This window comes from Zeus faber (genome assembly GCF_960531495.2).
Source record: "Zeus faber genome assembly, chromosome: 11".
In the NCBI taxonomy this organism is placed as follows: domain Eukaryota; kingdom Metazoa; phylum Chordata; class Actinopteri; order Zeiformes; family Zeidae; genus Zeus; species Zeus faber.
This window is the reverse complement of record NC_137205.1, coordinates 19,249,526-19,315,281: the sequence shown is the minus strand read 5'-3', so window position 1 is coordinate 19,315,281 and position 65,756 is coordinate 19,249,526. Positions and strand designations below refer to the sequence as shown.

Here is a 65,756-nt window from a genome sequence, read left to right as displayed (position 1 = left end):
CTGAACAGATCTGCACAAGCGGTTATTATAGGTTATATATTAAAATCAATCAAAATATCAAAAGCAATACCTATATCTCACTTTGCAATTTTCTAATTATTTTGAGGTACTAAGTCATTTTTTTGAGATGTCACGTCATTATTTTGAGATATTACGTCATTATTTTGAGAAAGTTGATCATTATTTTGAGATACTCAGTCATCATCTCGAGAACCGTTGTCATTATTTTGAGATACTAAGTCGTTATTTTGAGACAGTTTGTTATTATAATGACATGCAGGGTTTTTGTTTTTTGTTTCCACGGTTACATCACTAGCACGCCAAGCTAATGCTAAAGGTTAGCTGCACTGCACAACACGTTTATGTCAAGTGAAAATACGATCTGGAGGTTAACGAGGAAGAGACCGACGACCATCGAAAGAGCGACGATAACAATATCGATTTCGAAGGACATGTATGTTTTACCACTCACCCGAAACACCTCTATTTTGACACCCATGTCGGAAACGCACTTCACCCTCCGCGCCACTTCCGGGAAAGCGCTGACACGCGCCCGCGTCATCCGAAGAAAAGCCAATCAGCGATGACCTCGGAGACGAGCGCCGCCGCTTCCCGGTCGTTCAGAAGAAGAACACTTACAGACGATCCAACGTCATGCCTTTTTGGACCTATTCCCGGCTGTTATTTTTAAACGGCACAAAATTAAACACACGGCGACCAAGATGTGTTGGAGAAAACCACCGAGCGATCAGATTAGACCATGATGACGATCACATTAGCAGTGAACGCTTGCTCAAACGTTGGCGCAAGTACAAATAAATGCTCGCAGACCGTGCGAACAACCCTGCTTATTTTATGCCAAACTTGGATATAAATATCTAGGATGTCGTTCACAAGCTGACAGCATTCCATTTTTAAACAAGCTTCTCTCTTACAAGTGACTTCATTGTGTGTTCGATTGTGTGGGTGGTGAATAAAACGTTATTTCTTTTAAATGACTTCTGTCGCTTTTACATTGGCCGTGTAATCCGTGACGTGTGCGGGGCTGTAGCGTTGCGTTAGTAGTTACAAGTTCATATTTATTACCTCGAAAATGTTTACGCCTTTGAACTTCGGGAAAAATCAATCTGCCTACTCATGAGTGTAGTATCTTAATAAATACCGGAAACTATATTTCGTGCGCTCTATTTACGAGAAGCACGCACACGGGAAATGTGCCAATGCTAAAAATAGGATCGCGAGCCATCTTCCTGTAAATGTGTTTTCAAGGTTGTTTGGTCGATCGGCGTTATTGTTCCAGCAAGGGGCGCTGCAGGTCACTGCCGTTTCTGGCGACGCCTCACGGCGATACGCTCGGATGGCGAACGAGTTCTTAAAACCTGGGGGGGGGGGGTGCAGAGATCGCGCACTGTCAAAACACGTGTCGCGATGTTGACGCCTTCCGCGGCTCCCTGCGGGTGTCCGGCGCTGAGGTCGGGCAATATCTCAGACAAACAGCAGGCGATGTACCAACCAGGGTTTTTTTTTTTTTGTTGCTGTTTTTGTTTTTGCGTAACAAACATGTCCACTAAATATTTCTCATTTATTGCGGGTTTCCATCCGCCCTAGGGGGGGGGGGGTGGAGGGGGGTGGAAGTGGGCGCAGATATTTGCACTCTGCGTGGCCTTAAAAAAAAGTTGCCCCTGTATCGCGCTCTTTACGTGCTTTACGGTACCTCGGCGCGTGACGTCGTCGCCAGCGCGAGCGGCGTTCAGGATCCTTGGGAGAAAAAAAAAAAGGCAGATCCCGCGCGCCCCGACAACGCTATAAAAGCCAGGTAAAGCCGCTGCCGCCCCGCACATCACCGCCATCCCGCAGCGGCCCGCGGCGTCCGGTCGAGCCGCGCGGCCGCCGAGTGGGCCACACGCGAGAACCGGTTCGGGGAGGGCTCGAGGGGGTCGCGGTAGTACGCGGCGCCAAGTGAGCGACGGGGCCTGTTCGTGCTAGCTTGCTAGCTTAATGTCAGTTGGCAGTCGTCCGTCAGGGCACGATCATGTCTACCCCCCGTGCAACACCAACATCCACGGTTAAACCCGTCCCGTCCTTCCCCCACCCACCCCCAACCACCCACCCACCCACCCCCCAGCAAATAAAACCCCCGCTCCGCGCGTTGTCGCGACGGGCACGGCTCGCGTCTACCGCGCTCGCTCGCCCCGACGGGTCGCCGTGTGTTGTGGACGAACTTACACCGTCACGACGGCGGCGGCGACGATGGCGCACGCTCAGCCGGGGGCTCCGTCTATTTACAGTGCAGCGCGCTCCGAGGAAGGGTCGCCGGCGAAAAGGGACACGGGCGGCCTCACGCTCCTGCCGCGGGGTCCCGTGACATCGATCGTAAGAACAAGGCGTATTATGGCGTCCGCGAGTGTTCTATCGATACTCCGCGTCGGGGGGTTTTTTTTTTTTTGGTTTGTTTTTTAGCTAGCCGTTGTCGGCACCGGCAGCCGGGAAATAGTCCCAGCCCCACGGCCTGCGATCTCAACTCTACGTCTGATTAGTCTTCCGTCCAACAATGGGCGACCCTGGGCTAAAATGGCCCAAAAAAAACGTCGCTCCAAATTTCGGGTAGGCGTGTGTTGGGTTTCGCGGTGATTGTGTACACGACAACCATTGTTCGTGTTCGACTCTAGACACAAAGAATGGCGTTCGAGCCGACTGGTATTAAACAGATATCTTGAACGCAGCCAAGAAACGAGCCCCATTATCACCCTTCCCTTCCGGGACGCTGTGTTGTCGTCGACAACGTGATTGTCTTGGATTCAAGTTACTTTTCAATTCGCCGCGTACGTCACGAAGGCACGGTGCGGTGAAATAATAACAGGGCACAACTCTGCCCCAGCGCGAAACAATACCGAGCTTGTCATCGAGTAATAACAAACGACACGATCTCAACCAGAGTGTACGTGAAACGTGTGTCTAACGTGCATATTTGGATTTATAAATATGGGTGACCGTTGCTCAACGCGAACGTGGTGACGCCATGTGTTTGTTTACCTTGATCTTTGAGCGAGATGGCGGAGACCTCGGGAGTGTGATGCGGTGCTGTTATGTCACCTCGGTTCGTCCTCTCGCCCGGTCTCGGTTCCCAAATAAACCTTTGATCTTAATCCGTTTCACCATGTATTCATCCGTTACTTGACGTATATTGCTTTCTGTTCAGATTTTGTCAAAGTTCCTCTGCTTCGGAATCCACATTTCTGTTGGTACGAAGCCTGCCCCTGAATGTAATATTAATATAATACCTTCATACTCACCTGCTACGCTTACCTTTTCGAGATGAACTTGACTGGCTTTATTTTGAGCTTCACATTTTCATTTGACCTTCCTTTTATTCCAGTTCTGTATCACTTACCTTGCTATCTGACCTAAAGGAAACTTGTAATATAACGGTTCAATAACACTTAGTAGAATCATCTGGTAATTCATCGCCTTATCTGTGCTCTGTACCAAATGTGTAGTACTTGCCTGAAATACTGAGTTGCGGGAGATGATTTGTCCAGGAATCAATTCTAAATTTTGTTTGGATTCGTATTAAAAAGGTCTTAACAAGTATTAAACTTAACTCTGTAGATACCGGCAGACGCCCGGATTATGTACAAGCTGTAGACAAACCAGTTCGAAGGACATAACGTGGTACTGTCTGGTGATCAGACATGTTTACTGTGGCACCCCCCCTATATTTTAAATCGTTCTATACTGATTTTTGTCTTCATTGTGTACTTTGCTTGCTAACTGTACATTTTAGTATTTATACTTGTTTCTCATCCTTTTTTTCCCCTCGGTTTATTCTCGCTGGTTGTAGTTGCCATAGTAACCCAATCCTTGACCTACTTGGGAGTGACCTCTGAATGAAGAAGAGGAAGGGGCTGTGATTGAATCGTGTAACCAATATGTGTTTTATTGTGTGGAGCAGCCTTGCGTTGACTTTATAATTTCTTAGTAGTGTCACATGCCTTGCTATGGTCACATTTAAAATATCTACCATAATATAACCGGTCACAGTCCAGAGCAGAGTAAAATAATTTCCTTTACGCTTTGGGGAATTGCATTGTCTTGTCAGAGGTGTTGAATTTGATCTGTGCCAACAACCTCTCGAATCTCAAATGATTGTTTCATGATTGAAAAATGTTGACCTCAAAGCAAAACATATCGAGATTGATATTGTAATTAAAAAAAAAAACAACCCAATGTTGAGGTTTAATTTATACAAATAACAATCCTTTAGTTTGCTGTTATGGTGTTGAACAAACCTACAAATTTGCTCGGGCATCTAGAGCTGTCTACGTCCATTTGCTAGTGCAGTTATGATTGACAATTTAATCGCCTGGAACTTTTGGTATACTGTTGCGTGCTGTTTGCATATTATGAGAGCATTTGTTTGCTACGCCTTGTGGGTGTGAGGTTGTATACACTTTGGATTACTTTCGCTCTGTGAACCTACAATATGATTTTTGTCATATGACACTGTTTGTTACACTTGTAATTGTGCCTGTAATGTTGAGGTGTTGAACATTTCACTATCGCTCCATTTGCCCACCCTGTGATAACATTTGAGAGGGAGACTGACAGTTTTACTGCTGTAACTATGCTTGTATAGACATCACATATGCTAAAAACAGGCGACCAGGCTAGTCTTTATGTTAAAAAAAAAAACCCAAAAGAACTACAACCTAATTAGTAACAGTGTGGCACTCAGGGCAGTTTATCACGGCACTTGTGGATGTAGTCACTCAGTAGTTTTAGAAGAATAATTGCACGTGGGTGTTCTGTGATTTCTTGAGGCCCATGTTTGAGCAGTTTTTATTAAGGACATATCTTCAGCCAAGTAAAACACGATTTCCTCTTGCCAGTGTCTAGTTTTATGATCATAAGGTATGCATTTCTTGAATTATTGAACTTTGACTGTTTGGAAAGATGTCTGTTTTTTCCAGTCAAAGTAAATGGTGTCATTGGGTTTCCTTATTTTTGATCTTACTGTTGCCGAGCTACATAGCCTGCTAACCAAATACATAGTTTTGGAAAATATAAAAAAATGTGACTCAAGTGCAAAGTAACCAGCTTGTTAGTTGTTTTTATTGAAGGGCTTGCTGACAAAGACTGATGTACAGTCGGTTCAACTACTAATGACAAGTGTATTTATTATAAGTCGCTTTGGACAAAAGCATCTGAAAAATGATGTAATGCATATATTTGATCAGTGCCAACAAACAGAGAGGGAAAAAAAAAGGTTTTTATTTTATTCAAATAAATGACAGTTGAGCTTTTGAGATGGAAGTTGTAAGTTTCTTTCATTCTTGTCAACCATAACTGTTTTTGGAGTTACTCAAGGGATTTTACTCAAGATTTTAATTGATCTTAACACAAATTGAATTCCATGAGGTATATTTCCTTCTATTCTCAGATACAGTAACGCATACAGATTATCCAGAGTTGGTTGGTGTATGGGCTGTTCTCTCTATGCTCCTTTCATGGTCCCTGTTGGTTTTGGTTCACCGGTACTCAGATGATTAATGGAAGGGCCCTCAGACTCTGTCACTAAGTGTCATCGCCCCCTTCTCTAATGAAACCTTCTCCTTGCTTCCCCCTCCCTCCCCGTGTCTGAATACATCCTTCCCCCACCCCTCAAATGACAGGGCCATTGGTTTGGCCGCCTCTGAATCGCCGTAGGTTGGAGCTTTGTCACTCTGGCAGCTGCTGTATTGTCTCTGGGAAGGGTGCATATGGCACGTGGAGGGCCAAGCGGGCCTATGAGGACAGTGTCTGGGTCTGGCTGTGGTACACAAGGGTTATCACCGGCTTCATCTGGGAAATCAGATATTGCCTAGCCCTCCCTAGTCACCTGACAACCATAGTGTGTGTGTGTGTGTCAGACTTGAGAATTGATTGAAAAGGGTGGGGTGAAAGGTCAGTAGTGAGATTGCCTCTGGTAGTTAACGTTGAGTACCTGCTCAGTGAAAGACCGTAGAATTAAAGGAGTCGTTTTTTTTCTTCCCTGAGTCTTAAGCTTTCTAGTCAACACCACCCACCCGCCCTCTATGTTTTAGTGTTTAGAAGCTGAATTGAAAGTTGACGTTTCCACTGTGCAGTTGGTTTGAGAGGCTGTATGATAGAACAGGTTAAGAAGAGGGGTACTTCAAGTTCATTAGTGATTGGTTTCGTCACGTCGGTTGCTTCAGATTGTCACACCACAGTGTGGCTGACTTCTGCCTGGCATTTCCCTGAGGAGCTTTGGCTCTGACCTCTAAAACATTTATCACTCTTTTTCATTCCATTCTAACGCGGTGCTTTTGTTGAAACATTGTGTGTGTGTGTATCAATATCTAGACAACTTTCTGTCTACCCACTAAGTCCGGCTATTACCCAGCCTGATACCCAAAATAGGGTCCTCATAATTATACAGGAAATTCTGAGTTAAAATGTCATATACTTTTTTTGACATATAAAATGTCTGCCCCGCCCAATTTTTAACAAAAACATCTAGCATCAAATACCAAGAGGTTTTCAAAACATGTTTGCACTGTGCCTAAAGGTATTGAAATGCAATCTCCAGCAATATATCCGTCACCCTTCTAAAAACCAGAGTGCTTGGAGCCATAAAGACATCAAACATCTTTTGAATTTTTAAACACCTCATAACTCGACACATTTTGTTCCCCTAAAATGACACCTGTTTTCTGCCAAAAAGAGAATGTCACAAGAAGGGATGTAAAGGTATATCGTTTTAAGGCTTACCGCAATATCAAGCAATCATAGTTCTGAACCGTAAGCCTTTCCCTGTAATACCATGCCCACAGCATAAATTTATATTGAAAAATTTAAGTTGTAAACTTGAATTCACCCTCACCTAATGTTGCCGCTGAGCGGTAGCAGGAAGCCAAATATAATAATAGTAATAAAGTAATAATCCAACCGATGAGTAATTTCCCCATTTTGTCTGCATCTAGGGACTTTTGCAAGCGCTGCGTTCGCAAATCATTGGCAGAACTGCTTTGCATCAATATTTTACGACACGGTGCTTTACGTTACTTGCGCTTGCAAGCATGGGAACAAGTGTAAACAAAGATGGTGTAGCCCCGACATGCGCAAACAAGATGTTGAGAGCCCCGCCAAGCGCCTTCCTGTGCTACGCCGTGTCAGACTCTACCATGTTCTTTTTTAATATTACCTATTTATTAATTGAATATACGGAAAACTAAGGGGAAAAATGAATATGTTGAAATACCGTATACCAGGGTATTTTGGTAGGAACCGTAATGTACCTTAATCCTTAGTCACCGTCCAAATCTGAATCAATCCAGCAAAATATTACATTGGGCAACAGCTACAACTATAATATGTGTCAGGACACAGTGGGTGGTCTCTCACTGAAATGCATACTCACTATTTCTGCCACCACCCTTAATCATTGCCCACTCTTCTCCTGACTGCTGTCCTTGTTTTTTTTTTTTTGCCCTCTATTTGAAATTCCAGTGACAGGGTTTGTGACAATATCTCCTTCTAAATTGGAGTCTGTTGTGACGGTATAACAACATTGACTAGTGTAGACTTAATGGGCCATTATGACATGAATCAATGTTGTTTCTGTAGACAGATGGTTAGATGGCACTGGGGGAAGGGGTTGCGGTGTCATATGTACATTAATTGCAGGTATCCTGAATGTTTCTGATGGGGGGGTTTGAGAGTAAGTCAAAAGTGAAGTACCCTGTTTCAGAAGAGTACATTTTAGGTTTTGTGCAATTATTAGACAATGACTCTGTGACGAGCTTCCTTTGGGTAACTTCAATTGCAAATTGCCCTACGTTTTGGTTTGCCCTCACTCACTCCCCTAATTTCTTCTATTTAGCCTCAAAGCCCACAATGGCCGTAGCATGGTTGCTTTTGTGTTGGTGTTGTCTCGCCACCATGTGCATGTCAGCGCTGTGTGGGGAGAGGGAGCACAGATAAGAGAGCCCTTGAATCGGTGGGGGAGGTGTGTATGCAAGATCGGTCTTAAGGAAAGAGTGAGTGGGGGTGGGGCAGGGTGAAATGGAAGGAGGGGGGGGGGTGAAAGGTGTGTGTGTGTGTGTGTGTGTGTGTGTGTGTGTGTGTGTGTGTGTGTGTGTGTGTGTGTGTGTGTGTGTGTGTGTGTGTGTGTGTGTGTGTGTGTGTGTGTGTGTGTGTGTGTGTGTGAGTGAAGGAAAGAGGGAGGGAAGGACCTCAAGCTATTGATGGTGGGAGGGAAAGGGAGGGGTGGAATGAGCAAGCGTGTAGGAGTGCAAGAGGGAGGGGTTGAGTGTGTCTGAGGCAACGCTGAATGAGGAAGCAGCAGAGCCATTTTTACTGTTGAGTAACAGCACGCTTCTCCCTCTGTAGCGGAGGGAGAGAGAGCGAGAGACGGAGAGTGCTAGCGAAAACGGACGGCTTCTCCGGGGCTAATCCCGGACTCCTCTCTTTTCGCTCTCCTCCCTCTCTCTTGCTACTGAGTGGGGGAGACCCGGGGAGGACACACAATGGAGCAAAGAGCCTGTGGCAACTGGGCCGTTGTGCCTGTGAGAGGGGGATGGGGTTGGGAGAAGACCGGCTCGCACAGCTAATACAGTCTGCCGGCTACAGGCCTCTGCAGCCTCTGCTCTCGGCCTGGACCCACGCTCTGATCTGGGCGTCTTTTCTCAGACTTTTTTATTTTTTTCTTCCTTTCCCGCAAACCATCCAACCCCAAAACTTGGAATGGATATGACTGAGGATTACCAGACGAGTCCCACTGGATTTTAGGATACCATCTAGCAGCTCTTCTTGTGTTTTGGGAGTGAGAGGAATCAGAAACAGGATAAGAAAAACTTGCTGTTTTTTTTTTTTCAAGTTCTTCATTTTAGTTTTACTCCCTTGTCGGTTGACTTTTTTTTAAATGGATTACAAGATGCATGCCAAGTCAAACGATTTGCTGGATTTTCAGAAACTGGATGCCCTCCTGGAAAAAATTGCACATTCAGTCTCTGTGAAAAGGTAATGTTTTATGCTGGGGCAGTATCTTTCAGGAACTTATTAAATATTTTCAGACTTGCGGACGCCACTGGGCAAGAAATATATATATATATATATATATATATATATATATATATATATATATATATATATATATAGGCATGATTTGTTGAGACATAAGCAGTAATGGTTCTGAGAAAGTGAAACTGAAGACAGCCTGAAATTATTGTTGTTGGGACCAGCACATTGTTGGTATTAACTCGTTCTGTATGCTAGGGTACACGCTTATGAAGGAAGTGTTGTTAAGGATTGCATTGTTTTTTCACAATTCTGCTCGGAGCCATGAACAAGCAACCTCCCGGTGAGAGGAGGGGTGTGTGGAGAGGGGGAAGGGGTATTGGGAGAGAAAGAAGGGGGTGGTGTTGATTTGGTGTGGCGGTAGCCAGGATTTTTGAAACATCCCCTGATTCCTCACGGGTTTTGGCCTGGAGACAGACTGTCTAAAAGTTTACTTTAAAACCTGGCTCCACATAGTCGGTTTCCTGTTAAGGAACTGAGTCATGCTCAGACTGCATGAGTCAGTCTTATGTACTGACTCATTGACACTATCTGTGGCAGTGGAATACCTCTGTATGTTTGGGCCACGGGAAGGGGAATTGGAAATGAGTGTCGTTCCTCCTATGAGCTACTTGTTCATCAAAACGCTCACACAAACTTGTGAAAAATAAACGTTAGGTGGGGACATGGGTTCATTATGCACCTCATGTTCTCTGGTGACAAACCGTTGTTAAGTTGGCACACTAATCGTCAACATTAACTTATTGTTTTGTTTAATAGATATACACCACAACTTGAATCCTCAATACTCTTTCTTATGTCGAGTACAATGCTGACTAACTACAGATCTTTTGCGATGGATTTTTCTTAGTTTACCCATAACTTCCTGAAAGGGAGAAAAAATACAGTGTGGTTTGTGCATGATTCTTTGCACAATGTGGGATGGACAATGTGAGATTAGAACCCAATGAAAACTACAAATTTCAGAGCTAACAATATGGAAATCCTGCAATCGGAGTCGTTCCAGTACCGAATAGTTAAGACAGCAGGTCGGGCGGGTTTCATTGGCTCAAGGTGTGTGTGTGTGTGTGTGTGTGTGTGTGTGTGTGTGTGTGTGTGTGTGTGTGTGTGTGTGTGTGTGTGTGTGTGTGTGTGTGTGTGTGTGTGTGTGTGTGTGTGTGTGTGTGTGTGTGTGTGTGTGTGTGTCACAGTATGTAGTAAGTCTAGTTTTAAAGTAAATCTCAAACTACACTCAATGAAGATAACTGCTGAATTTAAATCTTGAGGTCGGTAATAGTTTGTAATGATAAAAGTAGATTGAAACTTATCTGTGGTGCATGACCAATATGTCTCGTCAAGGAAAGAAATGGACTGTTGACTGACCCTCGTCATTTCCTTAAACATATTTAGTGTGACCTCTGTTACCACAGCATGCTTGTGCTTCACTTTTATGACCTTGGTGGAATTGTATGTGACCTTGCCGGAACTGTCTATCCTTGTGCCCGTAATGGAAACCATTTGCTCCGCTGATGGTGACACTGTATGTTCTGTCAGACGTCATAACTCCCAGACTCGTGGATAGATTTCATTTGTTTCCTTGACGTACGTCCAGCTTAGGTGGTCCCTCACTGCCGGGTAATTTTCTATTTGAGGGGAAAGTTCATTTTGCCACCTAATTCAGTCATGTCAGAGTATTTCTAAAATAGATACTGTTTTAATAGGAGTACAGAAATTTGAAATACCCAAATAAGACCTATTTTATTTCTTCGTGTTCTAAAATGGACCCTGGAATTACCATGGAGTGAATCACGAACTTCACCCCATACTACCACATCAACAAAAAAAAGTACTGTAGAATATACCGAGGGGGTCTAAATCGTGAATGTGTGGGATGAATATTTCTTCATTAGGGCGAAGATCAATATCTCAGTGCTGTATATTGACGGGGAACAGCAGCGCTGGAGAGGCTCTTCTCCCTGGAGGAGTTAAAGAGGATGGTATGAAAGAGGAGAGGGGAGACCTGACGTACAAGCGGGGAGTGGTGTTCTTGGCCTTGTCTTTGTGGTCCATTAATTATTTATTCCTTTGCTTTCAGGCAAAAAGGCCCTCTTTCTGACTCTTGAGTGAGGGCCGCAATTATTCCACAGGCCCACGCTTTGCCTGAACCACCACCCCACTCCCTGCCCCCCTGTACATGAATGATTAATAGTTTACTTTCATGATGGATGCAGACCTTTTGCTATTATTTTATATTCCTCCCCTTTCATGTAGGACAGTCATTGTGTTGTCGCACACTGAACCAGATTTCCTGGTGAGGTTGCTGCCCCCACCTCTCTCGACGCTCAGTAACCAGAGCCACATCCTTCCCTCTAAACATTCCACAACAGTCCATGGTGATCTATGTCCAGGTCAAAGGTCAACTGTTATTCCAGTGCTTGGAAGGCGGCAGCAGGAAGCCGGCCTTTTCGATACACCTATTGAAGACTGCAGATGACTTGATGAGTCACATACGCTGACTCTGCATTAACTCATTTGTGCAGTGTACTGGTTTGGATTCTCTTTATAATAATCATATAGAGTCAGAAGAAAATTAAAATCGAATATTCTGCTCTATGCCTGGTTAGATGGCGTTTCCTAAATGATTTAGGTTATGAAAATGTTATGAAAATGTTATAACTACATAGACAAATATGTCGCCTGTGTACACTGTTTGCAAAGTTAACAAAACCTCTAGCATGACACAAGGTGTTTTCATTGTCATGCTGGGTAGTGTGGATTTGTTCATGTAAATCAAAGCACAAAATAGGAACTATTCAATCCATGCAAGTGTGTTAACATTTACACAGTTGGCAGGCTAATCTTGTGGGGTTAGGTGCGAGTGGATTTATTCTGAGTCAGTAAGATAAGCAAAATCACAGTTCAAAACTGGTTGACTCATCAATTGTCCGTCAAGAAGTATTGGCCCCCCTGTCTGATTTTTCTGGAGGATTGCCTATTTTGGATATAAAAACGTGTTAAACACAATACGAAAATGTTATACGCATTTTAATTATTTATTAAAGAAAGTTATGTAGTATCCCGTACCCCCTTGTGACGAGGGGATTTCCCCCCTAGACTTTTAGCAGACATAACTGTGAACAAACACTAGACTATTGATTCGTCTTTCACAGCACTGTAGAGTAATTCCGGCCTCCTCCAACATCTTCAACTGACAATCATCGGTTTTCGAGCACGATTGGCTCACTTCAGGTCCTGCCACAGCTTCTCAGCAGGGTTGAGGTCTGGAATTTGACTGCGCTGTTCTTTCTCGGTCTGGTACAGACTTGCTTATGTGTTTCTGCACGGCCCGTTTGCTTGAGCTGCAGCTCAGGGCTGAATGGTTATTCTCCTGTAGTGTGATACACAGAAGGGGATTCATGGTTCTTTTGAAGATGTCCCGATGCATCAAATATCCCAAACTATGACACTAGCACCACTTGGCCATTGGTAGGTTGTTATTAGTGGAGAATGCAGTGTTTGAGGCATAATGAGGCCCTGTTGGCCGTACATTTCCCGCTACATCTCTTCATAGAACATTGTTTCAGAACTCGAAGGATCTTCCGGTTATCTTTTTTCTTTTTTTAAAACTTGACGAGCATTCGTCATCTTATACTCTGCCCTCAACTCAGGGTCTTTGTGATGGAGTTATGAATACTAACTTAGCTTAAGCTAGGGCCACATTACCCAATTATCATTATTATTTTCTTTTTTTGAGCGACAATGAAAACATTGAGCAGCGCACATTAATCAACATTTAGAGATTTTCAGTCTGTTCTGCGCACAGATATAACCGGTCCTGTCTTTAAGGGGCACAAATCCAAAGACAGTACTATGGCACTCACAAAAATGTATTCACCATTTTGCCTCTCGCGAGAACTCCCGCACTTGCGAGAGGCAAAATCACGAGTGTGGGAGTACTCGCAAGAGGCAAAATTCTCACAATATTTTCACACCAAAACAAACATTGATTCCTTACAGCTCAGCACCGTATTTTTTTTTTTTTTTTTTGAAGCAACCTTGCAACACTGATATAATACAGACACGCATGAGTCTGCCACAATTCAATATTCAATTATCCATATCAGAAGTCCACATTCGCCCACTTGCCGCTTTCTTTGGCTTTGCTATCATGCAGCCGTTCAACAGTTGGCTGTTGAAAATTGAGGTAGTGTTATTTGGGGCTTCAAAATGATTATGGAAAGACTAGCCCCGATAAAATCAAACGTGTTTGATCAAATTGTGTCCCCGGCCGATTTTGATCGTATTGAGAGAGATTTGAGCCTTTGACTTGCGGACACATCGACGACAGCTACAACTCTACAGTGTGACGACCCTGAATCGACCGAAAATCACTTGATGTGGCCTTAGCTTTAGGCGACAACAACCTGAAGATCCTTGGAGGATCTATGCAGGGATGTGGACTCGAATCATTGTGTCTGGACTCGAGTTGACTCGAGTCACTGTTTTGGTGACTGGCAGCCTAACTTGACGGACAATAAATGACTTGAGACTTGACTTGGAAGTTAAAGACTTGACTTCAGACATGATGGCTCGAATAACTTGTTTGTGTTCACTTTCATTCACCTAAACCTTGAACTAAAATGCGATGGGCAAACAAAAAGGGACTTTGGTTTGGCTTGGTAGTCCCCCTCACCTTATGTTGTCAAGGCTCAGTAGACGGCCAAATCCGTGAATGGTCCCATCATGCAATTTGAGATTTCCTTATCAAGTACAATTTGTTGTTTAGAAAGCTGTAAGTTGTAAACAAGGAACAGTGTTTTTTCCTTTTTCGCACTAAACTCTGTGCGTGATTGGTCCGTGAGTAATTTCTCTTAAGTGCCACGCTCTTCCATGTTTTTTTACATTCACTCCCACATCCATATAACGTAAAACCCGGCGACTCCAAATGATGTCACATTAAGCATTTCTGTAAAGCATTTCTGCCGCTGATTTGTGACATATACCCCTTTCCCATTGCGCCAAAAACCCGTAACATCTGGCATTTTTCATGAGTGGGAAAGGTTACACAAATGACCTTGTAATAGTTAGGTTTTTAAAGGCTCCAGCTCCAATCGGCTCTGATGGAAACGTGACACCCAGGTTGAGAGGCAAATTTTCGCCCCTTTACCAGCGTGATGCTGGAAGTTCCAGACGTTGCCACGTAAATAGATAGGAATATCCATGTATCATCATCATTTCATATCCAAGTTATGACTTTTTTCACTGCATGCCAGAAATGTTTTGAGTGTCGGGACCGTTCCGTGGGGACTACAGCGGAGAACCCCCACGCTCCCCGCTGGTCTCCTGGGGACTCCAGCACCGCCCCAAACTGGTCTCAGAACCAGAGGAGCTTCTCCGCTCCCGTTTGCCAAAGGACCGGTGGGCGGGTGAGGGCATGGATAGTCCATGCTGCTTGTACTGTTTTGTTCCCAATGACACTGGAACCATGACATGCCCCTTTTCCAGTGTGTTTGTGTGTTGAGCGTGACACACCAGACCAGGGAAAAAAAAGAAATGCATAGTGTCAATGGGAAAGGTGTCAATCTCTTATTTCTAGCGGGTTTACCCACATTTGAAAAAATACGGGTATACCTGCTAATTTTGGTATAAAAACAGTAGTAGCGATAGAAGCAGTATAACATATATACACGATATATATAGTGTCAATGGGAAAGGCGTCAATCTCTTATTTTTAGTGGGTTTACCCACATTTGAAAAAATACGGGTATACCTGCTAATTTTGGTATAAAAACAGTAGAAGCGATAGAAGCAGTATAACATATATACACAATATATACACATTATACAAATGTCCTATCGTCTTATGATACATATCGCACAGCCCTAATATTAAAATGTTCAACGTTGTCAATGTTCACATTACAAGTGTCAGTGTAACGTTACCCGTTATGCGAGCGCACACTGAGCATTGTCATGATTGGATGAACATCCTGTCGGTCAAGCTCCTTGCTACCTGATGTTTATTTCAACCAGAAGCACTCGTTGCCCTCCCGCTGGTTACACACAAACACACAGTATGAGATCAGTATTAGATCAGATCATCAAGCAGCCGTGATTGTGCCAATAGACATCACTTTCGGATTCAAAAATTGAATTCAATCATTTTCATGCAAAATCAAATCAATTTGTGCAAAACTGTTCATAACTTTTTTGAAATATTCTGCAAACAGGCAGACAGACGGACAGGGGCGGAATGTAACAAAGTTTGATGTTGTAAACTGGCTCTCAGTATTTCAATGTCTAAAAATGTTGGGGAGGGAATATTTTTTACATTGAGAAAAGATAAAGATTTTATTAAGTAAATTCTTTGTTTGATTACATTTATTTAACTGAATATTTATCAATGATTATAATACAAGTTCAATTCATTGTCATACTTTTTGAACAGGTTAGATTGGCCAATAATATCATTATTAGACAGGTAATAATGATATTGTCTTTTCTCTTCATAAAGATCGGATACTGCAGGTAAGACGACTTGACTTGCCTTAGCTAAGGACTCGACTTGACTTGCCCATGGAAAAATGACTTGGGACTTGCTTCAGACTTAGACCGAATGACTTGGGAGTTACTTGTGACTTGGATAAGAGGGACTTGGTCACATGTGTGGATCTATGGTTCTTTGTCACATCAAGGACAAATTTGAGCCTTGCCCTTTAGAAATATTCAAAATAAATACTGTACCCAAACTTTCTCCGTTAACAGGAACCCCAGAGCCTTAGGAAACGGCTTTTTTAATGGGCCTTTTTCAGGAATCTTTTTTTATCATGTATTGGTTTGCGCAGGCCTGGTTGAAATTAAGCAAACTGCTGACACTACTAATGACTTTTCAATTTGAGTGAGTTAACAGGGGAGGTTGCATTTTTCATTACTTGTGATAATTACTTGTGTGATTTAAGTGATTTAAAGGGAGAAACTTTGTTGCCACCTTTTGTCTTTATACACACCCCTCAAACTGATAAAGATCAGACTGCATTCAATATGAATAATGATCTTAGATGCAGACACATGTCGGGAAAATAGTTTTTCACAGCACGGTATGTACAGAGCTATGCTTGCTTAAATCCTATACTGTGTGTTGCTTACTTCCATACAGCCATTACAGACTTAAACCATTCCTTGGTGTTACTGAACTTTCTTTTTGACTGTTAATAGCTGCGGTTTTCAATCACCTGGTATTGTATTGGTGATTCTGCACCATGCATTCCTACAAGCCGACTCGGAACATAGTCTTTTGTGTTTGCAAGGTTTGGCTTGTCCGAGCCATGGTATAATCCCAGCTCTTTAAGTGTTTTGTCAGTCACTGCAGCTAGTAACAGGTTTTCCCAGACATCTGCAGTTTGCTGGGTGCGTCTGAGGATATGTCCTGGTCTCAGATTGGTCACTTCCTCTGTTCTCTGCACCGCAGTCCTATAATTTCTTTGCTCTTTCTTAGAAATTGTGTCTTTACACGGTGAATCATTTGATCGCTAATCACACTTTGGTGGTGTGTGTATATGAGAGGTGTGTAATGATTTGGTGTGTAGTATTTCTCACACTTCCGCTTCAACAGACTATATTTTGTTAGTTGGTAGTATGGTTGTTACTTTCAAAATTAAGTTACTGGGACATTGACTAGTCACGTGTATTAAAGGGGGTCTGCATGATGTACGAGGAAACATGTTTGAAGTGAATATGAATCAAAATGCTTGACCTTGCTATGATACCACTATGGGGTCATAGAACAAAATATTGGAATGCTGCTGATACTGTCAGAGAACTATTATTAAGCTGGTGTGCTGAATGCGTTGTTTTTACATTGTTTGTTCCCTGTGAAGGATGGATAAGGCCGATTGGCAGCCTTGGTAAGACTATCGGCTTTTCATTGACATCAGTCGATTCTACCAGAATCTTTCCGGAGTTAATATATCCCCCTTTCTTTCTTAGTTGAGATTGTGTGAATGAAAACAACCAATAAAAAGAATATCCCTTAAGAGTAGCGCTGCACCAACACCACCGTTTCACTTTCAATGCAGTTTCTAGTTCAGAGTCTCTATTTAACTTTTGATATGGTATTTCGAAATATAGGAATCCCTGCAATTGTGAATACATGTTGCTGAAGGTTAGTACGGTAGCAATGTAGGGTTTTTTAAATCTGTAATTAATACAGAAATTAAGTGATGAATTATGATTTCATTATTTCTTTCACTGTCCTAATGAGAATTTTTGATACTGCTTTCTCAACAATGTGGATCAACTTCAGATACCAATCTCTGTACATTTCCATCTCTACTTGATCACCTAGCATACATGTCTCTTCGCTTCTATTCGATAGCAGGTTTCTATTTCACTCTTAAGAATTCTGGTAGGAGAATGATCAGTGGCGACCGAGAGTGACGCATGTGGTTGGCGACACAATCTCAGAGACTTTCTTGGAGACTTTGCAACTGGAGAAAGTTGAGCAGAGTTCAACTTGATGCTCATTAGCTGTGATGTGGGGTAGCAAATAATGCATTTCCGCTGCTCTGTCGACTAATTACTGAAGAAACCCTTGACTTTGGTTCCTACAAAACCTTTGTTCCCAAAATGGAGGAAAAGCTCATTGTTGCGGTTGCCAGTTTTCCCAAACTTTATGATGCAACACTACGCTTTTCATTTATAGAGATTAGAGATTTTAAAAAGTGAGGTGGGAGGTAGTTGGGATCCCATCTTTATGCACTTGATTTGTGGGGTAATATTGCATATATTCATAAATTAATATGTTCTATTTTATAAATAGATATAAAAATAACTGCCACTTAAAAATAAATGTTAGGCTTGCGCAACGTCCAAAATGTAATATAGCAATGCATAGAAATAATGCAGCTATTTGCACATTAATCTGTTGAATAGGAACACCCACAAGCGACAGGTGTGAGTGCATGATAACAGCTCTTTGGTGATTGAGCCACCACATGCAATAAAATCGCTTCTGGTCACTTCTGCACTTTGGATATTTGAACTCCTAGGTCACTGGCTTTCATCCAACTTGTTACACAGATTGTGGTTTTTTTTAATTTTATGAGATTTGTGAGTCCTGCTTTTTGAACTGTACGTGTCTGCACGCGTGCGTGCGTGATGAAATCAGTGAGGACACATCTTTTTTGCTATTCAACTTTGGTTCCTATTAAACATCCTTCCCAAATCGATCATAAGTGCTTAGAATGAAGGAATTGCAATTTGTAGTCAACAGTTCAAGGGTTTAATGAGTCTTGAATGATGGGGAAAATCTGGCATTATGTCGGCAATAAGGTCTGAATTACCATATAATCTGTGTTGAGCCTAATGTATCTTGGAAACCTTCAATGCATCCAAACCAGACAGGTACCACTGGTGTGAATATTTCTCAGTGGTGTCACTCAACATATAGGTCACACGATCCGATTCTCAGTTTCACTGCAGCGCCTAAGGCAGTGATCATGTGGTGTGCTAACTGCTTCCCTCTTCTCAGAAAGTGACTCATCCAGAATGTGGTTAGTCACGAATTCATACGATGGTCTGTGTTTTGTCTTTAGGACTCAGGTTGTTTTCCATTGAGTTTGACCGAGTTGCCTCTGTGTGCAGGGGGATTCGCGGGAGCCATTTGATTAATCTTTCATTTTTCTGTTTGGACATGTCAGGGATTTCGGTGGAACAGTGGGGCTCTGCATAGTCCTTGGAGCCTTTGTGTTTATGTCACTTTCAATGACCTGTAGTCTGAGGAGAAGAGGTTATGCAGGACGGAATGGCGGTCGGCCCAGTGTTGTCAAACAATGTTCTTTGGAAGACTGGTGACGCCAAACATGCGCAATCCCTTACATCCCCACCTCCCAATGAAACACTTGTTGGCATTAAGAATAAGTGGGAAGACTATTTGGAACTTCCACCCAAATGCACAACATCTCGAACAGAGCCAATTGCGGCCGATCATCTGATGAGAGTATTACGACCTCATTAACTGCATATGATCTTTAGGCCATGTCTTATGTTCCTCATAATGCCAAGACAGGAACTTGTAACTAGTTCTATCCCTCCTTCCAACACATGCTCATACAATGCAGCACTGTTGTGAAATGCTCTGAAATCAATTGGATACTTTCAGGACCGAATGCACATAATTTCTTTATTTCTGTCAAATCACCAGTCAAGTTGGTGTGTGTGTCAAGAGAAATTTTTTTTTTTTTATCTTGGCAGATATTATCAAGCTGCACAATATTTCAATGATTATTCCATATGAAAAGGGAACTACAACATTTAGATTACTTAAAGATGTATTTATATCCCAATCCAATTTATGGCAAAACACATTGAAGTGTCTTTCAGCAAATACCAATAATTGGTTTGAACAACAATGCATACAGCTTATACAGAAGTAAATGTAAGCATTTTAGGCCATTCCAAAACATTCAAGTCGTCATTTTCCCAGGCTTTCTCATTATTTATTTGTATTGCGCTGACTTGCATGTCTCCTGTATTCCTTGCAACTCATTGCAAAAAATGTCATCATCCACCTACACAATTTTCATCAACAACCTTACTGCTCTCTGTGATTTCAGAATTCTCTTAATTACTCACCATCAACAAAACTCAGCTAATTGACCTGGCGACCACACAACACTGGTGTTGGTGCTGTATGGTTGCCAGTTGCCAATTTCGCAGGTGGCACTTAGTTAATAATCACACATTTTAATACGTTATCTCACCTAAATATCTCTGCCTTCGAGCGGCCATAAGATGTGCAGTATTTCCCTAATTTTACTCGAGTTGGCACAGTTAGCATGCAGCCCGTCGCTATCTCTATACTGGACTCGCTGATATGAAATTGGTTTTGACTTTATCGTCCTAATCTGGGTTATGCCTAGTATACACCAAAGTCCTTGAGATATGATTTTTAAAGTCCAAAAAAACGTTTGGACATCTTAAGGAAACCCCTTGTCGTAAGGGTTGATAAAACCCTTCACTGGCAGTAGTTTGATTTGAGATGGACACCTGTGATAGTATGGGACTCATTCAATCATTATCAGTCAGTTTTGTTTGATATTATTTGAAGCCCTATGTAATTACACATTCCGTCACCTGAGTGACTCAGAATATGAATATTGATGTTTATCTGGACAGTGTATAAAACAAGATGACCAACAGTTTCAAGTTCTAGCCAGACCACTTAAATATCATATTCGGATACTTCTGACTGCGCCACCCTAAGTAACTATACAGTGGTACTTTGACTTACGAGTTTAATTTGTTCTGTGACAGCGCTCGTACTTCAATCTGATCGTATAGCAAATCAATTTTCCCCATTGAAATTAACTGAAATGCCATTAATCCGTTCCAGCCCCCCAAAAACCACCCCAATTTTTTTTGTTACGTGTTTTTAAATAAGAAAAATGTATATATAAATAACAAATATTGTATAAAAACATAATAAAACATAATAAAAGAGAACGTTAAGAAATAAACTGGTTTTATAAAGTGTATTTACCTTGGAGATCAGACGACTTGGACTAACGGAAGATGCTGCTGGAGGTGGAGGAGGTTGGAGGAGTTCGTTTTGTGCTTTTTCGGTCGCTTTCGTTTGTTGCTGCACTTTATTGCTGAAGTTAATTGCTAAAATTTATTTTAATTTTTTTTCACTTCACTTTCGCTAAACTTTAAAAAAAATTCGCCAATTCCATCACACGTACCCCTCGCTCATGGTTTTCTATGATCATGCTTTCATTCAATCAACGTCATCCGCTTCTTCTTCTCAGCACTTACTTTCTTAGGACCCATGGTTAGATTTTTTTTTATTTGTTTTTTGGGCAAAATAACTGCACAAAACGCAGAAATAGCGAGCACAAAACACAAAAGAGATGCTTCCACGGTCAGGTAACCACGTGAAGTGAATGAGTGAGACGCGGGATGCTGGCCGGATTCGCTCGCCACGCCAACTAGCGGCGACATCCCTGAAGCTCGCTCCTCGTAACTCACATTTTTGCTCGCAAATCAATATAAAAAAAATTGACGGCTTGTAACTCGGTAAACTTGTATATTAGTGCACTTTTAAATCAAGGTACCACTGTATTTGAATTTTGAAATACAAATCACACACAAGATGTCTTTTTCATTTTTGCTTTTCCGAAAGTAGTCCATTTGCATTTAGATTGCCGTTTTTTTATGATTATTTGTTGATAATGTTTTCTGACGTTCATCACTTTATACTGTATTGTGATGTAACGTATATTGAACCCAAAATGCATTTATCAAATAAACCTCCATCAAATATTTCAGCTATGAAATGCTGCAGTGAAATATGGAGATTTGTTGATGGAAAATTGTCATTGCAGATAGGTTCTGATCTATTACTTTTACTGAACATAATATACTCAGTCAGTCAGCAGTCTTTATAGTATAGTCCAGAGTTTCCGTTGGAACAAATCGCTGCCGGTCAATGTGTCCTGGAAGATTTCAATTTCCCGGACAAATGGGAGAGATTCCAGTCAAATATTATCTGTGTTCATTGAGCTTGAAAATAATTGATAAACAGAATAACATCATAAGGCATGTAGATATTTTTTTATTGAATATTCTAAATATAATAAGTCCCGTCAGTTAGCCCCATTTTAAGAATAAATAAATAAATATTACAAATATTACTACTAGAAATCAAATAATTTCCGTTCGTGAACAATAAGTAACAAGTGCAACCTCTTTAATGAACATTTCACTGAGATATCATTTGGATAAAATCAAAAACAAAATAAATATGGCAGGAAGGTCTAAATAAATAATAAAGTCTGTGGTGTTGTCCGTCTTTGTCAGGACATCCCATCGACATATTTTACCCAATGAATATTTACCGTCTGCTTTGGGTTGGAACTTAAATATCAAAAAAAAACACCAAACTATGGATGTGCGTCCCAACGATACATCATCTCTTGTTTCCCCTTAGAGTTCTAGACGCTGCGGCTCTGTCGCTGCTGTGTGTGTGTGGGAGTGTGTCTACTGCGTCTACTGCGTTTACAAGCGCAACCTGTCAACCAGGGAGGGGGCGGGGCTTAGTTCTATAGCGACAAACGTGCTTGGTCAGAAGTCAAAGATCAGCTTTAGATTGTCCAAACTGATTGGCTTTCCGTTGCAACTCGCTGAGCGTGGAAATGTACAGATCTGCGTAAATTTTTTTTTATAGAATTTATCCACCAGCACGAAATCAAATAGTGCTCGGAGGGAGTTATTTTCGACAGACATAACGACCAGAGAGATTTAAATATGTCGGACCTCAACAGATTATCCCGGTCAAAAACCAGCAATTTCTCGGAAAATGAAAACATTGGTATTGTCACTTTTCATTAAATATCAGACATGTTTCCCGTGACTGTGAATTTGTATTTGGGAAGTCAGCCTGCTGTTGATGCACGCTCCAAAAGGAATGGAATGTCTTATACGCTCTTGCCGCTGTGTGTCTTCCCCCAGAGAGTCCAGTGAGGAGTGCAATGGGATCAGCGGTGCTCTGTCAGTGGAGTCTGTGCCGGGGCCAAGACTGAACTGGTGTCCTGCCAACACCGCTGCCCCTGCGCCTGCTCCAGCTCCAGCTCCCGCTCCGGGACCCCAGCCCACGCCCCGCTCGCTTAGCATGGGGGACGGCCTGGACACTGCGCAGATGTCTGGCAGTAGCAACAGCAGCGGCAGCCAGGGGCATCCCCCGACCCACCAGCATGGTGGCATTTATCCCCCACAACCTGAATACATCGACCCCAATCGGCCCAAACGTCAGACCAATCAGCTGCAATACCTGCTCAAGGTGGTGCTTAAGTCCCTATGGAAGCACCAGTTCTCCTGGCCCTTTCACCTGCCAGTGGATGCGCTCAAGCTCAACTTGCCTGTAAGTTACTTCCACAGTGTGTTGGTCCTCAAAATGAGTTGTCATGATTCCGACGTATATAATAAGCGCCTCCATAGAGCTACTGGGAGTTGTAGTTCATGCAGCCCCACACTGAAACGAAATCACCGGATGAGGAATAAAAACTACACGGAAACGTCCTTCAGCTTGCCAGTTATGGTTTAGAACCAAAATCATCCTATGTCGACGTGGTTGCCATATTGGAAGGGCTTGCCCCCACCCCTTCCAACTGGCCTGTAAACAAATACAAGTAAATGGGGAGGCGCCGTTTTTGAAGCCCACTTAACATACAGGTCAAATAAGTTGCCTTGGAATTATTATAATTTGATGGATTTTTGTATATTTCTCTGCTGTTTTATTCAGAAGTTGTGTGTGGTTTCTACAGCCTCATGTAATCTGACACATAATACCACCAACAATAATTATAATAAGAAAAGCTATCTCTGGTATCTGCACTGTATCGGAATTCGATTGAAAACTGAAAAACAGTGGATCTCTGTTTTCATTCTCAAGTTAGCTATATGAAAGTTCAATAATGAGGGATGAAATGTGTTATGTACTTTAAAATCTCTTGACTGGCTCCACAAAACAGTCTGTGTAAACTAGCCATAATTATTTGGTATAAACTGTATTCTTGCACTAGATCTTCAGGTTTCATCAGACAGCTCTTTCACTGTGATTGTGGAAAAACATTTCATAGTGATAGCTCAAGTTTGCTGAAGAGCCAATTTTACCTCCATCAATCCATTTTCATTACCTGCTTATTCCTGTTTAGAAGGAACAGAACTGCTTAATTAACTAAATAATGTCGCACATACATAATGGAAGGCCATAAAGTTAAGAAGAGTTTATTTAAGGCTCCCCAGAGTGCTTTTAATGGTCACACGTTGGAATGTTTTCTGTAAATGCGGTTAACTGCCTTGCACTCAGTAATTCACTGTATTTAATCATTTTAGGACTACTACACAATTATCAAATGTCCTATGGACATGGGAACAATCAAGAAAAGGCTTGAGAACAGTTACTACCGGAATGCCCAAGAATGTATCCATGACTTCAACACCATGTTTACCAACTGCTACATATACAACAAGGTAATGTGGTCGCTCACCAGACCTCTGCTGAAATGCTCTTTGTGTCCAACACCTCATGCTCAGCTCAAACATGTTTGTCTCCCCCTGCAGCCCGGAGATGACATAGTCTTAATGGCTGAGGCGCTGGAGAAGCTTTTCCTTCAGAAGGTCTCAGAAATGCCTGAGCAAGAAACTGAGATTGTTGTCATGATGGGGAAGGGGCGTGGCCGTGGCCGGCGAGAAGGAGGTATGTACTTCACGAACCCCGTAGGCTTGTGTGTTACCCCATTCGCGCCCCCCCCCGCCCCCGGTCTTACCCGCTGTGTTTCTCACCTAGGTGTGAACTTGAAACCTGGTCCCATTGTGGATTCTCCATCTGGAACGCCACAGACTCGTGGGCTGTCGAACCTTTCGGCAGTGCCGCTGACCAGGGCTCCGGTGCCAGGCCCTCCTTCTCTACCTCCGCAGCCTGTGATGCAGGCGCTCCCCCCGCGCGTTCCCCCCATGCTGCCCAGCCACGCGCCGCAGCTTGGAGCTCCCTTCTCCCTAGGCCTGACGGACTGCGGTCCTCAAGCCCACATCATGACCTCTGTGCCTCCCCCGACCCACACCAGCCTCCCCCCCACATCCATACAGAGCACTGCCCCCATGCTGCAAAACGCCATTCCCATGACCAAAGTAAGATATGACAGGGAGACAAGACAATGCAAATGGTCATTTGGTTCATCATGGGTGTGTTAAGTGTTGGGCATCTGAACTAATTTCCCTCACCTCCCTCCCATCTCATCTCTGTGCTTCCTTTCCCTTCGTTGTTATCCAGCCGAGAAAGAGCCAGAAAAGAAAAGCAGACACTACGACGCCCATGGCGAACGACCAGTTAAGCGAGTCTTCTCCCGCGGAGTCGAAGTCCGGGAAGACGTTGCCCAGGCGGGAAAGCATGCGGCCCACCAAAATTATCAAGAAGGACGCCCCCGACTCCCAGCTTCACATGGGCACAGGACTGAGTGGACCAAGCGAAGGCCATAGCCCCAAGCCGCAGGATCAGCTGGGTTATTGCGTGAGCCTTGTCCGGGAGATGCTCTCCAAGAAGCACGCCGCTTGCGCCTGGCCATTCTACAAGCCTGTGGATGTAGACACACTGAGACTGCACGACTACCACGACATCATTAAACACCCCATGGACCTTAGCACCATCAAGGTGTGTTGTCAATGCATGTTGATGCATTTGTAAAACTGGGGGAATTTGGGAGGGTTGGGGGCGTTACCAAACTGAAAGAATTTTAAAAGTTGCCAGATCTAGTAGGCCTGCATGATGGAGGGGAAAAAAATATGCAATGTGTGAGAAGTGTTTTGCATATTGCGATGACCACAGAAGCACAGGCGCTCCTCTTGGGATTTAATGTCACCTCCAGCCTAAAAGTTTTTAGTCTTTTAGTCTATAATGAGATATTGAGCTTATAATCACATCAAATATTATAAGTCCATGAAAACTTAAATTGTTGTTAATGATATCAAATGAGGTCATTCATTCAACATAGTGTTCAGTGGTCTTAACGGTGATGGATGGTAATAGAGATTGCGTTTTATGTGAACTCCAGTTTGATTGGGGAAGCAGGCCCTCTGAAAACCCTACTTTTCAGTGCACGGTTCTGTTGTCCCGGTGCACCAAATATCCGTCGTACTCACAAAATATGCCATTTGCTTCAGACATCCAACAGTTCTGATATATTCTGTGAATGGCAACTCAGAGGTGTGTCTTTTGCCACATGTTGTGTGGTTGGGCCAGCGTTTTCTTCATTGCCTCCGGATGATTTATTGAATAGCATAATGCTGGTAAAACGCTGTGTAGTGTCTGAGGATCAGTGACGTATGAAGGATGCTGCTAACGCTATTCATTGCAGTGTTTTTTGGCAAATACTTCACTGCACTCCCTCTGGCTGAAAAGATAAATCTTTTTCCTTATACTCTGTGCTAAGAGCCAGTCCATCCACTGGTGTTTTTAGTAAATCCACTTTTTACTTTACTAGCAACCGGTGAATCAAACACTTCCAGATAACAGATAATCTATTTTGGTTTGATAGGCCAACTAGAGTGACTTCTTATATGCTCATATCCACATTTTTATGTTTTCAATAAATTTATCCAAAAATATGCTCATTTCCTTATTTGCAGGACCAAAAGAATGTTCTGAAAAATATAGTAAAATATTTAATAAAATGTTTGCGTGCATTTTTACCCTCAGATTGTCACATTAATTAATTGTCTGAAAGTGACTATAAATTTTAAGAGTAACATTTCTGACTCACACTGTGATATTAATGTCCTTGATGTCTTTTTAGGCCAAGTTGGAAAACAGGCAATACAGGGAGGCCCAGGAGTTTGCTGCTGACGTACGGTTAATGTTTTCAAACTGTTACAAGTACAATCCACCCGACCACGAGGTTGTGGCCATGGCACGCAAGTTACAGGTAAGGGCACGCAGCACACGCAAAGAGCATTTTAACACTCAACAATTTCAGTCCGAACAAATTGTACATTGATATAGAATATACCAAAAATACATTTAGAGTGTTAAAAATACTTTCTCGCTCAATCATGTTTGCCACTGTGCATCCTGTAGGACGTGTTCGAAATGCGTTTTGCCAAGATGCCGGATGAGCCTGAAAATAAGCCGCTGGTGGCCGCTCCGCCTCCCTCGCTTCACCACCCCGCCCCCATCAAGCCCCAGCCGCCTCTGGGCCGCGTCGGCTCATCCTCCGACAGCTCCAGCGACTCGTCCTCCGAGTCAGAGTCCTCCACAGACGACTCTGAGGAGGAGCGGGCCCAGAGGCTGGCCGAGCTCCAGGATCAGGTAAAGGCCCTTGCGTGGCATGAGTGTTATTAAAAACATTGAAGAGGTTTTCCATCAAATTGACAAAACTAACGGCCAAAAAGTATGAAGGTAGATTTATTAAATTGTTTCCCTCCAATTAAGGAACTGGAACTTTGACCTTTCAATTAAATTTTGGGCCAGGCTCCTTCTAACAGGGAAATGGATGAATGTAGTGTTCTTGTTTACTTTCAATAAAGTGGTCTTCATTTTAACTAAAAGGTCAACTCAAATTTTAAAAGGTTGCTTAAAAAGTATTAAAATTTATTTGCTAATACCGGCAGAAAACCAGTTTTTATAGTTGCATCTGACTATTTCCAGATCCAGAATCGTAATCTCTGCTTAGCTGTTGGAGCAGTGTTAAGACCACAGGAAAAGGTGCACATTGGATCACTACATTTTAGACCTACCAGATACATATGTCTTTTCAAGGCTTTCCAATACAAAAACACATCTATCCCTCTATCTATCTCCCATCCACAAATAAATAATGTATTACAACTATCTGACAAAAAATGAAGCATCATATGTTAGTAATTATATTTTCATAGATTTTATAACTTACAACTTTTAAAAGACTAAACGCAAAAATGGTTGATTCATAGGTGGATCCATTTGCATTTGTGTTAGTTATTTTGTGACACACATCACGTCGGGGAGAGAGAAGGGTTGGACTGGATCCTGGAGTGGAGTGGAGTTCACCAACATGGCAGGACCGTAAAATTTTAACGGGCCTTTGGCGGGTTCTGACATCATTGTAGAGATTGTGCTTTTGTTTTTTTTTACTATTATTGTATTTTTGTGATTCCAACATGTTTCCTAATGTTACCATCAGTAGTTTTTTGTCTGCCATAGTGAGACGCCGCTCCAGGATCCGTTCCGTGCACTCACTGCAACCCTCCCTTTCACCCCTATGTGATATGTGTGTGTCACAAAACACAAATACAAATGCAAACGGATCCACAGAATGAAATAGTAGACAAGAAGCTGTGAGATCAGCTGACCTCAAGAGAAGGGCAGGAATGCAGCAAAACAGGATGCAAGCCGCCATTAAAATCGTAGGAGAGAAGAAACGGATCCACAAGTATTTAAATGTGTCTTTAGGCGTTTAAAAGTTGTAAGTGATCAAACGTGCAAAAATATATTTTATCACATTTAAATGATGCTACATTGATGTCAAATGCTTTACACAACGCAAGTGTATGGAGAAATATTTTTTGCTGTGATTGGAATTTGATAATGTCAGTCCACAATAGTGTGTGTGTGTGTGTGTGTGTGTGTGTGTGTGTGTGTGTGTGTGTGTGTGTGTGTGTGTGTGTGTGTGTGTGTGTGTGTGTGTGTGTGTGTGTGTGTGTGTGTGTGTGTGTGTGTGTGTGTGTGCACGCGCGCACACATGAATGAATTGTGACAGAATTCTTTCCATAGACCCTTTATTTCTAAATTAAAGTAATCCAGATGCGCGTGCACATGAATGAATTGTGACACAGAATTCTTTCCATAGACCCCTTATTTCCAAATTAAAGTAATCCAGATTTGGTGCGCCGGCTAAACTAGAGGAATGGTTAAGAATGGAAGAAAAGTGTTGCGTCTTACATGTACTAGCAAAACAATACAATATCAGTCAAGTGCTTTAATCTTCATCACCACCACCATTTTTTTTTTTTATTCCTCTTTACACAGCTGAAGGCTGTCCATGAGCAGCTGGCAGCGCTCTCCCAGCCACAGGCCAGCAAACCAAAGAGGAAAGAGAAGGAGAAGAAAGAGAAGAAGAAGGAGAAGCATAAGAAGAAAGGAGGGATGCCTGGCCTTGTGGATGAGATCCAGGATCCCACGCCAGTTATGCAGCAGCCGAAGAAGACCAAGAGCAACAACAAGGACCTCGCTCCCAAGAAGAAGCCAAGGTGCGTCATCGAAAACCTGGAATTTTGTAATGGGCCTTGCCAGTCATGGAATATCACTAAAGTTCCCGGAAAGCTATAGTTTTCCAGGAAAAGTTGTATACAATGTGCAATTTTCTTGCAACTTTGTACGTAAACAGGGTTCCCACGCTTTTTGGAAAACCTGGAATTTTGTATTGCAGCTTTTTAGTCATGGAAAAGTCATGGAATGTAATAGTCAAAATGTCAAAACATGAGTTGCACTTCATGGAAAATGTCCTGGTGATTATATATTTCAGAGACATCAGGGAACCCTGATTTAAAAAAAGTTAAAACATTTTCTCAAAAAATGTATGTGTGTTTTATTTTTTCACTCAATAGTAAAAAAGAGTGGGGGAAAACCAACCACCCCGCCGCTCTGCAACCTGCCCCCAGCCTGGAGGAGGACGTGGGGGCGGCCGGGTCGTCAGCCACGGGGGAGAAGTGCAAGCCCATGTCCTACGAGGAGAAGCGGCAGCTCAGCCTGGACATCAACAAGCTGCCGGGGGACAAGCTTGGCCGCGTGGTGCACATCATCCAGTCCAGAGAGCCGTCGCTCAAGAACTCCAACCCGGACGAGATTGAGATCGACTTTGAGACGCTCAAGCCCTCCACGCTGCGCGAGCTGGAGAGATACGTGTCCACCTGCCTTCGCAAGAAGAAGAAGGTTTCAGGTGAGCGACCAAAGCGAGTCTCGGAACAAAAGCCTCAGCTCTGCGTCTCAGGGATTTGATGCTACAGTCACCGTCTCTTGAATTTGGTGTGAGCGTATGTGTTGCTCTTCCTCTGATTTACAGTTGAGAAGCCAATGGAGGCGATGATCGCCTCCAAAAAGGCTGGATCCTCCTCGGAGAGCAGCGGGTCAAGCTCAGACAGTGAGGCAGAGGAGACAGGTGAGGCGTGCGCTTTGAACATGGCGATGCTCCGATTCGGAGCAGAAAACAACAACGACAAAAAAATAAAGACGTGACTTAGTTCTCATTTGCCTTCATTTCAGGAATGGTCCCAAAGCAGCAGAAGAAGAAAGGTCCATCTGTCAAAGACCAGAAGAAGCCGCATGTCCATGTCCAGGGCACGCTCGCCCCGACTGGGCTCCATCCCCAGGCTCAAGGCCTCCAGCCCAACATCCACATGAAGCAGCAGCATCCGCCCCCCGCCGCAGGCTTTATGGCTCCACCCGTGGCTGCCCTGGAGTCCTCGCAAATGCTGGAGAACAGCTTTGACTCTTTGCCGCACTTTGGGCCACCCCTCATGCATCTGGCGCACCACTCCTCCTCGCCCGCACCCCCACAGCTCAACGCCCACTCAGCTGTGGGACCAGTGTCCCCAGAGACCCACCCCTTCCTCAACCAGCACCCAGTCCTCCCATCACCAGGTGAGGATCAAGCACTCTGAAGCCACAAATCTCAATTCACTATAGATTTAATCGATATTGAAGAGAAGGCTCACGATACGATACAATATGTTATATTGACATATATACGATATGTTAATATATATACATTTCATACATAATTACTCGCCAACATTTGAGTGTACCATCTGATGTGCATTACAATAATATTTCACTTATTTAATTTAATCAGAAAATTGCCAAATAATGTGTCAATATTTTAAGTTTATAATAGATTCAGAAAATGAAACCATGGGAACCATATCAGAGTATGGGTTGTGTTTTTTTTTTTTTTTTGTTTGTTTTTTTTCTCCCTGCCTTCTATTCTAGCCCTACAAATCTTATGGGCAACTCGTACAAAATAGTTATTGCTGTCTGTAGTATGATTGCAAGTACACTTTGGGCTTCTACTTCTGTTAATGCAGCTTTTCTTCTTTTCCTCTTTGTCGTTCTTCAGCCCTGCATAATGCCTTGCCCCAGCAGCCTTCTCGTCCCAGTCACAAGGCGGCTCCTCTACCTCCTAAACTCCCCCAGCACCAAGCAGCGCCACAGCAGCAGCAGCAGCAGCAGCAGCAGCCAGCCATGCAGCAGCAGCAACCTCCACAGCAGCTCCAGCCCCAGCCCCCAGCTCCACTACAGCACCAGCTCCCTCCCCACATCCTGCACCCCCCGCAGCCTCTGCACCAGCCTCGGCCGCTGTCCCCTCCGACGCTCACCCCACAGGGCTTACTGTCATCCCAGCCGCCGCAGATGCTGCTGGAGGACGACGAGGACACGGGCCCACCGCTGCCCCTGAGCCAGGTGCATCTGTACCTGCAGCAGCTGCAGCAGCAGCAGGGCCGCCTGCCACCGCAGCCCCCACAGCAGCTGATGCAGTCCCTGCAGGCCCGCCAGCAGCAGCAGCAGCAGCAGCAGCAGCAGCAACAGCAGCAGCAGCAGCAGCAGCAGCAGCAGCAGCAGCAGCAGCAGCAGCAGCAGCAACAGCAGCAGCAGCAGCAACAGCAACAGCAGCAGCAGCAACAGCAGCAGCAGCAACAGCAGCAGCAGCAACAGCAGCAGCAGCAACAGCAGCAGGCTCCCCTCCTGCAATCTGTCCAGGTCCAGTCCCAGCCCCCACCGCCCCCTCAGCACCAGGCTCCTCCACAGCCGATGCCTCAGCACCAGGCTCGCCACATGCAGCAGCAGCAGCACCAGGCACAGCAGCAGTCGCAACAGATGATCTACCAGGCTGCTACGCAGGCCCAGAGCTCACAGCATAAAGTGCCCATATCCGGCACCAAAGCACAGCAGATCCAGCAGCAGCAGCAGCAGCAGCAGCCGCCTTCCCCTCGTCAGATTAAGGCCGACCCGTATAATGCAGGTGAGGCATTGAAGGCGAGGCGTCGTTAATGAGGGGGATATCAGATTCAGACTTAATTATCCTCAATAGAGGAAATTTGTTCCGACAGGAAGCATGACAACGATGAAACAAATAGCAAGCATAAACAGTACAATACGGAAACCATATCGCCATAGAAACTTAAGGCTGGTGATGTCATGTATAATTTTTTGAGAACATTAATTGCCCAGGTCACAAAACCTTTGCCAAAATATGGCTAATCGTATCAATTAGGGCTGAACGATTATTCTAATTAAAACCGCAATTTAACAGAACGCAATTTTCAAATCACAAATCGCCTGCGATTAAAATGGATAATAAAATGAAGTGTTCTTTTTACATTTTATTTTACACAATCTAACCAATAGGGCTGTCCAGGGCCGCACCATCTCGGGGGGAGGGGGGAGCACAGAGAAGGCGTGAGAGAGGGCGCATTTTGCATACCTGTCTCCCTCTCCCACAATACCGACGATGCGCGCGGCAGAACTGTGTGTTTTTATTTTACGTGTCCTAATGGAATGGAACAAGTGTGTAATGTGGACACTTCTCCTTGCACTGTGCTCGGCGTGCGCTGCTGGCAGAGCTCGGAACGCCTGTAGAGGCTGGACAGAGCCTCTTCCAGAATAATGCGTCTTTTTTTTTGTTTCGTTTTTTTTACTTTGTTTTTTTAAATTTTATTTTCATTGAATGAGCATAAAGCTGACCCTGAGCACACCGAGCAACGCTTGGTGTATGTGGACGTATTCACGCAACATTTCTATAAAAAAATAATACATTTCTCTTGAAACGCTGCATTTTTTTTTTTTTTTAATGTTCATTTTTAGATTCAAACCATTACAAGGCTTAAAGTTAAATCAGTCAGTCAATATTCTACTGTGATTGAAGGTTTTTCTTTTTACAATTCAGTAGTTAAATAAAGATATGTTATTCATATCAATTCATGCATCAATTCATCTCATTTCATCATAACACGTAGGCCTGGCCTACAGGAAAGAGCGAGTTATACGTTGACTATCAATTTTTGTGTTGGTCATACTAATGAAAGATGCTTGTGTTGTGGTTAGGATTAGTGAATAATACAGAAAAGGAAATTAAAAAAACACATACTAAATCGGAATCGCAATATTGGTCTAAAAAAAACACTATTATTATTTTCCCAAATCATTCAGCCCTAGTATCAATACATAACGTTATCAATACACTGGAATCTTGACGGTTGTACAAAATGATCGCGATCTGCTCAAATCATTGTGATTAGGTCATCATCTAATAACTTTGACAGCTCTCCTTAAGTTGGCCATCTAAGAATACCGCATTCAAACAAACACTTTACTACAGAAAAATACAGAGCCAATATCATGACTTGTACAAAACCGCTGCTTGGTTTAATGAATTTAGTCAAATTGAAATGAATCCTAAGAAATTAAATTACCACCACGTTGGGCAGATGCAGTTGGCTTTAGTATGAAACTATTTTCTTTTGTTTTGGACAGGTCACCATAGGGACAACCCCTCCCCTCTCATGATGCATTCCCCACAACTACCCCAGTATCCTCCCATCGGCTCCCATTCTCCACCTCACAACATGCAGCCTAAAAAGGTGAGTAACAAGTGTTTTAAACACAAGCCCTTAAAATGTCTTAAATCCAATTTGGCCATTGCTATTTCTTGACTTAAATCATTGAATAGTCACCTCTTGTCAAACGTAATCCGGCTCTTCTGTTATTCTTAAACCTGGAAAAAAAAACGTTCACATTTTTCTACCTAGTATTTACCTGTTTCACGTACCAAATATATATACTTTCCTTCAATATTTTATTGGATCAGAGGTGATTTGTCGTAAAATTTGTCGTGAAACGTGTTAAAAGCAATGGCGTTGGTGCATGCTTTGTGTAGATCCGTGCATTGAATGTATGCAGTTTCCTCCCACGCAACAGAGGGCGCCACCGAGCCACAGCGGACCCAAGGAGGAGAAGCTGCCGCCGTCGCCCGTCATGAGGGGAGAGGCCTTCAACCCCGCCATGAGACCGGACCACCACAAGCACCCCGACAGCAAGCCCCCCCTGCTGGGCCATGGCCAACAGAGTGAGCGAGGACACTGGTTGCACAGCACTCGCTCCTTGAAGAAAACTGGCTCTCGCTGGATATTAAGTGTGTGTGTGTGTGTGTGTGTGTGTGTGTGTGTGTGTGTGTGTGTGTGTGTGTGTGTGTGTGTGTGTGTGTGTGTGTGTGTGTGTGTGTGTGTGTGTGTGTGTGTGTGTGTGCAGATATGAAGTCCATGGAGAGCTCTCGGCCCGTCATCCGCTCCTCTGAGTCCATAGCTCCCTCCCTGCAGGAGAAGGAGAAGTTCAAGCAGGAGACCAAGGCACCCGTGGCTCCCAAAAAGACACAGGTGAGTTTTTTTTTTGTGGCACTAATTTTATTGGCACTAAATTTATTTTTGTTATTAACTTTGATTGGAAATAAATAAATAAAAAGGTTATGGTAATGTTTTTTTGGTTGCTAGTACTCCCAACGCTTTGTTTCTTTGTCCAACCTGCATGTGTTTAACTTTAGCTGAAATTTCACTGGAATGACAGTCTCTCTCTCTCTCTCTCTCTCTCTCTCTCTCTCTCTCTCTCTCTCTCTCTCTCTCTCTCTCTCTCTCTCTCTCCTCTCTCTCCGCTTCTCCTCTCCTCCGTCTCCCTTCCTTCCTCCCTCAGTCCCAGGACGTCAAACTAAAAAACATGGGGTCCTGGGCGAGCCTGGCGCAGAAGTCGACGTCGGCCCCGTCCTCGGCGGTGAAATCGTCGAGCGACAGCTTTGAGCAGTTCCGTCGCGCCGCTCGGGAGAAGGAGGAGCGGGAGAAGGCGCTGAAGGCTCAGGCGGAGCAGGTGGAGAAGGACCGCCTGCGCCGGGAGCAGGAGAAGCTACGGTGAGACCGGGGGGAGGACGTTGCCCGGGTTACCGTGGTGACACAAAAAAAATGTCATGAAACAGACATTAGTGCTGTCACCGTCATTCAAATTTTGTTGAAGAGTTAGGGTTATTATTTAACAGCGTGATAATACACTCTCACCTTGTGGAGAAGACTTTTATTGATATTGATTGGAACATGAGAACTCGGTTAATTTTCCCGAACCCAACTGATGGAAATGCACCTTAGCTCACATTAAAATTCCCCTGAGATTTGGATGGAAACATATGAAATCCTAAGGGTCTTGACAAAAAAGATACTTTACTCTACACACACACACACACACACATATATATATATATATATATATATATATATATATATATATATATATATATATATATATACACAGTATATAGTATCTATCTAATTGCGAATCCTATTGCAAATAATCGTTGGCTCAAGCAATTGCGATGGGACGATGATGTAATAATTTAGACAACTCTTAATGGCCACGATTGCGGTGTTGTGAACTGACCTCAACGATTCATCTGCTTGTCTTTCGTGTTCCCAGCAGGGGGCGGGAGGAGGAGGACGTGATCGAGGCCCCGAGGAGGAGCCACGAGGAGCCTCGGCGGCGGCTGGACCCCCAGCAGCAGCAGCAGCAGCAGCAGCAGCAGCAGCAGCAGCAACACGTGCAGGCTCCTCCCCTGCAGCAGCAGCAGCAGCAGCAGCAGCAGCAGCAGCAGCAGCAGCAGCAGCCGGACCCCCAGCCGGCCCCGGCCCCGCAGCCCCCCACGCCGCCACAGCCCGCTGCACACAATCCACTGGACCAACAGAGGGAGCTGGCGCGCCGCCGAGAGCAGGAGAGGAGGAGGAGAGAGGCGGTGAGAGGCCGCTCGCAACGCGCTTTAAATAAATGTTATCTGTTGTCTGTTTTTAGTTTTATTTTATTTTTCACCTTTTGGGCATTACGTAACGCAGCGCTTGCCAACCTTTTTTCTTCTGCCTCGGCGCACTTTTTACAACCGAGCAGTCCCACTGCGCGCCACCACTCTTCCGTTAATCACAACAACTCACGTCCAGTGTGTAACTTGACTTCATTGTGGTGAACGCAGAGCTGATATTCCAGCCTCAGCCGGCGAATTGGTACGGTCTTGCAATGTTGATCTTGCGACACACGTGCGCATTTCCATTATTTATTTGTCCAGTTAAAGTAGAATTTGGAAATGTTGACGGAAATGGCGGTGAAACGCGCCCAGACGTCTGGTCATTATTGCAAATGAACCCGTGAGAAGAGGGATCACGACCCCGACGAGAAGCGAAGGTGTCTTGCCTCACTCTGAGGGAGCTTCATTTGGGATAATGATCGTCTGGCTTACAGCCGCTAACGAAATCAAAAGGGTGCAGCGCCCAAGAAGGCGTCTGTCTGTGTCTTTCTCTCAATGTGTCAATGTTTTCTCTCGCTTCCAGATGGCGGCCACCATCGACATGAATTTCCAAAGTGACCTAATGGCTATCTTTGAGGAGAACCTGTTTTGAGGAAGAGGGGGAGGAGAGCAACTTGAAACATAACTGCAAAAAAAGAGGGGGGAGGAAAAAAAAAAAAAAAAAGAAACTGGAGAATTTACTCTGAAGAGGCTTTTTAGGCAGAACGGTTTGGAACGGGCACGCGCTGCTCACCGCCCCCGCCGCCCGGACTCAAGGCGAAGGCGGAAAACTGTCGTTTGTGTTTGTTTGGTTTTTTTTTGTTTTTTTTGGGGGGAGGGGGGGGGGGGGGGGTCCGGAGATGTGACATCGCCCTGCAGGACGCTCCTCCCAGGGCGCTAAAGGACTCCTGGATGCACACGTAACGGTCGGGAGCCAAATTTGAAGCGTCGCTGTAATAGGCGGCGGCGGCGGCGGCGGCGGCGGCGGCGGCGGCGGCTTCCCGGCGACAATGAACATGCTCTGATAATGTACCGACGGCCGAAAAAAAACTGTCGAGGCGTCCCCATGAACTGCCTGGTTTCTGAGGTGGCGAAGAAGAGCCCTTTTTTTTTTTTTTTTTTTTTTTTTTTTTTTTGTGTGTTTCCTTTTTTTTTTGTTTGTTTGTAAGTGAACTCATGCAACGGTGGGATCTTGTGATTATGGGTGGGGGGTGGGGGGTGGGGGGGGGTACGGCTTCCATACTGTAAATGATGTATATTTCTCAGCAGAGAAGGTACAGTTTGCCTTACACCTCGTTTTTCCTAGAGCGGAGCGTCCGTTCCGTTGCCTGGAAACACACGAACAAACCCAATAACATCCGTCAGGAGCATCGCAGATCTTTGACCTTCTTCATGTAGTATCTACTGTAAAGAAGTATTTTCTTATACTACAAGAGCTGGTTATTGAATTTAGTTTCAATGTTTTTTTGTCTTTTTTAGTTTTTAGTTTTTTTTTGTTTTTGTTTTTGTTTTTTTTCTTTCTTAACCCTTCTCACCGAAACACACTCCGCCACCTGTGTCTATGCCAAACGCCCTCCCATTACAAATGATCTCTCCCGTTCCTGGAACATGTAGGTAGCTATAGCGAAAAGGAATCTCCCAAAAGGATGCGTTTTCATTCTTGGAGCGAGTATCTTATCAAAACAGGGAGGGGAAGGAAAACAAACAAAAAAAAACAAAAGTCTCTCGGTTTCATGATGCCTTGTTTTGTTTTTACGTTTGGAAGCTCTCTGCCTTTTCATTTCACCACCATGTAACACTATCGCCCATAGCAAACCGTCACAACCCAACTAAAAAACTGGGAAAAGAAAAGAAAAAAAAGGCGGGGGAAAAAAAACAGAATTACTATTAAGCATTTTGGTCTGATAGCAATATGCAACCTGTTTTTTTTTTGTTTTTTTTGTTTGTTTGTTTTTGTTTTTTTTGGAGTGGGGGTGGGGGGCACGAATCGGAGGGAGTGAAAGGCCAAACGCTGAACTTAGAATTAAGCGTAGACCGTGCAAAACCCACGGCGTCGGACGTCGCGGAACGTCCGAAACCGAAACACATCGACAAAAAAAAAAACAACAAAAAAAAAAAAACAAAAAAAAAACAACAAAAAAAATAAATAAACAGTTTATGATTTGTATAATTATTCTTGTTCGATAATAGTGGATGTGAGTTTCTAATTATTCTACTTGAGACGTCGCTTAGGGGTTAAGGCTCGGTTGGAATGTGAATGAATTTCGTCCTCTAAATTTGTCTCTTAATGGTGTTTTTTTTCTCCAGTGCCTGTATTGTATTTCGACTCTAGTTGGCTTCTCTTACACTCGGGTTAGGAAAGAAGAGCGAAGGGGGGACTGGGCGGTGTAATATTTGACAGGGAGGGAGAATCCTTTTTTTTTTTTCTTTTTTTCTTTTCTTTTTTTTTCTTTTTTTTTTTTTATTATTATTATTATTATTATTTTTTTTTTTTATTATTTTTTTTTTTTGGAAAGAGCTTGTGTTAAAACAAACAAAAAGAGGAGAAAAAAAAAAAAAAAAAAGTCAGCCTTTTATATTTTACCCATTATCAATATTCAGGTTTTAAATCTAGTTTTAGCTGGGCTTCTATGAGTGAGTGTACACACCCCACCATCTTATTGTTTTATTCAATCATTAAAATTTACAGTAGGTATTCTCCAGCGTTGCCGCATTAGCATTGACTACGTCTAGGTCTGTGGGTGTGAATGTGAATATTTGGATGGCTGTGCGACTGTCGTTTATGTTTTTTCCTTTTCTTTTGTTTTTTTTTTCTTTTGTTTTTTTGATGCAGGGAGGCATGTTTCCCGTTGTAGATGAGGGAACCTGCTGGTAAGAAAAGATAAACAATGCTTCAGGAGAATTTGTTTCTCTGCTAAAGTCACCTTTTTTTTTTTTTTTTTTTTATTTCTATGAAGTCCACAATATATATGCATATATATAAATATATAATTTTTATTATTAGACTGGTTTTGAAAAAAGGTTAAGAAAAAAAAACAAAAAAACAACTTCATTCCTTAAAAGCCTTTTTAATTGTGTTTCTTTTCTCACATCAAATGTTGGACGTAATGTGCCATGAGTTCTACAGAGAATGTGCTGACCTGCAGCTCAGCCCAGAGTGTGCTTTATTCAGGTATTTTATTTTGTGTTACATTTGTTCTGTTTTTTTGGGGGGGTTTGTGTTCAGACATTTTCCTCGATTTTCTTTTTCTTTTTGGTATGTTGTGAGTGGTCGATCGAGGTCTATGATTTAATCTGTTAATGATCCTTGAATAAACTCATCTCTTTTATAGAAAATAAAAAAAAGTCAAATAAATGCTGCTTGTTTGTTCTGGAGTTCAATGTCTATGTACTGTGTATACCAATCAGCCACAACATTAAAGCCACAAGTAAAGAACGTTGCACATCTCGTTCCAATGGCACCTGTCAAGGGGTGGAATACTGTACATGAGGCAGCAAGTGAAGTCAGTTCTTGAAGTTGATGTGTTGGAAGCAGAAAAAATGAGCAAGCGTAAGGAGCGACTGAGCTGAAGCAACTTTGACATGCGTCAAACTGTGATGGCTAGACAACTGGGACGACTGGGTCTCCAAAACGACAGGTCTTGTGGGGTGTTCCCGGTATGCAGTGGTTAGTACCTACCAAAAGTGGACCAGCGACAGGGTCTCGGACGCCCAAGGCTCATTGATGCATGTTGGTAGCGAAGTTAAGCCCGTCTGGTTCGATCCCACACAAGAGCTACTGTAGCACAAATTGGTGAAAAAGTTAATGCTGCTATGATAAAAAAGGTGTCAACACACAGTGCATCACAGCTGCGTATGGGGCTGTGTAGCCACAGACCGGTCAGAGTGTCCATGTTGACCCCTGTCCACCACTGAAAGCACCTACAATGGACATGTGAGCGTCAGAACTGGACCATGGAGCAATGGAAGAAGGTGCCTGGTCTGATGAATCACGCTTTCTTCTACATCATGTGGATGGGCGGGGTTAGGGTCCGATCCCATGGAGCGTCTGTGGGATGTGCTGGAACAACAAGCCTGATCCATGGAGGCCCCACCTCACAACTTCCAGGACTTAAAGGATCTGCTGCTAACGTCTTAGTGCCAGATGCCACAGGACACCCTCAGAGGTCTTGTGGAGTCCATGCCTCCACGGGTCAGAGCTGTTTTGGCAGCATGAGGGGGAGCGACACAATATTAGTGGTTATTAGTGGTGGTGTTGGTGTTGTGGAAGATCAGTGTATGTAGTAGGATTAATTGCTTTGTTCAGGATGAAATGCAGCCACCTCCAGTTTCTGTGTGGATATTAGATATAGTCATTCTATTTAACGCAGGACCAATTATAAACCGAGTTATGACTCTGTTAAAGAAGATAATTGTGAAATTATCATGAAAAATTGACAAATCATAAACGGATCTGTAAATGTTAAAACAGCCAAGAGTCTGCCATTGCACTAAGTACCTTGACACTAATGACTTCCATACAGTAGCAATAACAGTTAAAATGTAGGCATCCATCATCTAATAACCACACCGCTGTTAATGCCTAATTCCCACAGTGATGCTGATTCATGCATTATGTGCAAAAATTGTGTTAGGTCAGTAGATTACGCCATGATTTACACCTGAACGTCCTTTAAAGACATAATGATGATTAATGCGCTAGACCTGGGATTCCCAGCCTCGGGGGCCCAACCGCCACACGGGGTCGCCAGAGATCACAAGGGCAGTCACAACCCGCTGGAAGTTTTGAGACACGCTTCCTAAAAGTCAAATATATGTCCGAAAGTCCACATGAGTGTGAGTTCAATATAAATTGGAACAAAATCCATGACTGGATGTTATAATCAGGTGCGGATTAATGCACAGGCTAGCGTGGCTGCAACCTAGGGGCCTCATGTGTGCAGGGGCCCCAGATTGGCCAGGCTGTTTTTCTATTTCCTATTATATAAAGTCCCTGTAAAGTAAAAATAAATTGTCACACCACAGAAAAAAATGTATTATAACCACCCAGCCAAATTCAAATGCAAAAAAAAGTATATAAAATGCGGTTTCAAAATTGTGAATAAAAAAGGCAGTTCCCTCGGCTCTGAGACGCTGGGGGCGCGTCCGCTGAACACGCTGAAACCACGCCGGGGATGTGGTAATGGTGTCAAACGTTTACATGGGAGGAACTCCCCTGTTTAAATGTTATGCTGAGCCCCGGTCCTCCGTGTCCGGTTGTTCGCCTCAAAGCAACGCTGCCTGGCCGCAGGGGCTCCCCGCTCCCCGGTGGCCCCTGGCTCCGCGGCCCGCTAGCGCGAGTTCACGGCCATTCCCAGAACAGTGTCTTCTCCCAAACTTCGACGTCGTCGGGTCATGATTTAGCCCCGTCCCCAGAAAAAAATCCCGACCACAAAAATGGTGAGAAACAGTTTAACGGTTCCAACTCGACCATTCAGTACTACGTCGTTCACATGTTTTTCTGCACCGACTTTCTAACGTGTATAACGTGTTTGGAAACAAAACACTGAATTCACTTTACGGGGACTTTAAATTTACGCAGGGCCATGTGACGCGTCACGTGGCCAGGGTTCATGAGGTCAAATTATTTTTTTTTTTTAAATAACACGTCGCTGCTACTGGACAGCACAGCGGCGAAATGTCAGAAGGAAAATGAACGACAATAATAAACACACACAAAAATGTAGTGCGTCTTTTAAATGGATTCAATCTGGGTTTTATTCTGGGGATCTCGCTCCCCGCTTGGAAAAGACGAGACCAACGTTATTTGAACGAGCCTTCACAAATGTCTACATATGCTTTTCTGGTAGAAATCCTGTTATGCCTTGTGCTTTTTTTTTTTTTTTTTTACCAAATCGATGAACTAACTCGGTCCCACACCCGCGTGGAAGTGCAGAAACTCAGAGGGAATTCCTCCGGTAACCTCCCGCTGGAATGGCCTTGTGAGACTCCGCCCTCGCCCCTCTCCCCATAACAGGAAGCCTCAGAAAGACACAACTCCTCCCGGGAGTAAAATAAGGAGAGGGCGACGTGTCCCTTGGGCGCCCGCTCATTCTGCGGCCCTTGTCCCCTTTTCGCACTTCCAGTCTTCATAAATGTTTAGAAGTTGAATCAGGGTCAAAATCTGTCTTCACAGAATCAAGTCCAATGTGGTCTCACAACCAAAAAAAAAATCATGGAGAAACAATCCCCCCCCCCCCCCTTCCTTATTTTTATTTTATTTTATATCATTTTTAATAATTATTTATATATTCGATTTTATTTACATTTTTATGTTTATATTTCATGTTTTGTAAAGAATTGGCTAAAAACAATATTGTTTTTTAAATTTGGAATTGGTTTGTTATTATTATTATTATTATTATTATTATTATTATCATTATTATTATTATTATTATCATTATTATGACAAGGAGTCCAGCCCCGAGTTCTATTGTTTTTGATAATGAAAAAGTGACAGTCAGTAGTCTATGGTTGTCATGGATTTCGACACACTCACAGACAAGATGAATAAAATGTGTATTTGGGGCGGTCCTGCCATGCCATCGTCCAAGTTTGATCCAGAGCGGTCCCTTATTGTGGAATAATTCAGTGGAAAAACTGTATTGTTTGTCATCGCCACGACGTGCTGGTGTGTGTAAAGGACGGCGCGCGCAGGTCACGCGATAGCGTTGCGGTCTAGCGATGGGTCAACAATCGGAACCTCACCGAGACGGCGGCACGATCGCATGTGACTGACGCCAGGAGTCAACGGATGTCATGGATCGGACGAACCCACGGACAAAATGAGTACGATGTGTATTCGGGGCAGTTCCGACGTGACGCCGTTGGACTTTCATTCCGATCGGTTGGGTATCGCGGAAGAAGTTTCGTGATCGACCGTCGCAGCCTCAACAATTTGTACATTTTAGTTCATTGATTTATTTCTAGGTTTATAAAATACAGTATGACTGTGAAGCCAGTTTTCTGTTGATTTACAAAGTGCCATAAAAATAATCGTGTTGCCCATAATGGAGGAATAATCGCGATTAATCGTCGTGTCCACAATATTATAGGTGATAATATAGATTATCATTTTAGCCTTTAACCTGCAGCTATTTTTATTATCAGGTGTCCATCCGGAATGGACCCCTAATAATAAATATTGTTCGGATGATTATTCTTTTTATCCCCCTTCATCATCCAATTCGGTGTATATGTGCAGGTTGTGGCTGTGTAAAAGTAACTCATTAGTAGTGGTGGAAAGTACGATATTACTAGTTCCGGAAAGTAACGGATTAATAGCGAAAGTAGCGGTTTTCCAGTGAAAGTAATGATAACTACTTGTGGAAAGTAACAGATGACTAGTGTTAGTAACTGATTACTAGGGAAAGTAACTTTTTTTCAATAAATATGGAGAAAGAGAGAAAATAACGGTATACGAGGGAAAGTAACGCATTACTAGTGAAAGTAATGGATTGCTCCAGTATTTTTAGTATTTTTAGAGTTTATAGAGCTTATTGTGCGTAATCATGACATTTCACTGCATATATGTACGACCGTATGTATATGTATGTGGCAAATAATCTCTTGAATATGAATTTGAACTTGAAAGTAAAGGATTACTAGTTATGGAAATTACCAGATTACAAGTGAAAGTAATGGATTAATTGTGAAGGTAACAAATTGCTAGTTATGAAAAGTAATGGATTACTAGTGGTGGAAAGTAACTAAGCACAAGAGTACAAAAGAAAACCATTTATCAAGTATTTGTACATTGTGAGTTTTGGGTGTATTCTGTTTCTCCGACTTTTTACTCCATTACTTTTCAGATATCTGTACTTTTTACTCTCCTACATTCCTAGTATATCTGCACTTTTTAACACAGTCACATTATTTTAGTCAGAAAAAGGGAAAATCTGGATTCATATTTATATTTGTAAATTTATTAGATTCTACCTATACTATATTTTGTCACTTGTAAATCATGCATGAATGTTCTTTTATTTTCTATGAATACTTGGCTGTTTTAGTTGTATCTTTGAATTTTTTAGTAACCTGTTATATCAGGGAAATGGATAGGGGAAGTACTTCCACGTTTAATACTTTAGTTACATTTACTTCTAAACTTTTACTGAAGTAAAAAAGTGATACTTTTACTTTTCTTTTTTACTTGAGTAATTCCGTATTTCTATATAAAAAGCTCACAAAAAGTGTTTCTTCCACTTATTGAGTATTTATTTTGTACTTTTTTAAGTTGGTGTGTTTGAACTCATACTCATCGTTATGTAATCTTTTACATTCTCCTTTCTACCCTAGTATACTACAGGCTACACTTTAAAAACACACTGCAACTTAAGAAACACCTGCAAAAAGACAAAACACAAGCAAATTATGAAAAACACAACCGCATTAACAGAAAACACAAGCGCATCAACAGGAAACACAACCGCATTAACAGAAAACACAATAACAGAAAACACAACCACAATAACAGAAAACACAACCGCATTAACAGGAAACACAACTGCAATAACAGGAAACAGAACCACATGAACAGAAAACACAACCACATGAACAGAAAACACAACCACATGAACAGAAAACACAACCACATGAACAGAAAACACAACTGCAATAACAGGAAACACAACCACATGAACAGAAAACACAACCACATGAACAGAAAACACAACCACATGAACAGAAAACACAACCACATGAACAGAAAACACAACTGCAATAACAGGAAACAGAACCACATGAACAGAAAACACAACCACATGAACAGAAAACACAACCACATGAACAGAAAACACAACCACATGAACAGAAAACACAACCGCATGAACAGAAAACACAACCGCATGAACAGAAAACACAACCACATGAACAGGAAACACAACCACATGAACAGAAAACACAACCACATGAACAGAAAACACAACCACATGAACAGAAAACACAACCACATGAACAGAAAACACATTACAGATGTGAACCACATCTGCAATGATTTATCTGCAATAAAATAGTAGTGGTCTTATAGTATTAGTATAGTAATAGTAGTTGTAGTAGTAGTATAGTAGTAGTAGTATAGTATTAGTAGTAGTTTAGCAGTATAGTATAGTAGTAGAAGTATAGTATTAGTATAGTAGTAATAGTATAGTAGTAGTAGTAGTAGAAGGGGTAGTATTAGCAGTAGTAGTATTAGTAGTGTTGGTAGTATTAGTAGTATTAGTATTAGTAGTATTAGTAGTAGTAATAGTAGTAGTGGTAGAATTAGTAGTTGTAGTAGTAAAGTAGTAGTAGCAGTAGTTGTAGTCTAGCAGTAGTAGTAGTAGTAGTAGTGGTATAGTTGTAATAGTAGGGGTATTGGTAGTATTAGTAGTAGAAGTCGTATAGTATTAGTATGGTAGTAGTAGTAGTAGTAGTTGTATAGTTGTAGTTGTAGTAATATTAGTAGTAGTAGTAGTAGTAGTAGTAGTAGTAGTCCTAGTAGTAGTAGTAGTAGTGGTAGTATGAGTAGTAGTAGTCTTAGTAGTCTTGGTAGTATTAGTAGTAGTAGTAGTATTAGTAGTAATAGTAGTAGTGGTAGAATTAGTGGTAGTATATGTAGTAGTAGTAGTAGTAGTAGTGGTAGTATATGTAGTAGTAGTTTTAGTAGTAGTAGTAGTAGTAGAAGTAGTAGCAGTAGTAGTAGTAGTAGTAGTAGTAGTAGTAGTAGTAGTGGTATAATTAGTAGTGGTAGAAATAGTAGTAGTAGTAGTAGTAGTCGTAGTAGTAGTAGTAGTGGTAGAATTAGTAGTAGTAGTAGTGGTAGTGGTAGTATATGTATTAGTAGTATTAGCAGAACTTGTAGTAGTAGTAGAAGTAGTAGTAGTGATAGTATACGTATTATCAGTAGTATTAGTATAGCATTAGTATAGTAGTATAGTAGTATAGTAGTAGGTACTATCTAAAACAGGCCACTCGAACCGGTTCCAAGCGCAGGCTCCGCCCCCTCAGGCCCCCGGCTCCAGGTGCTCCCGGGCCCAGCTGAGCTCAATGAGGCTGATTAAGAGGCTGCGCTGCGGGGAGCGCGGACGCGGACGCGGAGCCGTGAAGCGGCGACAGTCGCTGCGTTTGGCGCGGTCGCTATCGGCCTGGATGGACGCTCCTCCGACCCCCAGGGCGGGTTTCAATGGCCTGAACACAGCTCCATGTATCAGAGGAGCAACGGTTACAAGTGCCTCCTCTTCGGGGATCTGGACTTGAGGTATTGTTTGACTGCGGGAACGCAGCGTATGAAAAAGAAAATACATGTATATATATCCATAACATGGCTGCCGTGTCTCTCGTTGTTCACAGCGGGGTGGCTTACATTTCGCAGAGGAGGCAAAATCGAATTGCATTCGGGGAAAAGTAACCATCGCTGATATTTATCCATTTCATTTCGTGAGAGCGAACATGTAAGTTTGAAAACGGCATGTTTTACACTACATATCTGTGTAAATGTGCAACTTTATAGTAGGACCGGGAACATATCGATATAGTGTTGATATCGCGATATGAGGCGATTTTTTTTTTTTGGGGGGGGGTCGTCATATCGCGATTTTGAGGCTGCGTGGCGGTGAAGACGCCTGTGTTCCTGGTGTTTAATTCGGTGTCGCTTCACACTTCCTATTTGCGTTGCGTGTCTGCGAGCGGGAGATTAAGTATTAAAAATAATAAATGATCTTCGCAACGACAGACCCCGTGTTTCTATTCGTTCATTGTCGCCGTTCAAGTTGAAGACGGTGTCTGTCGCACGCAGCGATGGCGACCTGGAACGCCTGCGACTACAGCCACAACGTCACCTTCTTCTACCAGCTGGTGGGGAAGCGCATCAGCGAGGAGTGGACGGCGCGCGACTGCGCGGTGATCGCGCTGGGCCTGAGCGTCTGCCTCATCGTGGCGCTGGCCAACCTGCTGGTGATGGCCGCCATCTGCATCAACCGCCGCTTCCACTTCCCCATCTACTACCTGCTGGGCAACATGGCGGCGGCCGACCTGTTCGCCGGCGTCGCCTACGCCAACCTCATCCTGAACACGGGGCCCTGGACCGGCCGGCTGACCAAGGAGCAGTGGTTCGTCCGCGGCGCCCTGATCGACATCAGCCTGACGGCGTCGGTGGCCAACCTGCTGGCGGTGGCGGTGGAGCGCCACCAGACGGTGGTGGCCATGCAGCTGCACAGCCGGATGAGCAAGCGCCGGGTGGTGCTGCTCATCGTGTGCATCTGGGCGGTGGGCATCGCCATGGGGCTGGTGCCGTCCAAGCTGTGGAACTGCGAGTGCGACCTGCCGGACTGCTCCACCATCGCGCCGCTCTACAGCCGCCGCTTCCTGGTGTTCTGGGCCGTCCTCAACCTGCTCACCTTCTCCGTCATGGTGGCGGTGTACGCCCGGATCCTGATCTACGTCCGGCGCCGGGGCCGCGACGTGTCGGCGCACACCTCGGAGACGGGGCAGAGCCAGACGGTCGTCAACCTGATGAAAACCATCTCCATGGTTCTGGGTGAGGAGCGGGCGGGGCCCTGCTGGTGTCGAAAACGCGCACAAGGTGCGGCGAGGGGGAAGGACGGGTTGTGTGTGTGTGTTTTTTTTTTTGTTTTTTTTTGTTACAGTTCCTGAGAAATGAGGCGTCATTCCAGGGCACGGACATGGGTCGCGTCGCTCTGTCATTTGTTTAAGAAGAAAAAAAAAAAAAAACGATCTGAAGATCTGATCTGATCGAAGCGGCGGCGTCTGCTCCTCCCTGCTCTGTAAACCGGTTTCGGTGGCTCTGAGATTTGTTTTGGTAAAGCGTTACTGTGGACAGATCGTCCCTTGAGATATTCCTGTTGACGGCGCGTCGGCTTTTAGGGGGGGTTTCTGTGATTTTTAACTTGGTGAAGCGTTCCAGTTGAGTGGTAATCCACGTGATTTATTTTGTTTTAAAAGCAAAAAAAAACTGCCTTTTTTTTTTTTTTTGAGCTCTCACTCGTATAAGAATGAATGTGAATTAATCTGGGGGGCGGGTCCGCCTCTCCTTCCCGGAACACCCTGATCGGGCACGTGGGGTAGGGGGGAGGAGGCGGAGGCGGAGTGATGATTTTGATAAACTGGCGTCGCTAGTTGTGGTGCCGGTGAACTTTTTCGAGGTGACGGAACGTTTAAAAGGAAGGGAACCAAAAAAAAAATAATAAAAAAAATCCCCGCCGCTTCAAGTCACCGAGAAGAAACAAAACGAATCAATCGACCAGTACGAGGCAAAACTTTTAGGGGAAAATAACGACCGTCTTAAAGCAAAGACGAGGGTGGAGGCTGATATAGTGTAAAAAAAAGTTTATAGTTTCCGTTTCAAATGGAATTCCAGCGCTTTAAGAGTGATTTCCCCCCCCCCCCCCCCCCCTCAGCTCAGACGTCATGGATTACCACTTTAAGTATTTCCGAATCCCCGCAAATATTTCATTCAATCCCCGCAAACATTCCAAATGCTTCTCTACTGGCCAATCTTTAACGACGTAGAAACGGATCGGCGACGCGACGCGAATACGCGAGCCGACCTCGCAAGGTCACAACCGAGTCCGGCGGTTGAGATGGCGCTGACGTGCGAACCCTCCCTTCCCCCGCCACGTCTCCCAGGGGCCTTCGTGATCTGCTGGACCCCGGGCCTGATGACCCTGCTGCTGGACGGGCTGCTGGGGAAGGACAGCCACGCCCACGCCTACGAGAAGTACTGCCTGGTGATCGCCGAGTGCAACTCCCTGGTCAACCCCGTCATCTACTCGCTGCGCGACGAGGAGATGCGACGCACGTTCAGGTGGATCCTGTGCTGTGGCGGGCGGCGCGGGCCGTCCCCCGCTCGGCGCGACTCACCCCGGCTGGAGGTAAATAAAAATTGAAATAAGACACCGTCGCCGAAATTCTCGGGGGACGGCGGTTCAGGGTTTGTCGCCTGATGAGACTGTTTTGTCTTTTACGAGCTCGAAGAAAGGCCTTTTCTATTCCGGTTGTAAGGTGACCTTTATAAGAAATGAACAGGTAGAAATTCTTATTCCCTTTCCCGGTCGGGAAGTGCCTCAGCTCTACGTTTCTAGAGCTGGTGAACGTACTGTTCTTCTCAATAAGAGCCTCGGCTTGTGTCAGGCTCTGGCAGGAGCCGGGACATTCCTCCACTTAACTCCTGTCTTTGATCTGGTCTCTCCTGGATTCAGGCCCCGCCCGCTCAAGGCAAATTCAAACATTAAACTAGTGTTTACGTGTAGACTTAAAAAAACCAAAACAAATCCCAAGCTACCGAGCGGGAGTCTGAATCGTCACCGTGATGTGCCTTTTGTCCCGTGTTTCACTTCTAATTTGATGACATCCTTTTTATATTCCTGAACTGCGGTACTCGCAGGGGTGGGAGTACGCAGACCTTTTTACTTCAGTAGAAGTACAAATACCTCCCCGACTCGATTACTTGGGTAAAAGTGACGTATTGTTAAATTTGCACTTAAAGTAATCAAAGTGCCTGTCGTATCCAGTGTCCCGGAGCAGCATTTAATAACGTGCCCTATTCTCTGTAGATTGGAGCCCATGCAGATTAAGTGGAGTTATAACAATTTGAATATATGATAAATAGTTCAGAAACACAAATAACTTATACGGTGTGGTAGAAACTCCAGATTCTTTTGGCTTTGAAATGTAATGGGGTGCCGGCCTCAAACCAGAATGCACTTGAATACGTGCAGATGCGCGAGGAACGTCAATCGAATTTCCGCCGCTAAATACTCGGCGACGCCTGTGCTTCTGTGTTCCAGGGAGATGTCGTGCTCCAAAAGTCAGACGGCCTGGTCCCTCATCTGCCAGAGAGCGCGGGCGACAAGCTGCTCTACGACCGCCTCTAGCATCCACGACGACACCACCACCACCACAGGACTTTACAGCTGATGTTTTATTTGCTGTTCGGAGGATTCTCCTCCGCTCCGAAACGACTTGTGCTGTGGCTGCGTTTGTTGACTTGACAGATAAATAATATCCCCCCTCCAAAAAAAAAAAGGGATATTTATCTTGAGCGCATTAAAATGGTAGTTTCGGTGCTGTGACGACGTTAAGGTCTTTGTGTGGACCGTGACTCATTTCCGATTGAAACCACCGAAATGCAACCAAACAACTGCAAACCACACTAAATTGTTTTATTAGTTTTCTAATAAGAACACTACAATCTATCATATTCTTCCTTTTCACTCTTTCTAGAACAATTCTAAAGTTGAGGTATAAAAGGAGTTCATACAGACTCACGAGTCTGAAAACAGTGGGGGATTATATACAGGAGAAATGGAAAGACAGGAGGTAGAGAGAGGGGTAAATACAAGGGAAAGCGAATAAGAGGGGAGATACAAATATACTAACTAAAACAAAAGTAATCCAAAAAGGTTCGAGGCCTGATCTGGTGCTGCGGAAGTCTCATCACCAGCCTGTGAGTTGCGTCCATCTCCGAAAATTAATCAGTCGTCTGAGCACGCCTTTCCCAAATTTAACATTTTTGTAAACGGTTGCCGTACTTTCCAAACTCAGGGGCGTGTCGGCTAATAAAGATGCTCTCTGCTCCAATTCATCTAATGTAATAAAACCCAATGTTGCTTTAGCCCGAGAGTGATCGTTCCACAGCATCAGACCTAAAACCCGTAAACCCTACGTTGCAACCAAGTTATGTAACAAAAGACCCCAAATCATGATATTCAAAAAAAAAAAAAAAAAAACTTTATAGAAGTACCAGAGTAACTGCGACCCCCTTCATAACAAAAAAGGCCAAACAATCCTGGCGTACAACCCAAAACAAAATATCAAAAAGTTTATAAACCAAAGTAAAATACTTAAAACATTCCACAAACTGTACAGTGACATCCATTACAACTGGTAGAAAAAGGGAGTTTGGAAATTTTGGTGCGGCGGTAACGTTTCGTAAGAGTCTCATGAAGTGTTATTGGCAACAGTAAACAAGTACTTAAATGTGGGGTTATACACTCAAGGTTTTAGGGGCTCGAGTTTTCTTCTGTAACGCAAGTCTTGTTCCACGTCTTCATAAGGCTTTATCTCACCGTCAAATGCTTCGCTATTCGCATAATCGATGTACAAAATTGTTCACAGGCTGCAAATCAACCCCGCCCCCAGGGGAAAAAAAAAAATCTTTGAGAGGAATATTTTTGTCTTCTACACCTTCTGAGTTTTACTAAACACTCAGCGCTGCCTTTTTTGGTGACAGAGAGAAGCCCTTGTCCAATTGGCCAAATCCGAAGGTTAAAAAACAAAAAACAAACTGGTTTCTTCAAGACAATCAAAAGAACCTTCGGTCGACTGCACACACGGGCGCGACGCGACCGCTCCCCCCCCCCCCCCCCCCCCCCCGCAATAATCCAGAACCCAAGGCCCTTAAAAGAACTGACTTCAGGCAATGACGACACCACACAAAGACAGCTGAAAATAAGAGATCCCTCCTCTCCTCACACTGGAAAAAGTAAAATAAAAAAAAAACATGGCCGCCACCAACTCTAGTGTGACAGTGTCATTATTACATTGTTCACTGTGGAATTTATTTTTTGGTTTTGGTACAATAGAAAGTTGTCGTGTGCTGCCTTGGGGCCAGTGAGCGTGCGCGTTCCAAGTCGAGGAGGAGCTGGTTCCCCTGTCGGCTGGTTTAAGTGTCCAGTCTGGCGAACGCTGAGGGAATATTTTCGGGGAGAACCGGCCCGGGGCTCGGACCGTGACGTCCTTAAAAACACTGTACACACGCGGAAACACACCATAATAATGCATGATGCACTTTTAAATCCTTTTTGGTCTGTCTGATAACATTAAACCCTTTCCTCTTTTTTTTTTTTTGTTTTTTTTTTGTTAATAAAAGTGTAGCTACAAACTCGAGATTAAATGAAAACGACATCACACCAAAAAATCCTACATGCATGGAAGACGGTCACATTCCCCCCCCCCCCCCCCCCACGACACATCACTGCCCGACAATCCATCCACCTTCCTCCTCCCAACTTCACTTCCAAGCTCTACTGAGCCATTTGTATTTGGTGGCTGGTGAAACTCTTTGTGAAAAAGCATTAGAAAATAGACTACAATCGAAAACTATTTGACAAAAAAAAAAGCAAGTCATGTCAAAACGCCATCTATAACACCCTCTGTGGTTAGCGGCTGTGTTACATCCACGCTGTTTCCTCCGCCCAATATTCGTCTTTAACAGCCCTATCGTGTCCTGTCCGTCCCGGATGAAGAAATACTGATAACAGCTGGTTGCGGCACTACCCTTGCCGGGCAGAGGCACCAATCAAAAGTTAAAAAAAAAAGATGCCGAATATTGTGCTTGACGCATCTCAAAGTGTCTCGCTACGGAAATAAATTTAAGCGGAGTGTCGTGTGTGTGTGTGTGTGTGTGTGTGTGTGTGTGTGTGTGCGTGTGCGCGTGCGCGAGGCGCGGGTACGCACGACGGAGCCATAGCGTTCGTGGCGAAATCCCCGGCGCCGAGACGAAACATGGAGCGGTTAAAAAGGATGGAAGATGGAAGATGCAACAGTGTCTTTGTGTTTCATTGCCGCGGGTCGCTCCGGGTGGAACAGAAGCGCTAAGAACCGGGGCAACACTTTGGTAAGAGCGAGGCGAGCGACCGCCCCCTTGTGGTCTGCATCGGCGCAGACTGTCAGATTTTTGATTTTTTTTTTTTTTTTTTGTTTTGTTTCGTTTTGTTTTTGTCCCCCCCTCCAGAAAGAGACGAGTGCAGAGGGCGGCAGCAGGCGGACAGGCCGCCTGGATACGCTGTGAGGATGAGACGTGCACGCACACACGGGCCATGTACAGACATCGTTATCGACTACACAGCTCCGTCAGTGGTTCTCAAATAGTCCTTAAAAACAACTGGGGGAGGGTTGGGATCTCCTACATCAGTCCCTTCTGCCCCGCTTCCCTCCTCAGAGTTAGGGACCCCGCCGCCTCCCCCCAGCTTCTCAAATCAAGTGGCGTTGTGGAAGGCAGAGTCCTCCCGGCTACAGTTCGGCAGTTCTGCGTTCCGGGGGGTGGGGGGGGGGGTGGGGGGGTGGGTGTGTGAGTGGAAGTGGAAGCGTATCTACAGCTCTGTCCAGAGACGGTAGAAGAAGGTGGGGTGTGAGGGCGGTGGTCCGGGTTGCAGACCGACGCCAAAGCGGGGGGCGGGGGCAGAGTCGGGGGGGGGGGGGGGGGGGGGAGTCGAGAATGTTGTCTCAGTTGGAGGTATCGGAGTGGACACTGCTGGGTGGACCGTGTGGAGAGGTGACGGTTGGGGGATTGGTGGTGTTCTGCCAGCTGCTGTTAGCCTAAAAAAAAACAAAAAACACAGGAGGAAGTGAAAACTAGATTCCAAGCTGTTAACGTAACACAACGCAAACGCCTAGTCAGCACACAGACTTTGTTGGAATTTAGAAGTTACAATTTAGGGTTGTCTACTTAATCTATTCTTTTGTGTTCCTGCCAATCTATCGATTCCTTGACCACGTTCTACTCTTAATAGCTGCTACTGCTACTCTGGTTAGAAATCATTTTGTGCCAATTCTAAAACTAATCTACAGGCTTCCATTTGGACAACATAAATAACAGCAATTATTAGTGTGCTCGCGATTTGTTTCCCGTTAGTCGTAGTTTCCAGTAGTAGCAGTTTGGTTGCCTACTATTTATTACGCAGAATCAGTGTTAAGTGTCAGGAACCATGGTATGTGAAAAGTACCAGGATGATCATACTCTGATGAAATAATGTGACGTGAACACGGGCAAGAAAGCTGTTGGACCCGGTTGTAAACTTCCGTACGGAAATTTCATACCGTCACAGCCCGAGCCACGGACCGCGCTGAGACAGAGCACGTCCGAGCAGCCACGGTTCCTTTCACTCACACACCAGGCGCCGCTGGACGACAGCACAAACATGCAGTGTGGAGCGTCGTGCGGCGCTGCCTTCTGAGTTGACGTTGTGCGGGTACTCACGTCCAGGTGGTGAGGGGTGTAGAGGCTGCTACTTGACAGCTCCTCATAGCCGGCCGTCAGGTGTGTAGCACGGTGCAGGGTATCCACCTGTCGGAGACACAAGCCCCAAACGCCTTAATATCACCGCTTACACACGCGCTGTACTTCCACTGTACTTAACGCACGAGCACCGCAGGCACATCTCTGTTACACGACACAAACACGGGTGGAGCAGTGGAGCGACGGCTTCCACAAACCTCTGCTGTATCCATCACTGCCAATAGGCACCGTCGGCGTCCCGCTTCTGGAGTGATTCACCTCTCATTTAATCTCATCTGTCGTTTATACCCGTGCGCCTCGTTATTAAGTCATTAATGGTTCAATTTGAAGCCAAAAATGTCTAGCGCCGGTAATTACCGAGCACTCAACAGCAGAAATCTGTGGACCCCCTTTTTTTTTTCGGGGATTACGAAACTGGACGTTCTACGGGCTACAAGCAGCTTGGACGGTTTTGGGGGAGGGGGGGAGGTTCGGTCGGGTGAGGAGGTGGAAAACCGGAGAGGTGGGACACGACACAGACTGGGTGGGGATGGCAGGAGCAACTACCAACTAAAAGAAAACTGACGGGGCTCACAGTGAGCTCCACTGTACCGGGTAGACGTAGAGGGGTTTTCTAGGAGTCGCGGGGTATGAAGGGAGGTGGGGGTGGGGGGGGGATCTAGGGTGAGGCTTGGGGGCGGTTGGTGTCCACAGAGGGCTAGGTACCGGGGTGGGGTGGAGGGGTGGGGTGGGGTGGATACCTGTGGCTGAAGAGAGGGAGCGATGCAGATAGCCTCCCCGTTGAGAGAACGCAGGCCGAGGTAAGCATCGCCTGTGTGAGACAAGCTGTATGACCCCGCAGATAATACATTCAGCCAATAAAGGCACGCCCCGGTGCCGGGGTCAAAGGTCAGCAGCGGTAGCGTCCACCGGCCCTGCCCCCACTGACTGATCTCAGACAGCGGGTACCGAAACGGCCGAGCAGAGTGGTAATCACGCTCAGACTAAGTGGGCCAGCGCAACACTGGGGAACGTTTCACATTGTACGAAATAAAACAAAACAATGGGAGGAGCAGGGAGAATGTGAAGAATATACGACAGGAAAACACCGCTGTGACTTCAAAAGTTTCACTTCCTACAATCATTTGTCGGCCACGTATCGTATCAACTGAAACAAATCTGGGGACAGTGTTTGGACTTTGGCTTTTACATTTGGATTGTGGATTTCACACGGAATAAGCGGGAGTGAATGTGGAGAACAGACTTCCTGCTCCGGGAGGCGCTAGCGCTCCTCCTCTGTGGTAGCAGAGCACTGGGGGGGGGGGGGTGGAAGCTGCTCATGGTGATGAGAGAACGCACCAAACTGACGGACCGTGGAATAAGTGAATAATCACCTACCTGCTCCTGTCTGCTTCCTCAGAAAATAGAGGTTTCTAGATTTTTCGGTGTCTGGGTGTTTGGTTTGTGTGCGTTAAAAACTGGACATTGTGCTACACACAGACGGTGACCGACATTACTCACAGAAGCACCAATAACCAAAACAAGGCAATGAGGATTATTCGTCGAGAGAGAGAGAGAGCGAGAGAGAGAGAGGACAAGCAGAGGGAGGGCGTCCAGAGATCTACTTCAGGCCACATGTATTGGCCTCAAGTTCACACAAGGATTCTAAATCCTCACTGAGATCGATGAATATCGGAAGAATATTTACTAGGGATGCACCGAATGTTTCAGCCACCGAAAGCGCCTTTTCGTGGCTCTCCTACAATGCCGACCGGGTTGTTCGGGGGTCGATTTAAGATTATTTCGACATTTTGAGATAAGATTTCCTGAACAGACTCACAACATAAGTAGCGGCAAGGTCGAGGACACAAGACAAATGGCATGAACAGTAAATTTACATTGAAAGAGACATTTGCAATAGAAAAACATTGAAGACGCTCAGTCTGTGAACATATTCTAGTACATCTATGCACAGGTCTCAACCACTGTTCATTATGGGGTTGTTGTTTTTTTTCCCTTCCTCCGTCCTGCCCCCCTTTCCACTATTCGACCTATCCCAAAGGACTATATTAATTGTAGTGTTCCCGAAAATCTGGCTTCAGCCTTCGCCAAGAATTGACATTACGGTGCGTCGCTAATATATACAATCTAGATTTAGTCATTTGGAAAATACATTATGTTAAAATGCAAACAGGGCAGACCAAAAAGCAAAATACATTGAAAAACAGAAGTTTAAAAGACAGAGCTACGCTGACAAGACAGACAGAATGACCCTGCACTGTAGAAAGATGCTTTCAGGAATAGAGTTAATTTGGTGAATAGTCGAATTACATCTGTCCTGAACAGTACAATTCAAAGCCTCAAATCTATGAGAGTATTGATTATGCTTTAATTGAAGGGCTGCCTTAAAAAAAATGATTCGTTGGTAATGGCTCTTATTTGATCTTGCAAGAATAAAATAAAAAAATATACAAGTAGATCAGAGAGAGGAAGGGGCGGGGGTGACTATTATTACTTTAAATTCTCGCTGAAAGCATGTAGGATGCAGCGGTAGAAGTAGTGTCAAATTAGCGCTTATGTCAGAATTGGACCTTGCTTTTTCGGATGCAGCTTTTTGCAGAGAAGCAGCTGATGTTTCGGCTCGGGGGAAAAAAAATTACCTATGAATACAGCCTGCTCCGCTCCATGCCAATCCTTTAATGTGACGTGAAATAGAAATCCTTTAACCTGGCCTCGAACGACTCACCCCGCGCGCGCACACGCACACACACGCACACGCACACACACACACACACACACACACACACACACACACAGCGTGCCAGCTGACGGAAGGACGGAGGTTCTCATGCAGTGCGGGTCGCATCGGGACAGAGTGTGTATCAGCAACAGCGTGAATGAACTAACGTGTGTGAGGAAGAAGAACTGAGACCTTGCAACATGGGTGGTGGTGTAGGTGGTGTGGGGGGGTGGGGGTTAGATAAGTGACTGATGGAACACGTGGTACCTGAGTTGGGCGTTGCAGGAGAGTTAGCCTGGCTAGCCTGCGCCGACACACTGGCAGCATCCACCGCTGTTTTAACTGCGTAGAGATTTGCTTCCTCCTGGAACTTACCAATGTTCTTCTTGTAGCGTATTCTCTTGTTGCCGAACCAATTAGAGACCTTCGGCACAGAGAGAGAGAGAGGGAGAGAGGGAGAGGGAGAGAGAGACACATCAGATATGACAATGGATTCTGCCGTTTGGCTGAGGTGGCAAATAACCCGAGAAGCCTTAGTACATAAAGGAATAAATAAGCTTGGAAAAACTTCTGAAATATTTAAAGAAAATTCTGCATATACTGTAACGCAATTGTATGTAAATCACAATATGAATCTTGAGACACGAGGCAATTTCAGAGTGCGACACCCACAGCAACACATCAGAACCCTCGACTTAGGGGGGGGGGGGGGGGGGATCTTGAATCTTGTTTGAAGAGTTTAGAAACATTGTGATCTGGTGTTTTGCCCCGGGCACTGAGCGAGCATCTCACCTGAGAGACAGTGATCGCACACTTCTTGGCCAGCTCCTCCTTGGCCTCCTCACTGGGGTAAGGGTTGGACAGGTGGGAGTAAAAATACTCGTTCAGCACCTCTGTCGCCTGCTTGTTGAAGTTGCGCCGCTTACGCCTGACACAAAACAGAAAACGGGCAAAGGTCAAAACTCTCAACGCAGCCGCCGTGACTCAAGAGCTGGCCCATGGCAACCACATCCGGGACATTGTCAACCACCTTGTTTGGTCTGGTTGCCCCGTTGTCAACCACTTTTCCAAAAAAAAATTGTTTGATTAGAAAATTCAATCAAGAATTTTGAAATATGGATTATAGTTATAAAGGATCATTATTGCTAAATTATAAAACGATAACTATTCAGCAACCATTTTGCTGATCTGTCGGCAATGGTTGCCAACTCGGCAACCACTTTGAAAAGTTACAGTACAGTGTCGGGGCCCTGGGATCATCACGCAAAATTGTTGTAGGATTCCATGATTATTCAGGATTCAAGAGGTTATTTGTCACATGCGTTTCCATCCAAATTTTTAGAAACGTTGCCACGAATAATATGAATTACGTGTATTTCCATTAGTTGGTTCAGGCAAATTAACGATTGTAACAGAAACCCAATTTTGTGCGTTCCAATTCTCAATGGTGATAAATGTTATCTTCACAGCGGTGTGACATTAACAAAAAAGACAATATGATTGTCAATCGCAATTATTTGTACGACAAACTGCATATAAGTATGACCGTATGTATGTGACGAATAGCCTGCTGAATCTTGAATCCAATTACAAAATTGTCGATTAAAATTGGCCGACGGACCTGGCGTCGAGGAAGCGCGAGCGCAGGATCATGACGGCCTCGCAGGTGCTCTGTTTCAGCTGCATCTGGATGGAGCTGAATTTGCGGTGGATGATGGCCACCATGCGCTCGATCTCTTTGGGGGAGATCGGCCGCGTGCGCGACTGTTCCCTCAGCAGGTTCATCACGTGGTTGGTGAACTCGCTGCACGCCTGGAGGACAGAGGAAGCAAGAGTTGGATTCTTTTGTGTCAAGGAGGAACACCAAACACCCTTCAAAGGATTCAGAGATCCAAAGTTTTTATTTGCCATATTAATACGATTCGATATCAATTTATGGAAATGTGGAAAATCTGCGGTGGTGGAGGGAGTACTCAGACCTACTTTAGTAAAAGTACAAATACCATGACACAAAATGACTAAGAGTCAAAGTACCACATTGAGACTTCTACATACAACGATCAGCCCCAACATTAGAACCGCCACCAATAACCACTAATATTGTGTCGCTCCCCCTCGTGCCGCCAAAACAGCCCTGACCCGTGGAGGCATGGACTCCACAAGACCTCTGAAGGTGTCCTCTGGTATCTGGCACCAAGACGTTAGCAGCAGATCCTTTAAGTCCTGTAATACCCCTTCCCCACTGCGCTAAAAAACCCGGCAACACCCGTTATCATCCGGCACTTGTCACCAGCGGGAAAGGAAAAACCCGGGTTTCAGTCCTGGGTCAAATGATCTTGCAATAGACACAGGTTTTAATCGCTTCCACCTCTTATCGGCTCTGATGTCAACACCCAGGTGACGCATAATGCAACACGCGCTGAAGTTCCGGACGCTGGTGCGCAGCTTAAGATGGGAATATCCGTTTATCATCCCATCATTTCATATCCCATTTAGTGTCTCCGCTCCGCGCCGCTGAAGGACCTGTGCGCACACGGGCAGCATGGATACTCCACGCTATAGTGTTGGGTCATTCGGGAACGATCCGGTTCTTTTAAACATCTAAAAATACTTTTATCCAAGTTTTACAGTTTCTTTGTTTAAGTTGCTGTCTCCTCTACTGTTTTGTTCCCAATCACACTGTAACAATGAGACGCCCCTTTTCCCGCTTGTGCGTGATGTTGAATGTAGCACGCCAGAAAACAAGAAAAGAAAAAGAAAAGAACCGCATTTCTGCTGGCAATGGGAAAGATGTCAATCGCCTAAAATTAGCCTGGATGAACCTGGGTAAATCCCACAGATGCTCCATGGGATCGGATCCTAACCCCGACCATCCACATGATGTAGAAGAAAACGTGATTCATCAGACCAGGCACCTTCTTCCATTGCTCCATGGTCCAGTTCTGACGCTCACATGTCCATTGTAGGTGCTTTCAGTGGTGGACAGGGGTCAACATGGACACTCTGACCGGTCTGTGGCTACACAGCCTCATACGCAGCAAGCTGTGATGCACTGTGTGTTCTGACACCTTTCTATCATAGCAGCATTAGCTATTTCACCAATTTGTGTTACAGTAGCTTGTGTGGGATCGAACCAGACGGGCTGGACTTGGATCCCCACGTGCATCAATGAGCTGTTGCCGGTTCAATAATATATTAATATATCCCACCCCTTGACAGGTGCCATTGGAACGAGACGCGCAAATGTTATTAGCTTAACCTGTCAGTGGTTTTAATGTTGTGGCTGATTGGTGTAAGTGAAAGCATATACACACATACACACTGTTAAATGTACTTAAAGTATTAAAATGAAAAGTACCTGTCATATCCAATACCCTGATATACTAAGACAGACTATACTACGGCATAAAGTGCCAACTGTACCTTTTTCCCCACATGCAGATCTCGATAACAATTTACAATAGGGCTGCAGGAACTACATTTGAATGTAAAAATCACTATTCCAATGCTGAATTCTGCAATTTGACTGTGTTTTGTTTTGTTGTTTTTTTTTTTAATCAAAAATGAATAATTGATTATAAATGTTTTGCCTACATTGGTGAATCAATTCACTTGTGATGAGCCATAAAGTTCATCCAGTTTGTTGCACAGTGAACACCGAAGTCCGCGTCAGGGGAGACACCCGCACTACCGGCGCATTGTGTACACGGGAGACCAGAATGTCCAGCTCCACAGATGTGGCGATGGAAGTGGGGGAAAAAAAAACCCCGACCATCACCGACACAACATCCTCTAGTACAGAGGTTCCCGACCACCTTGCCACCAAGGCTGTGAGAACACGGGCGAGAACCCCCCCCCCACCCAGGAGCGATCTGCTCCGAAGCAGCAGGACACTGAGAAAATTTGATCCATGTAGGTTTTTAATTTGCTTTGTTTGGCGAAAGGATTGCTCTGATCAGAGCTGCGGAACAGTGCGTAACACTGCCAACCCCCCAGTACTTAATTTGAGCATAACGGTTTTGAATGTATTTGAATATTAAAAATAATTAAGCATACAAATTAGAAAATTATAGAGGAATATCTGCAGCCCTAGTTCACGATAAAATTGCACCGAGGTAATATACAAGGATACGGATCTAATGAATCATTGATGAGCAGTTTGAAAGATCCAGTCATTTATTTATTTTTTACTTAAATATTACAACCCTTTTAGAAATGTAGTAGATTAAAATAGATATTTGCTTTGAAACGTAGTGGAGAGTAGGAGTAACAATCAAAAGTCTTGAGAAAGAAACGGACGATACTAAAGCCAGCACAGATACTTGAAAAAGTATTTTCTCCCACTGGAAATCAGTCCACATTGAGGTAATAGAGCTCCCACCTGCTCGTATTTCTCCAGCTCAGAGTGGTAGATTTGGCGGATCTGGGCCAGCTTGGCTCTGTAGTCCGAGTGTTCGATGCTGCCGTCGTTGGGTGAGCCGCCTGCCGCCGCCGCCGCCGCAGCCGCCGCCGCCGAGCCTCCGCCTTTCTCCGGCCCCGAAACACCCTCCGCCAGCAGCATGTTGTCCAGACGCATGATCTGGGGGTCCGGGGGGTCTTCCTCCTGCACGCCTCGGATACTCAGCACTGCAGGGAAGGGACAGGAAAGGCAAGAGGAGTCAGCGTGGAAGGATCTGACCTTGACGGGGGCTTGGAAGTCAATTTGAAAAGATGCCCCCCCCCCCTTCCTCATAGATATTCCATTATGCTTACGATTGGCTGTTATCAAACAACAACGAAGGAAAGCAAAATTCAAGAAAAATGTATACACCAGGAAAGTGGTGTATTTGGTGTCATTTTCCATTTTAACTAAAGCTGTAACAAAAACTTTTTGTAATAACTGAATCCAGGAAAACGGCCACAAATGATGTAGAAAGTTAAAAGTTTGGAACCTACATTGAAACGTCTTGGGAAAAAAAGTAAAATAAATACATTCCCTCAGTCAAAAACCGGGCCGATACAACGAGTTCTGGGAGGGCAAGGGAGGACGGTTTTTTTTCCCCCCCATATTATAAATTCATAGGAGCGCGGGGCTGTCGGTACCAAATACAGTCTCCCCTGAGTCATTGCTCAAATGGGCGGTTTGAATACCCAATGCGGCTGCAGCTCGTTGGCTTGGCCAGCAGAGGGCAGTGCGGTCCCTGGGTGGCAGGCTGCCAGACAGAATGGTGCATGAGGCATGGCACCAGTAATGGGAGTGCATGTGCTGTCACTGTGGGCCCCACTGGTCATAAGTATAGCTATCAGCCGCTCCACTCCACCACTGTATTAAAGCAGGACCTCTGTCAGCCCGTAGCCATGCACTCATCTCTCACACACACACTTGCGCGCGCACTCACGCACGCACGCACGCAATTCTTCCAAAACAGCCTCAAGTACCAAAGAACCATGCACCTTTTCTGCAGGATTGTAGACGTTCAATTTCATTTAAACCCGATGAAGCATATTTGGATTTTTCTTTTTCCAAGTTCGTCAGTTCAAGTAAATAGGCCACCTTTTCTAGGCTTATTTAATTCTAACGTGGTAGGTTTGAGAAAAGACAAACATAGCTTAACGTCCTTACTAAGTTAATGATTTATAGTTGTACTATTCTCTATTCCAGTTTTAGGTACAGCATTTAATCTTCGACTGAAAGACAGTCCTATATCAAAACTTGAAAAGCTATCCGGGCTGTAATGATGATGATAATAATAATAATAATAATAATAATAATAATAATAATAATAATAGTGTCATAATAAAAATAAAGTTAGAGAATGATTTCCAATATTCAGAAGAATAAAACTAGATTGAAATTAAAATTTGGTAATCAAAGCATGAAATGCATCACAAATACCAGTGTGTAGTATACAAAAAATGGTTTTAGGACACAATTTCAATGTAGAAATATACAAGCCATTTTGCGTCGGTATAACGGGCATGGCTTTTTTTTTTTTGTTTTGTTTTTTACACTTTCAGTGGTGAACCATTAGACACCTCTGGTTCAACAAGCACATTTGGAGGTCTGTTAATAAAGTCGAAATGAATCGAAATTTAAAGTAGGCTTTAGTTATTAACGCGTAGAGAGGGTTGACCTTCCTCAAAAAAGAAAAGGAAAAAGTAAATGCCAATTTAGACCGCATAAAAAAAACCAAAAAACAGGCAAAGAGACTGACAATATGGATGACAAGATTAATCCAATGGAAACTGGATGGTGTTAGGGCTTGTCCGCTTTAGGGATTATGCTAGTTAGCCAAAGCTCATCATCAAAGGTAAGGGGGTGCGTTGACTCCGTTGAACTCCTTATTTAACATCTCCTGTTGTTCGCACAACATTTACATTGTGAAGCGTCTTTAAGCTGTTAACAAGGGCTTTAACTACTAAAGAGGTTTGTTTGCCAAATAGTAAATCTTACCAACGGGAAGGAAATGAGGGCAAAATTAGCTTTCGTTTGTTTAAGTTTACAACAATTGAAGGCCTCTTTTTGGTTCTTTTTTTCTGTTCTCAAACGTCGCCAGAAACATTTCATTTACAAGTATTTTCCACATCTCGTTGCAATGCAGCTAACTTCCCCTCCCTTTTCAGTAAATCCCCTCTCCATTTTAAAAACTTTTTTTTTTCCCCCCAACTCTATGTCGTAGTTTTTTCCCCTTCTTCTTGTTCCTTCTTGTCTGTCTCTTTCCCTCCTCTTAGGTCCCGTCTCACTCTCTCTCCGAGGCGCATTCCTCTTCTGCTCCCCCCTTCGCTGAGCTCAGGAATGCAGCAGACCCAGCAGACTGAACTAATGACCCTGATTTGCCCATCCTGCTCCCTCCTCTACCTTCTCTCTCCAGGTTGCTAACAAAACATGTTTTTATAGCAAGGTAGGGTAGCGAGCGTCCAGATACCTTTTCACTCATCGGCTCTCTGCCGTTTCTGCTGTGTACTTGTTGAACATATAAACCGTGGCTAACTGGATGAATCATCGCAGCTCTGGTGGGATTAGCGCTGTGAGTGCACACATTAGTCTGGGCCGTCCGGCCCCAGACTGCCCGTTTCCTGAGGCAACAGAGCCGCCGGGCTAGTTCGGGGGAGAGGTCCAACGTTCTTGTAAATACACATGGTACAGCAGCTGACCTGCCGCAGAGTGGCAGCTCCGGCTCTCAGGGCTTCTCACCTTTTCACCCTGCCCCCACTCGCACGCCCAGCTGTAGCCTAATACCCCCGCATTCCCCTAATTACTCCAATTAAGCTGTGATTACCCACAATAGCACTCGGGTCCATTCCAGAGGCCTTGTGGTGCTATAAGAACAATTCTATTATTTTAAAGGAGTATTAAAATAAACTAAACATATGCTTAACAAAACATATAACTCAACATATAACTAGTACTATTTACTATGGGTCGCGAAAATATAACTTGTGTTTTCCTCATGTACAAAAGGGGTTTTAATGACAATACCAGGCGGCTTCAATTACACAAAGATCAAAAACCCCGTTCTCTGGAAGTGATAATAGAGACGTAACCTTTAAAAAAAAAAAAAAAAAAAAAAAAAGGCGCTGGAGGTGGTTTGAGGCCCTCAAACTGCATCCACCAGCCATCCAACGGCCCTGCTAACAATATGTTCTTTAACCCTCCCTGGCTGGGCTGCTTAGCATCGAGAGACCAAGCAAGAAACCCATACTATGAAATATTCAGGGCACCCAGCTGGGTTTCCACTGCATACATAATCTTTCTCATTTCTTCACAGCCGATATGGAGGCCGTGTGCCGCGCAGACACAACACACAATCCATACGAGGCGGCGCGAGCGCGGGCGAACGAGGCGAACCAACACAGCGTAGTGCTGTACATTAACTGTAATGTCTTCCACACATAGGGGTAGATAAGCCCTAAACGGAGTCAGTATATCATTGCTCAGCTCAGAGCACATGCTTCATCCTTGTCTGTCTTTTCTCTCCCTCACATCCCCTTTTTCACTCTAACCCCTACCGCCCCCCCCCCAAATCCCCTCCCCCTCTCAGCACACCCCCACCACCCCCTCCACCCCCACACCCCACCACCCTCCCTCTGTTCTCCATTTCAGTCGAGTTCTCCATGTGAGCCGCAATCCCTCATGCTGTCAGCCCCCCCTCTCCCTCTCTCTGTAGACAGACAGGATTAGCATTTTAATTGCATCAGCTCCCTTGGGTATTCTCAGCCTTTCACTGGGAGAGAGCGAGGGAGCGGGAGAGGGAGAGAAGGAAAAAGGAGAAAAAAGCTAAGGAGAGAGAGAGAGCGAGAGAGAGAGAGAGATGGTGGAAGGAGAACCAAGGAGAATTGAAAAAAGGAGTCACGGCAGAAGATGTGTGTGTGTGTGTGAGAGAGAGAGAGAGAGAGAGAGAGAGAGAGAGAGAGAGAGAGCGCGACAGACGGAGAACGAGAGAGGCGCTACATAAATATATAGAAGTGCCAGAGAAGGAGAAGAGAAGATAGGACTGCGAAAACATCAGCTTTTACTTTCATTACAGGATGAGAATTTAGATGGCGCACACACACACACACACACACACACACACACACACACACAAACCTAGATATGACCTACAGTCTCCACAGGGCATGAACACTCCTTTGTAACTAAAGGAAAATAAATGTATTCCATAACTGGTACACACAGAAAACCTTGTCAAAACCCACCGGTTGAGTTTGGACTGGAGCAGCTGCTACACAAACCATCAACACAGCAACGGAGACCATTAGAGGCTGAAGGCCACAGGCTTTCCAGATAGAACACTATCATGGCTTTCAGTTGCCATTTTGTTGAGATCCCACAATTATTCAAGAGAAACAGCTATAGGGTCCGACCACCTTTGCACAACAGGATGTGTGCGGAGGAACACGGAGTGAGGACGCACGATGTGGAGTAAAGAAATTCGATAAAAAAAAAAAAAGAAAGAAACAAAACAGCTCTGGTACCACTATCTTATAACGGCGAGACCCAGTTGCTTTGGTAAACAAGGAGTGAATGGCGCATGGCAGAGGTGACAGACAAAACGGTTGTTACCTTCATAGTGTTGGAATTGATTTCAATTAAAAAAAAACAAAAACAAAACAAAAAGGTTTAAAGAGGTTGCCTCAACAGGGGGTAAAGCCGTTTCTGAGTCACCTGCAAAGAAATGTTCACTACGTCTTGTCTATGTACAATAGAAAACCAACAACATTGTGCCTCCCCAAAACAAAACAAATTCTGAAGTTTTCCAGAGATTCTTCCAGAGATACTCAGTCTTCTATACTGTATATATTTACATTTTAAATTCAAGTCCATTTGATGTTGCCACTTTGTTTAAACTTCATTCGTTTAATAGATAATGATTCAGAAGTTAGGCTAAGGAATTACAAAAAAAAATAAGGATGTGACACTTGACGATGTTGTCATAGATCAACCTATGATTCAAAGCCTTAACCTAGCCTAATGAAACAGGGGTGTTTATGATCGCCTTCATTTAAAAATTAATGGGCGGCCGTACAATAACGCTTGGCTGGACACGACGGACAA

The 65,756-nt window shown here is 44.2% G+C and overlaps 4 protein-coding genes across 5 annotated transcripts in view; 2 read left to right on the top strand and 2 right to left on the bottom strand.

Annotated features, from left to right (window-relative positions):
- pet100 (PET100 cytochrome c oxidase chaperone) overlaps nt 1-672 on the bottom strand; it is a 2,776-nt gene extending 2,104 nt beyond the window's left edge. The window contains exon 1 of the mRNA XM_080010247.1: nt 473-672. Within this exon, the coding sequence (XP_079866373.1) occupies nt 473-562 (90 nt within the window). The 5' untranslated portion in view covers nt 563-672. The remainder of the gene's footprint in view (nt 1-472) is intronic.
- An 8,251-nt stretch (nt 673-8,923) lies between these two features.
- Nucleotides 8,924-36,095, top strand: brd4 (bromodomain containing 4; the record flags this gene model as incomplete). The annotated part of the gene is made up of 19 exons (XM_080009798.1): nt 8,924-9,021; nt 22,567-22,975; nt 23,950-24,087; nt 24,178-24,313; nt 24,404-24,744; nt 24,887-25,264; nt 26,406-26,534; nt 26,687-26,917; nt 28,616-28,836; nt 29,194-29,525; nt 29,649-29,744; nt 29,849-30,226; nt 30,702-31,604; nt 33,116-33,222; nt 33,554-33,707; nt 33,890-34,014; nt 34,331-34,536; nt 35,096-35,405; nt 35,992-36,095. The coding sequence occupies 19 exons, from the start codon at nt 8,924-8,926 to the stop codon at nt 36,058-36,060; spliced, it is 4,761 nt and encodes a 1,586-aa protein (XP_079865924.1). The 3' UTR covers nt 36,061-36,095.
- Nucleotides 36,096-45,632: 9,537 nt separating this feature from the next.
- lpar2a (lysophosphatidic acid receptor 2a) lies at nt 45,633-49,396 on the top strand. Its single transcript, XM_080009651.1, has 5 exons — nt 45,633-45,723; nt 45,816-45,916; nt 46,261-47,001; nt 48,111-48,355; nt 49,271-49,396. Exons 3-5 carry the CDS (start codon nt 46,263-46,265, stop codon nt 49,355-49,357), a joined length of 1,071 nt encoding a protein of 356 aa, XP_079865777.1. The 5' UTR covers nt 45,633-45,723; nt 45,816-45,916; nt 46,261-46,262; the 3' UTR covers nt 49,358-49,396.
- A 2,069-nt stretch (nt 49,397-51,465) lies between these two features.
- Nucleotides 51,466-65,756, bottom strand: part of pbx4 (pre-B-cell leukemia transcription factor 4) — a 34,875-nt gene continuing 20,584 nt past the window's right edge. The window contains exons 3-9 of one of the 2 annotated variants that reach the window (XM_080009137.1): nt 60,603-60,847; nt 57,843-58,033; nt 57,014-57,149; nt 56,489-56,645; nt 54,243-54,313; nt 53,464-53,550; nt 51,466-52,802 (exon numbers count right to left, since the gene is read on the bottom strand). In XM_080009137.1, coding sequence (XP_079865263.1) covers nt 52,710-52,802; nt 53,464-53,550; nt 54,243-54,313; nt 56,489-56,645; nt 57,014-57,149; nt 57,843-58,033; nt 60,603-60,847 — 980 coding nt within the window. In that variant the 3' untranslated portion in view covers nt 51,466-52,709. The remainder of the gene's footprint in view (nt 52,803-53,463; nt 53,551-54,242; nt 54,314-56,488; nt 56,646-57,013; nt 57,150-57,842; nt 58,034-60,602; nt 60,848-65,756) is intronic. The other variant, XM_080009136.1, reaches the window with a different exon arrangement.

Bases quoted from the DNA above. Each gene is read 5' to 3' on its own strand.
- lpar2a (XM_080009651.1), top strand. From the start codon at position 46,263: ATGGCGACCTGGAACGCCTGCGACTACAGCCACAACGTCACCTTCTTC. The intron at 47,002-48,110 runs GTGAGGAGCGGG...CACGTCTCCCAG, and splicing joins AACCATCTCCATGGTTCTGG to GGGCCTTCGTGATCTGCTGG. The intron at 48,356-49,270 runs GTAAATAAAAAT...TCTGTGTTCCAG, and splicing joins GCGACTCACCCCGGCTGGAG to GGAGATGTCGTGCTCCAAAA.